At 33.6% G+C, this 72,089-nt stretch overlaps 6 protein-coding genes, 1 non-coding gene and 1 pseudogene across 7 annotated transcripts in view; 5 read left to right on the top strand and 3 right to left on the bottom strand.

Annotated features, from left to right (window-relative positions):
* LOC146936153 (uncharacterized) overlaps positions 1-1,167 on the bottom strand; it is a 1,295-nt gene extending 128 nt beyond the window's left edge. The window contains exons 1-4 of the mRNA XM_085749151.1: positions 1,086-1,167; positions 962-1,041; positions 324-505; positions 74-176 (exon numbers count right to left, since the gene is read on the bottom strand). Coding sequence (XP_085605277.1) covers positions 74-176; positions 324-505; positions 962-1,041; positions 1,086-1,167 — 447 coding nt within the window. The remainder of the gene's footprint in view (positions 1-73; positions 177-323; positions 506-961; positions 1,042-1,085) is intronic.
* Positions 1,168-12,022: 10,855 nt separating this feature from the next.
* LOC146936152 (xyloglucan endotransglucosylase protein 7-like) lies at positions 12,023-13,802 on the top strand. Its single transcript, XM_085751140.1, has 3 exons — positions 12,023-12,445; positions 12,578-12,771; positions 13,146-13,802. Exons 1-3 carry the CDS (start codon positions 12,182-12,184, stop codon positions 13,537-13,539), a joined length of 852 nt encoding a protein of 283 aa, XP_085607266.1. The 5' UTR covers positions 12,023-12,181; the 3' UTR covers positions 13,540-13,802.
* Positions 13,803-25,294: 11,492 nt separating this feature from the next.
* On the top strand, positions 25,295-25,891 carry LOC146936151 (uncharacterized). Its single transcript, XM_085749150.1, has 2 exons — positions 25,295-25,316; positions 25,437-25,891. Exons 1-2 carry the CDS (start codon positions 25,295-25,297, stop codon positions 25,889-25,891), a joined length of 477 nt encoding a protein of 158 aa, XP_085605276.1.
* Positions 25,892-26,746: 855 nt separating this feature from the next.
* LOC146936150 (U6 spliceosomal RNA) lies at positions 26,747-26,849 on the bottom strand. The gene has a single exon (XR_015033821.1). It is a non-coding gene; the product is annotated as a U6 spliceosomal RNA (small nuclear RNA).
* An 8,314-nt stretch (positions 26,850-35,163) lies between these two features.
* On the bottom strand, positions 35,164-39,813 carry LOC146936149 (uncharacterized). The gene has a single exon (XM_085751139.1). It carries the CDS (start codon positions 38,303-38,305, stop codon positions 37,682-37,684), a length of 624 nt encoding a protein of 207 aa, XP_085607265.1. The 5' UTR covers positions 38,306-39,813; the 3' UTR covers positions 35,164-37,681.
* Positions 39,814-41,125: 1,312 nt separating this feature from the next.
* LOC146936148 (F-box/kelch-repeat protein At3g23880-like) lies at positions 41,126-42,556 on the top strand. The gene has a single exon (XM_085757681.1). The coding sequence runs from the start codon at positions 41,334-41,336 to the stop codon at positions 42,516-42,518; it is 1,185 nt and encodes a 394-aa protein (XP_085613807.1). The 5' UTR covers positions 41,126-41,333; the 3' UTR covers positions 42,519-42,556.
* An 8,969-nt stretch (positions 42,557-51,525) lies between these two features.
* On the top strand, positions 51,526-52,887 carry LOC146936147 (F-box/kelch-repeat protein At3g23880-like). The gene has a single exon (XM_085757680.1). The coding sequence runs from the start codon at positions 51,601-51,603 to the stop codon at positions 52,744-52,746; it is 1,146 nt and encodes a 381-aa protein (XP_085613806.1). The 5' UTR covers positions 51,526-51,600; the 3' UTR covers positions 52,747-52,887.
* Positions 52,888-62,489: 9,602 nt separating this feature from the next.
* On the top strand, positions 62,490-63,683 carry LOC146936146 (F-box/kelch-repeat protein At3g23880-like; annotated as a pseudogene).
* Positions 63,684-72,089: the final 8,406 nt, after the last annotated feature.

The raw sequence follows: 72,089 nt of genomic DNA, 5'->3' as shown, positions 1-72,089 counted from the left end.
AGCATTCTTTATCATTAAACAATATATTATTTCTTTCTTTCCAAATTTTTCAAACCGTAGCAAACCAAATGACCTGTAAGACTGAGCGGCGCTTCTTTGCAATTCCGCCACTAAAGCTAAATTGATGAAAGTGAAGCAACACCTGATTAGGAACAGCCGCAGAGATACCAAGCCATCTATAAATAAAATACCAAACTAATTCAAAAATATGACAATGTAAGAATAAGTGTTGAGATGATTTAATTGAACCACATCCTGCCACACAAAGCCTTGAACCTCGATCAATAACACCACGATGATGCAGGTTGTCTTTTGTAGGCAACCTGTCACGGAATAACCGCAAAGCGAACAAAACAACCTTCAGAGGGACATCCTTATGCCAAAGATGAGAAACTGTTACCGGAGAAACTAAAGGAGGGTGAACAGTTAGTACATGATAGGCACTACGAATAGAGTAAACATTAGAAGAATCCAATGTCCATAGCCATCTGTCATCCTTGTGAACCTGCAAAATTACATTATAAAGCAATAACGACAATTCACCCAACATCTGCTCCTCCCACACAAACAACCTCCTCCTCCAACTCCACGCCCCTCCCTCATCTCCCCAACCCAACTGACTCATGTCAAACACTATTAACTCCTTTAACAACGACAAGTCATATAAACGACTAAACCTGACACGTGACGACATCCCACCAAGCTAAACATCCAACCAAAAAAGCGTGTGTTTCCGATTACCAAGAGAGCGACTAACATTATCATTAAACCAACTCTCCTGACACAAAGCAAACATGTCACGCCACCAGGCTGATGCCACACGACCTCCCCCCTGAAGTCTCCCTCCCTCCACACCATAGCGCGAAGTCAACACCCTAAACCACAAACTACTTCTATCTACCAACAGCCGCCAACACCACCTTCCTAACAGCGCTAAATTAAACTCCCTAATTCTCCTTACCCCCAAACCACCAACCTCCTTAATCCTACAAACAGTATTCCAATCCACCCAAGATATTTTCCTGTGGTCCTCACTCCCCCCTAAAAAAAACAGATAAAAATAGATTCAATATTGGAGATGATACCTGACGGAGCCTTGAAAAAAGAAAGAGCATAAACAGGCAGCGACGACAGGACATACTTCAGCAGCACCAAACGACCACCCATCGACAGATGTTTCGTTTTCCAACCAGACAGTCTAGATTTAAGGTGGCTAATAAGCGGTTCCCAAAAAGGCAAACGCCGAGAATTACCACCAATAGACAGACCCAGGTACATAAAAGGAATGGAACACACCCTACAATTCAACACCATCGCCCTAATATTTATAAAAGTGGAAATTGGAAGTGGTGAGGTTGGATAGCTCAACTGGTTTGAATTAAGGGATAAGAAGTCGGGGATTCTGATTCAAGCACAAATGAAGGAGGAAAAAAATAATCTAACTACTAACATTTGAACTTCATTAAAAAAAAATATCTGCATTACTTTTTTTGTAAGAACCCTTTCTTTATGTGAAATGTTTGGGTTAAGTTATACCAAGTAAAATGTATATTTCGTGTTTACTTAGAGAAGTGCTAGTAGCTAGTAACAAACTCTAAGCTATACATACACTTTTTTTCGACAAGTTAAAACAAACTTTATTTATTAGTTGCAATTTATACATATGTTACACATACAATAGACAAGTTCAAACAAATTTTAGTGAGTCACACATTAATTTTGTGAGACTCATAATTCTAATAAATTCAAAAAAGTGTGATTAAATTTCTGGTAAAAAGACGTGTTGAGCCTCATTAGTTTTTTTTACAACAACAACAACGCCTTATCCCACTAAGTGGGGTCGGCTACATGGATCAAATGCCGCCATAATGTTCTATCAAAGACCATATTTGGATCCAACTCATTGACCTCTAAATCTTTTCTAATGGTTTCTCTAATAGTTTTCTTAGGTCTTCCTCTACCTCTTTTAACCTGACTCTCCTCCATTTGATCTACTCTTCTTACCACGGCGTCTACGGGTCTTCTCTCTACATGTCCAAACCATCTAAGCCTATTTTCTACCAACTTTTCTACTATAGGTGCTACCCCCACTCTCTCTCTAATGATGTCATTCCTAATCCTATCATGTCTAGTCTTACCACTCATCCAACGCAACATCCTCATCTCCGCTACGCTTACTTTACTCTCGTGTTGGCTCTTAACCGCCCAACACTCCGTACCATACAACATTGCCGGTCTGACTGCTGTCCGATAGAACTTTCCTTTCAGCTTAAGTGGTACTTTCTTATCGCACAAAACACCTGAGGCTCTTCTCCATTTCAACCACCCAGCTTGAATACGATGATGTACATCAGCTTCTATTTCTCCGTCATTTTGTACTATGGACCCAAGATATCTAAACCGTGTAACTTGGGGTATGATATGATCTCCAACTTTCACCTCTAAGGTAGACCCACTTCTCCTTTTACTGAAGTTACATTCCATATATTCCGTCTTGTTTCTACTCAGGCGGAAACCGTACGCTTCTAAGGCTTGCCTCCAAGTCTCTAGCCTCCCGTTTAACTCCTCCCTCGACTCACCAAGCAAGACTACATCATCTGCAAAAAGCATACATCTCGGTGCTAACTCTTGGATGTGTTCCGTCAGTACATCCAAAACTAAAGTAAAAAGATAAGGACTTAGGGTTGACCCTTGGTGCAGTCCTATTGTTATGGGAAAATCTCCGGTATCCCCATCCTGCGTCCTCACACTAGTCGAAGCCCCCTCATACATATCCTGGATAGCTCTAATATAGGCAATCCTCACCCCTTTCTTCTCCAGGGCTTTCCACAAAATCTCTCTAGGTACTCTATCATACGCCTTCTCCAAATCAATGAAAACTAAGTGCAAGTCTTTTTTATCCGTCCGATATCGCTCCATCACGCGTCGAAGTAAGTAGATCGCTTCCATAGTCGACCTCCCAGGCATAAAACCAAATTGGTTATCCGTAAAGATGGGACATTATCTCGTCACTCTAAAGGTTTATTAGATTAAAAAAATTATTCCCCTAAAAAAAGATTAAAAAAAAATAATTATTAGACAAAAAACTCGACCAATTTAAATTTATTTTCTTGGTACAACGAAAATTCATAAAACTTTAAAGTTACTTTGACAGTTCATTAAATAACTCTAAATAGGCATATAATAACCAAAAAAAGAGAAAGAAAATTCATTTTAATCCCTAATAAAAATTTGAGATTCAGTTAGGTCTCTCAATTTTTTTTTCTTTTGTCCTTGTGAAAAAACATCAGGAAATTTTAGTTCTTGCTTTCCTTGTGAATAAACATCAGGAAAATTTAGTTCTTGGGACGGTTATGTCCATAATAATATTATTTAAAAAAAAAAATGTCCATAATAATATTTTTTTTTTGAATAAATGTCCATAATAATAATTGAAAACAGACAATTTAGTCGCTATATTGTCTAACAAATTAAATTTGTTTTTTTTAAAGAGTATAAAAATCTATTTTTGTTGTTTTTCTTCTTTATATTTCAAGGAAATTCATTCGGTGGTGATACTTATTCAAATAAATATCAATGATACTTGCAATTTAAAAAAAAAAATTTGTTTATAACATATCCAAAAAATGACAGATTTTCATTTCTCCGATTTTTAAATACGGATACAAGACAGATAACAGAGATATAAGTACCACCTCAAACCCCTTCCAATATAAAATATGCAATCTTCTAAATGCCGTCCCTCTACTTATGAAATATTTTTGAACTTTTAATCACCGTGAATATTTTCCTAGTTTGCAATTGATAAATAAATACATGATATTGAGTGTTTTTCTACCCTAAATGGATTTAAATATACACAACTAGACCATCGACCCATGCTAACACACGGGTCATATGGAAGGTAATATTTGACGGTAATAGGTAACAAAATAGTTTAAATGAATGTCATGATTGTCATATAATATTTGGTACTGTACCATAACATAATTTTCCATGACATCGTCCTTGATACCATAACATAACATTATAGGTTAAGTACAGGGACGAAGTTAGGTACTAATGAAAAGGGGCAGCCGCCACCCAGGACCCCTATAGGACTCATGTGCATATTAACCGTTCGCCACCCATGCTTTCATATCCACTTGGTTCACTTATACTAAATTTTATTTTTTTAATTAAAGGTCCACTCATGTTCTCTTTTTTCTTACCATCCACTCATATTTTTTTATAATAATAAATATAGCATATTGAATTGATCAGTCTATTAAGTTTAATTTATTCCTATTTCCAAGTAGAAGCCAACAACGTTTGGGAAATTAGGGGTGATAGAGATACCCTAAATCATACATTCAAGAACAATTATATTCTAAAGTTCCAATTTCTAAAAATTTCAAGTACCGACACACCTCAAGATTTAGTATTATATACTTTGTTTATCTTGCAAACAAAGTAGGAGCAGGGAAACAAAATAGGAGGAAACTGTTATAGGATGGACTCTGTTTAGTAAAAACAAAGTAGCAACGATGAGTTGAAAATAGGAGTAACGATTATAGGATGAAACAGTTAGCGTTCGGGTTAACTTTAATAGATAAGAGATAAGAGATATCTCCGTTTAAAAATAAGATTTTGATTAAATTAATTAAATTAACTAAATTCAATAGGTTTAATTAAACAGGGGTAATACCGTAAAAGTAAGCATATAATTTAGGTTAAAATTAGGGCAATAGTTAGCATCCGGGTTAACTTTAATAAATAAGAGATAAGAGATCTCTCCGTTTGAAAATAAGATTTTGATTAAATTAACTAAATTAAATAGGTTTAATTAAACAGGGGTAATACAGTACAAGTAAGCATAGAATTTAGGTTAAAATTAGGGAAACAGTTAGCGTCTGGGTTAACTTTAATAAATAAGATATTCCTTGATCGATCTCGCACTAAGTTTTTTTTTAAAGATACATTAATGGCGCTTTTGTTTTAAGTTATATTCGTAGATTGTTAGGAATAAAACGATAGAAATATACATGTCTATATTTGTTACAAGTTTACTAAATTTTATTCTTGAAAATAAAATGTTCCTGCGAATAGAAAAATTTTCTCAAAGAAAATGGTGGGAATAAAGTTCCCATGAAATGAGAATAAATTCATGTGTAATTACCTATTAAAATCCCTATTTTTATGGTTCCCGAGAATATTATAATGTTAAAACAAAAATATATTTTTTAAATACCTTGAAATAAAATCTCCATATTTATGTTCCAAGGAATGTTATTCCTAAAAATAAATTTGGTATACATGAAACAAACACACCCTAAATATGTTACAATTTGTATATATAAATATGACACTTCTATGGTGCAGAGAAACTATCTTTTTTGGAAAAGTTATTTTGTTTAGCCAATAGTATAACTGTTAATGCCATGTCAGCTAGTGTATTGCTGGTGGACCACTCTAAATCTAAATTTTTTTTATTACAAATCAGTCCTCGTAGAAAACATTAATTACTTTTGATTTATTAAGTTATTTTATTTATTAATTGTGTAGAAACTCTTTAATCATTTTTAAATTGCAATTTCACTTTCCTCTTTCCTCGTCTCCATTTTTAATTGCAATTATGTACAATCTCGCTTTCCTCATAACCTTCTTCATACAAACATGAATTCACACAAAATTGAAAATTCAGTTTTCTTCGTGTTCGCTTTCGTTCGTGTTCTTCATATCTTCCAATTCATACGCCGAACAAAAAATCACTAAACCATATTCATCTTCCGATCCCAAATAACGGTGTTCTTGGTATCCATCTTCCGTTCTCAAATGTTCGTCTTCCACCGTCATAGATCTCAAATTGAATTTGATTCATTTAAGATTAGGGATTTTCATGGAGGTCGCCCAGATTAGGGATGTGAAAGGTATGATTATTGTTGTTGGAGTAGATGAATTTTGGAGAGAAAAGGATGAACAAAATTGATCTCATGAAGATGATAAGATTTTGGAGTGAAAGGAACTGATGAAGATGAACAAATTCATACTTCTCCAAATGAAAGAGATTTGAAAGGAATAGAGATGAACATATTCAGACTTCTGCAAATGAAAGTCATTCGAAAGTAACATATTCTGTTTCATATGCATAAGCTTTATGATTTACAAAATAATAATAATAATAATAATAATAATAACAACAACAACAACAACAACAACAACAACAACAACAACAACAATAGTAGTAGTAGTAGTAATAATGTTTAATTTTGATTCAATCGAGGAGTCGATTGAAATGAGTAAAGATATAATGACACACTTTATGAACAAATGTGCAATATATCATATAATCTTATGTGAAATAAATTAAATACACTGTGCTCAATAATTGACTAGGATTAACTTCACCATAAAAGTCATTCTCATGACTTCACCATAAAATTTTCCATATAAATATCATATTAAATACTTGAGGAAAGACTGTATGTTGGGGAAGCTTAGCGGAAGATGATTGGACTGTGGAAGTGGATTGCTTCAAATTTGTTGCATGCACATCACGCTAGAGACAAAATTTTAGCTCTACGACGCATACCATTCTATGCATGCTTGACTGGAACAATAATTGAGTCATATATTTCATGCTTGTCTGAATCTGAATCAACAACAATCTAAAAGATAAACATGCACTGCAATCTGGCCTCTCAATATTATATAAGGATACTTAGCTTGCTCCGTCATATAATAAAGGTTACTTCCTCCGTTTCAAAATGAGTGTCGCTTTAGCCAAAAAAATTGTTTCAAAATGAGTGTCACTTTCAGTTTTCAATGCAATAATAACTTTTTCTTTTCAATTGTATCCTCCAATTAATACTCTGCACACTACTTTTAAAGTATTACTTTTAAAACTAACAAATAGTTAATAAGGATAATTTGGTAAAATAACCATTCTTTTTCTTTTAATCCTTGCATTTCTTAATATGTGTGTAAACACATCAAACGACACTCATTTTGAAACGGTGGGAATATATTTATAAAAAAAAATGTTAGAAAAAATTTGTTGAGAGGAACATGAGTTTGATTTCTAAATGAAACTGTTAATCAAACTTCAATTTAAAATGACCTCTTTACCATAGAACCAAAGAGTAAACACATTAAAATTGTTATATTTAAAATAAAAAAAGTCATGGAATGAGTGTTAATCTTTTAATTTTATTTTTGTTGACAAAGGTTAATCTTTTATTTTCAATCTAATATCCATTAAATCTTTTAATTATACCATTTGATCATATTCACTTGAGTAGAAACATTCTCTTTTCATAAAATCAATTAGTAACACTCTTTAAATCGTATTTGAGCTAAGTGCAATTATTGTTGGAGAATGTATCAATTAAGACTAAAAGCACTTTTTTAACACTTATATTTTTTTATCAGATAAAATTTATTATATAATAGATCCCACCATTTAATGTGAGAAGAGTATAGAAGATTTTACAATAATCCACGTTAATTTTACAATATAAAAAAATGATTATTAATAAGAGCCTTGAAAAAAAGAGTGTTGTCGACCCCGCCTTTAAAACGACGCATTATAGAAACGGATGGAGGTGGCCGTGGTGAACTAAAGCAAGCCGCAATTCCAAACATGCTGTAAATGGTATATAAGACATAGGAGGGTATCCCAAAATAATGAAAGAAGTTTCTATCAACATATGATTTCTTTGAGTAAATAGTCAATTACCCTCCTGAAATTGTAAGTTTCGTCAATTACCTCCCTGAAATTAACAAAACTTCAATTACCCCCTGAAATTGTATGACCTTAATCAATTTACCCTCTCCACAAATTTTTCTGTTAGTCAACATGAAGTTTTGCAAATACACCCCAGAAGTTTTGCACTTATGTGCAAAAGGCCCCCGAAACTTGAAAATTTATATATTTTTTTTCTTATCTTTAAAAGTGATTGCATTAACACTGAATTATGGAGTATATTAGTTAGGTTTTGACGATATACAACCATATATTGGCAGTGTGGTAGAACAAATTGGCAGTATTTGGTAAACCCTACAATAATGTTCGAAACACAAGAATATTTACAAAACAAACATAAAAGTATGTTGTCCTTCACCCCATTAGAGATCAAAAGGATGGTGGTTATCATGTTTTTTTATTCTCTTAAAAAACATAATGAAATATACATAATATAATATTATTACAATTCCTTTGAATCCTAACGGAGGAAGAAGACCATGATTCCTTCAAGATCCTTTATAAAGTAAGAGAAGTAACAAGTTTATGTATTTTTTCTTGAAAGTGAGAGAAGTGTGTTGGTGGTGTGCACTACTCACAATATAAAGGAAGTGTAAATTTTTGGTGTGGTTAAAATTAGCAATAGCAAAACCATATTTTGACACCTTGGTAATTCTTGGTTATGTCAGTCATATATTATTTATGTGTTGCTTCATTATGTATGACATGTATTATTAGTTTTCCATCAGACAAGTGTGGTTGTACTTTACTATGCGGACTTTCATATCATTAGACTCAAATACATGGTTAATGTTTGATCATTTAAAGGAACATATATGATTGTATATCGTCAAAACTTAGCTAATATACTTCACAATTCAGTGATAATGCAGTCACTATTAAGGATAAGAAAAAAAATATATAAATTTTCAAGTTCAGGGGGCATTTTGCACATAAGTGCAAAACTTTAGGGGGGTATTTGCAAAACGTCATGTTGACTAACAGAAAAATTTGACGGAGAGGGTAAATTGATTAACGTTGTGCAATTTCAGAGGGGGTAATTGAAGTTTTGTTAATTTCAAGGGGGTAATTGATGAAACTTACGATTTCAGAGGGGTAATTGACTATTTACTCTTTTTTTATCCTTTCTCCCTCATTTTGAAAAAGTAGGTAATGCCAAACTACAACTTGCTTGTAACCAAAACTACAACTTGCTAGTTACAAAAAAAGAAGAAGATCGCAACCTGCTATATATTGTGGAATTGTATCTTTGATTTCATTTTTAATGAAACCAAATTAATTTTAAAGGTGTAAAGTTAATTTTGACATATTTATTTTTTAATAGAATTGATTCTAACTTGAATATAAGATTTATCGATTTTGACTTTAAACCTAATTTTTATGGTTAAATTTACTATTTAACTCACTTTTACAGTAATAATATGCTGAAACATAAATCATTTTATATTCAGTTTACATTTAACTAAAATTGATTTTAAAAATAATTCATTTAAAATTAATTTTTATCTCCATAAAACCAAAGACACTCCAACTTGCTAATGAATCCCAAAATAATAATAATTTTTTCACAAGCAAAGGTGTATTTGTTTGCATAGGGCAAGTGAATTTGCAAAGGGCAATTAGTTTTCAACTAGTATTTGGCATGTTTTTGTTGTGTTGTGTGGGGGTTAATTGGGGTCCAATTCTGTAAGACTAATGAGTCTTCTTAATGGAAGACAGCAATATTATTGATGGCTGGCAGACTAATGACGATGTAATGTTTTTATAAGCTTTCGATGGAATAGAATAGACCACCTCAACTTGCAACAAGTAGCTAGGAAAATTCCAAATTAAACTTTTTCTTTCTTCCTTTCTTCCAAAATCGGTCATTGTTAATATTCAAGTAAGTAAGACGTAATTAATATTACTCCCTCCGTCCCTCAATAGATGACTTAGTTGACTCTGACACACGTATCAATGCATATGTTTTATCTTTGATATCTTCAATTCTCTACTAAAAAAATTATGAAAATTTAATATTTTAAAAATATTCATCTAGACGAATCCAACAACATCATACATGATATTATTTATCTTTGTGAATTAGTAGAAAAATATGGTCAAAGTATGTCAAGTCAATAATGTATATTGTTAACTAGGTCATATATTGAGGGACGGATGGAGTAAAAAAAATTGACTAACTACTGCACATTGTAGAAATTGATGTTGATATTTATACAATTATTATTTTTAAAATCATGATGCTTAGCAGTTAGCCCTGTCGTTCTGCTCAATTATTCATTGATTGGTGAATTCTTTTTAATGAGAAACAGAGTTAACAAAGATTGTGATATTTGTCCGCCAAAATTACCATGTCGGCACATATAAAAGGACTGAGGTTAAAACATATAGAAATGTTATTTCAATAAGTAAAAATTTACAATATATTTGATACCGTACATAAATTTTATGAGTACAGAGAGGAATCAAATATAAAAATATTGTCTTGTGCAAATAATATTTTTTTTTTTTTGGTACAAAAGAGGGCCAAAGGCCCAGCAGAAAAACTAAACAACTAATTCAACATGCCTAGGAAAACAAGTCCCAGAAAGATCATCAAAAAGAAACCTATGAAGCTCACTAGGTGGAGACTCCAATCTAGTAACAACGAAAGAGTCTAAAGAAAGGCTAAAGGTCGCCAACCAATCTGCACAATAATATTTTTAACTTTTAATTAATTGAATACACTTGCTTCAAACAAAATAATATTAATTGAAAACACTATTTTGATGTTCTTAAAGTTTAAATGAGTTGGGTTCCTGATACTCATCAGAGTAAAGACTAACCTCAAACTTCTCATCAAGATCATGGCAGACCTTAAGATTGTTTATTGAAGTCAGAGGAGTCCTTAACAGTACTAACAATTTTTTTTACTAATCGTCACAAGAGGTCATCAATCTCGCAATGAAAGTTTAATCCTCACATCCGTGCGAGATATTGACTCAAGGTCTTACCAAGCAAACCAACCTTTGTTGAAAATTAAATGCACTACTTCTAAAATAATATTTCTGTTTTTTTATTCTTTAACATCCAATGAGAAATTAAATTCCCTTGTTAACACTTATCTAAAAATTATGCGGTTTGCAACATGATTACTTCAATCAAATAGGAGATTTGGCTCTTTAAAAGTGTTCAATATATATATAATCGTGAATTGGATAAAAATTTAAATGTTTTTGACGGATAATTATTCAAATGTTCGTTTCTAAATCTTTTCTATATTATTCTCTTTAGTGTCGCAACACCTAACACTCCCCATTTTTTCATGTAGAATTCAAACCCGTATGGAAAGACCTTCCAAAATCTTTTATTACATATTGCAGTATGATTCAAATTCTCTTTTTATATAATACTTATATTAGCTGGCGGTGTTTAAAATATATATATATATATATATATATATATATGATATGATTAAGCATACAGTAGACTCTTAATTAAACTTTGCCTAATGGATAGGTATCATACCATCCATTACCTTTTTTCACAAGTGTCAAAGAATTCTCATTCATTTTAAATACTAATTGATCAACTAAAAGTAGGCAATGATGGATTGGAGTGTTTATAGGGTAATTAAATATTGATCAAAATATGTATATAGAGTAATGAATGTCTTCTAAATTGATACATAGGATAGGAGGGAATTTTGAAACGATTTTCCTTAATTCATTGAATAACTCATAGAGTAGGTGAATCCCTATTCTAATTTCTAAGTAAAAATAAAAATAGCCTCGATTAAGTCGTTTTGGTACCCAATTTTGGTAGATAGTTGATTTGGTGAAACAAGAAAATTAAACCAGCTCATACTATATTTCTCTACGTTCCTCAGCCCCCTTTAAATGTACTTATTAATATTTTTCTTTAATAGTAAAAACAAATTTCTGAATAGGGCAACACCTACCTCACTTATATACTTGAAATTATCAAGAAGACTGATATAACCCATACAGCTGCATGCCATTTGATTTGAAGTTTAGAAGCCAATACTTTTCAGGTGCATGTAGGGAAGGGAAGGAAAAAAGCTTGTGCCGTACGTTAACCCAAATAATTTGTTCGATAATAACTTTGGGATGAATCATCCCTCATTAGCTGTCATGGCCCCACATACCTTACACTAAGATAGTCCTTAATTCGCCAAAGACAAGTCAACCCATATCTATACTTCACTCCACACGTTTGCAATATTTTTCTCCAACCACTTCCACCACCTCAAAAATCCAATAGTAGCTCTTCACATTCATAATTGTCTCCTCTTAATATGTACACTCCCTATATATACTTTCACAACTTTGCATGCAATAATATTCATTCCTTACCAAATACACTTCTTTTCCCTTCAAATTAAGTTGCTTGCTATTCACCAACCAAAACATAGGCTTCATCACTAGCTATTTTCAAATGGCAAATAAAATACTTATTGGCTTTCTTCTCATAGCTTTTTTGGTAGAAGCCTCTGCTGCTAGTAATTTTAATCAATACTTTGATATAACATGGGGTGATGGTCGTGGCAAAATCCTCAATAACGGTCAACTTCTTACTTTGTCTTTGGACAAAGCCTCTGGCTCTGGATTTCGTTCCAAAAATGAGTACTTGTTTGGAAAAATTGACATGCAACTAAAGCTTGTGCCTGGTAACTCTGCTGGCACAGTCACAACATATTATGTAAGTGTCTTTCATTAATTTCCTTATATTTAATTTTCGTACACAAACTGTTTAGGATGAATTAAATTGATGGAATATTATTATATATGAAATATATTTTTACTGAATATTAATTTGTTATGATTGTTGCAGCTATCTTCTCTTGGGGATGCTCACGATGAAATAGATTTTGAATTTTTGGGTAATTTAAGTGGCGATCCTTATATTGTTCATACAAACATTTACGCACAAGGGAAAGGAAATAAAGAACAACAATTCTATTTGTGGTTCGACCCCACCAAGGACTTCCACACTTATTCCATTCTTTGGAATCCACAAAGCATCATGTATACATACATATCCCTACCTCACATTTAAAATAATCTAATAAGTTAAAAAGATTTTTTTAATTTAATTGAAGACTTTTATTTTAAGTGTTTCTACTTTTAAATTTTTTTAATTATAATTTAATAAGTGTTTTTCTTAATTTAAATCCATATCCAATGAGAAATTAGGATATTGCCACGTAAGTTCACTTTTTAAATCATGATTCACAAATAACCTCAAAATATTGAATACTTATTAGAAGTCTATATGAAACTAATTTATACTATTGATAAATGTCCCCATTTTTTCTTTTAAATATAGCTATATATATAAGGAGATGATATCTTACTTATCTTCATATTTTAACCCATTTTTTGTGTGTCTTATATATCAGATTTTCTGTGGATGGGACTCCATTAAGGGAATTCAAGAATTTGGAATCAAAAGGTATTCCTTTTCCTAAAAGCCAAGCAATGGGTGTATATTCAAGTCTTTGGGATGCAGATAATTGGGCCACAAGGGGAGGTCTAGTGAAAACGGATTGGTCCCAAGCCCCATTCACTGCTTCATATGGAAACTTCAACATTCAAGCTTGTGTTTGGACTTCTTCAGGCTCCTCTTGCTCTTCCGATAATCCATCTTCAAATCAATCATGGATGAAACAATCCTTAGATTCTACAGGACAAGCTAGGATTCAATGGGTGCAAAAGAACTACATGATTTACAATTATTGCACTGATACTAAGCGATTTCCTCAAGGTCTCCCACCTGAATGCTCACTTGCATGAAAACAAAAACTATGTGTGTGTGTGTGTGTATATATATATATATATATAAAATCATATATTGTGGAAAAACTAGGTTTATATTTTATTGATTTTGTTTATCATATGCAATTCTATTTCTCTCTGTCTTTAAACTAGTATGTAAATGAGATTCAATGTTATTTTGGTACTGATAAATTTCATGGAAAAAGTCATAAATAAAAATGAATTGCCGAATGAAAAGATCAAAGGTGATCTCTAGAATGAATACAAAATCCTTTCACTTACTATTTTGTTGCGGATCAACATATATTCATCCACATACATCATTAAATGAATGAACCTAAAAAGTGAATTTTGCTTATATTTTGAAACGGAGGGAGTAATGAAGAAGAGAGGGGGTGCAAATAATTTAAATTGGTTGGAATCATGTGATTGTGCCAACAATAATTTAAAATGGGTCAAATTATTTGGAGGAACGAAAAAGAGAGGGGGAGCAAATCTCTCATGATAGTATTTGTTAAACATCAAATATAATTTTATATAATGTGATCTTAAATATTAAAATGGTATAAAATGTAATTTTATATTTTCGCTCAATTAATAAAATGGTATAAAATGTAATTTTATATTTTCGCTCAATTAAAATTTGAGATCACCTCAAAAACTAAAATATTTTTTTTTAAATATTTCTCTTCTCCACTCCTTTTCATTAAATTATATCTCTTCCACTCTATTGAACTAGGGACAAAATCACAAAATAAACGAAATATGGATATAATAAATGAGACAAATGAACCGAACGTGGAAGTTAACACCATCTAAACAACTTAAATTGATGGAGGAAAAATGCTAAATGGCACGACAATGTTTTCGTGCTACACACGCGAATGTGGTATCTTTACTTGGTGGAACCTATCAAACATGTTTCTCTCTATTTCTAAGTTGTGTTTTCGTTTTCAATCGATATTGAGACCTGCTATAACATTTTTTTAGCACGTAATTTACAATCCTCTTCCACTAAATATTTAGATGGTTTACTGTGAAAAGAAGAATACTTAGATGGTTTGATGATCAAATCTACTTTCTTTTTGTTAATTTTACGCTGCAGTAATGATTAAAACGAAAATCAAAAAATATTTTTAAGTGTTCAAGTAATTAAGTTAGCTACCATGCACTTTCTGGCTATGGTACCCTGCTTCCATGCCACTACATCTAATAGGTTTTTTAAAAAGCTCATACTTGACCTATTTATTAAACAAGTTAGGCCGGGCCAAACTTTCAATAGGCCGAACCATAGACCCCTACCGAGCGGTCTAGCCTATTTCCACCTCTAATCTCAATGATGACAGCGAAAATTGAGGCGATGTGCTTGTGGTTGGCGATGATACTAGAATTATATGCCGCCACGACTATGAGGATCAAGTTTGGATCTTTAATTTTAAAATAACTTAAATTATACAAATCTGTTACAAATCTCAAACTTAAATGACTATGTAATTCTTATTGAAATTTTTCTTGAATGGGACCGTATCTACATGCAATTTGAATTTCTACGGCATTGAAACTATTCATTTTTTGTTAGCTTCGACTACTTTGTAAATTATAGGCTGCGTCTGCTTGAATCATGATAGAAGCATGAATTTTTTAATGGTTGTTAATCTACATCATGTATTATATGATCATAATTCCTTTAACATATGATGATTTAGTCATTGATTATTGGTCATTATTCATCTACATCGTTATGTAACGCATGAATATATTTTATATAAGACACGAAGATGTAACACATGCAGATTTAATCATAGATTTAACTTTGATTTCTTCATTTCATCTTCCTAGTCTTTTTTTTTTTTCTTCCATCTTCACATGTCTAACTGAATCGGACATGTGATCTCAATGATCGAGTTTTTGTGTTTGTATTTACGAAATTATATAAGATAGATTTTCTATAGAGAAGCCATGTTCTGAAATTTTATTCGTCGCTATGTAGAGTTAAATTTTAACTCAAAACATATTTTAATTAATATAAACAACTCATAACTAATTCTTAAAATATGATAAAAAAAATATGTATAAATTATATCTTAATAATATCTTATTTTTAATCTAAATCTAATGTACATTTTACATGTATATATTCATATTATTTTCATCAGCTAGGAGGCAGAAAAAGTTTTAAGGAAAGTTGTAAAATTTTACATAAATAGTTGAGTTTACGATGAAAAATTCTCTTCAACATGGTTGGACAATGACAAACCAAGAACAATAGTCTTTATCAATAGGGATGGGAATAAGCTAAGTCGAGTTAGACTTTGCAAGACCTAAGTCTGTCATGTCAAGCTTGTTTAAGGCCTAAGTCTGATTTGCGGCTTGTTATAGGCTTCCTTTTTAGGTTTGAGTCTGGTCTTTTGAAAGTCTAGTTAGGCATGCTAGCCTCATTAAAAGCCAATTTAATATGAACATCTTTAATATTCCCTCCATTTCAAAATGAGTGTCGCTTTAGCCAAAAAAAATTGTTTCAAAATGAATGTCGCTTTCAGTTTCCAATGCAATAATAACTTTTTTTTCAATTGTACCCTCCAATTAATACTCTGCACACTACTTCCAAAGTATTACTTTTAAAACTAACCAATAGTAAATAAGGATAATTTGGTAAAATAATCATTCTCTTTATCTTAATCATTGCATTTCTTAATATGTGTGTAAACATCTAAAACGACACTCATTTTGAAACGGAGGGAGTAATAAGTAATGTGATCTAATGTTAAATAGACTAGCGAGCTAATAGATCAATGATATTAAACTCTCTTTCGATATTTAACATCATATTTTAGATAACTTTACTATATATTATATCATATTTCAATTATAATTTATAATAATACATTTAAATATGTGAAAAATAATGTAAACTAATAAGTTTAAATTACTTTAGAGGTTGACAAATTTATCATTTAATTCAAAGTAGAGTATATAATAAAATAATCAATAATATTGTTCATATTTACTTAAGTAGGACAACCTAATAGGCTAAAAGGCTTTTCTAATAACATGTGGTCTAGTCCAAAAAAGGAAAATTTGATTTAAAAGTAAGACTTTTTTGACTTTTGAGAAATTAATTACACAATTTTCAATACAAAAGCTACTATATTTGCTTCCTTAACCAGTGCCTCGGGGGCACTGGTTAACATTTTCCAAAAAGTATATGTCTTTCCTATATAAGAAAAAAGTCCAGCCTAACCTGACCTGTGGTAGGCTAGGCTGTATGCCCCTATAGGCCGGCTTGGCCCATTCCCATCCCTATTTATCAATAAATTATCGGTTTTTTTTTCTTTTATTCAGCTCTTCTAAATTCTTTCGTCAATTTGATATATCTATTTATATTGTTTTAGTTGTCATATTTTGTATTATCAATTTTATTTACTTCAATTATCTTCAACATTTTGTATTATCAATTTTACTTGCCTCAATTATCTTCAACTTGAGGACAAATTGTATTATCTAAGTCTGGTGATGACCTCTTCAGATGCCAAAACTAGTAGTTATGCTGACGTACTCTTTAGAGTCTAAGTTCTTCAGAAGTTCAACTTCTTCAGACTCCATATCTGAAATTCTAATTTCTAATTGGTATTCTATTTGATATTATATATGTTAATTTTTTATTCGAAAATCAAATTAGAATACAAGTTATATCCAATATTGATTTTAGTGTAACAAATAATTTAAAAAATCATCGTAATCATCTTTGTGTTTGGTGTTGTTGAGATCTTCAAATTCATCGGAATCGGGATCATCATACTTCTTTTCTCTCAAGTCCACATCAATATCAAAATCGTATTCAAAAGCGCAAATTCATCACGTTCACATTCAACAAATTTTTGCAGTTGAAAAACCTCGACTTCATTGTATTCTTAAATTTTCATTGTATTCAATATCATACTTCTTGTTTTTCGTCGCTTGACAACGACGAACATACTCATTGTTTCTTTGTATTCAATATCATACTTCTTGTTTTTCGTTGCTTGACATCAACGAACATACTCGTTACGCTCTTCATTAATTTGAATGAAAAAAAACTATGCTTTTATTGAATCGTTTATCTTGTTAAGTCTTTTTTCACAGAAATATGCATGCATTTCCCGTAAAATAATCTCGTATGCACAACAAAACTCTGTTTTAAGAGAGAATCACAATGATATTATGCTTCCATAGGTTATTTAAAATTTAAAAGTATTAATTATACTTAAAAAAAATGAATCATCTTATCAAATATACTCACTACCAAATGATGTCCATTCGAATACCAACACATGCATATATTATGCAATAACTCTACCAACTGGGCTAAACTCATGAAACAAAAAATAATTTCAGACTAAATTACAGCAAAGATCTTTATATTTGAGGTTTGTAAGTGACTTATTTTTAAGTTATTCTGGTCACACATAATTACGTTAAATTTGTAAACATTTTCGATATAGACATTCTCTTAACCAAACATTACAAAAAATTTATTATTACTTTAATAAAACAACGCTGCATTTCCTTTTTTTTTTTTGAATAAACGCTGCATTTCCTTTTTTTGGTGGTGGTCGGGATTCGAACCTCAGACCTTGCATATTTTATGCATTGTCCATACCAACTGAACTAAGCTAAGCTCACAAGGACAAACGTTGCATTTCCTTTAGCAAGGAGGCAAGTGTACAGTTAACAATAGTACTTAAATATCTTTTTAGAATCAATCACGTTATAAATAAAGGAAATTCTACGGTGCAGTCACGCAAATGACTTTTTCAAAAAAGTCAAATGTTTAAAATCAGTTAGTATAAAAACCGATTTAGAAAGTCTAAAATAAAATAAAAATTATGTATGGACTTATAAACCCGTTTGGGAAAGTTATACCACAACCATTTATTCTATATCCTAGATATAATGAAATAGTTAAAAACCAAATTAATTGGCTTAGAGAAACAACATTTTGGTTTCTAATAATCAAAGATAATTATTTTTTATATTGGGAATATGAAAATTTAGCAAATCTTCTAAGTCTTAGGATACAACAATTATCACATGACTAGTAGAAGCTTAGAACACAATACTCTTACAAACAGAGTTGAAGCTCTGCTTGAAGAAACAAAAAGATTAAATGAGAAGTTTGAAAAACAAATTTCTTATCTTGAAACTTTACCTCAAAACTTTACCTGAAAAGACAGAAACAGAAATTACTGCAGAAAACAGTATGGGTATGATAAACAAAGTCTTTGAATGGCTTTTAGAAGAATTTAAAGGATGGCAAGATACAGTAGATTCTAATACCGCCTTTAATACTGAAAAAATATGGAGAATTATGAATTTATCCATATGTGATCCATGTTACATAGAAAATTATATTTGTGAATTTTCACAATTATTCTATGATATAAAATAATTAGACAAGATCAACAAATTGTTGAATTATTTTATCAAAAATTGCCTATGGCAATGTCCCAAACAATTCAAACAATATTTAAAGCTGCAGTTTCTGAAGGAAAAGTATAAGACACTTTAGGAGCAAGAATTTTTGTTCTTAAGAATTGGATGCAAGAAAAATGCTTAAGAAAACAGTCTAAATGAGAAGCACGAATTGGTTTGTGCTGTGATAGACTTTATGATAAAATTGGAACATATGGCTGTGACAAAGGAACTAGGAGAAAAAGAAAGTACCCTAGAAGAAAGAAATTTAAAAAATTTACCTATGATAAAAAGAAACATAGGAAGAAAAAATTCTATAGAAGAAAAAGGGAATACCCTAGAAAAAATAAAACCTGTCCTAAAGGTAAAAAATCTTGTACATGTTGGCTATGCCATGAAACAGGACATTATGCTAATGAATGTCCAAAGAAAGTTTCTAAAGAAAAGAAATAAGTTTTAAACATGATCTATAGAATAGGTTATGAACCAGTAGAATCAGATTCAGATTCTAATTGGAAACAACAAAGTTTTTATGAACTTTGTACAGATTCAGAAGAAGACAAAGATCTTGAGTAGAGGTAACCCTAGTGCTACCTTTATCAAAATAAAACTTCGTAAGAAGGAAATTTTAGCCTATTTAGATACAGGCGCAACATTATGTTTTGGAAAACGAAACATATCAAGAAATTGGGAAGAGTTAGAAAAACCGAAAGAAATAATTGTTGCAGATAAGTCAAAACATCAAATATGGTTTGTTTTGAAAGACATCTCAATTACTATAGAAGGTTATGAATTTTTCATACCAACAATTTATCTCCATGATTCAGGATTAGATTTAATCATTGGAAATAACTTTTTAAAGTTATATGCACCGTTTGTGCAAAATGTCAAAACTATTTCTTTGCTTTGGAAAAATTCAGCAAACCCCAAAGAAAAGACAAAAGTTATAACAACAAAAATTATAACTAGAAATGAGATTATTCAATTAATCTCTGAAAATCTTATAAATCTAAAAAGTATTTGGGAAGAAGGAAAATTCTTTTTAAATCTTGAAGAAATAGAACAAAAACTTGATACTGTATGTTCAGAAGATCCTTTGGATAATCTGAAAAATACAAATCATGAACTTGTTACCATTAAATTACGTGATCCCAATAAGGAGATCAATGTAAAATATAAAATGCCTTATTCAGTAAGAGATAAATTAGAATTTCAAAAAGATATAAAAGAACTTCAAGAAAAGAAGTTAATTACTCCTTCTGCAAGTCCACATTCAGCACCCGCTTTTTATGTGACAAACCACAATGAAATAAAAAGAGGAAAAGCTAGAATGGTGATAAATTATAAGAAACTCAATGATGCTACAATCGGAGATTCTTATAAATTACCACGAAAGGATTATATTCTGCAGAAAATAAAAGGATGTGATTGGTTTTCATCATTTGATGCAAAATCAGGATATTATCAAATACGACTTTCTGAAGAAACTAAGCCTTTAACAGCTTTTTCATGTCCACAAGGTCACTACCAATGGAATGTCCTTCCATTTGGATTAAAACAAGCACCATCTATATACCAAAGATTTATGGATAATGCTCTTAGAGGATTAGAACATATATGTTTGGCATATATTGATGATATTTTAGTTTTTACAAAAGGAACTAAAGAACAACATCTTAAAGATGTAGAAACTGTTTTAAATAGAATTTCAGAAAAAGGAATTGTTATTTCAAAAAAGAAATCACAATTAGCTAAAAAAGAAATCAAGTATTTAGGCCTTACTTTAAAAGAAAATGGCACTCTCGATTTATCTCCACATGTTCAGGAAAAGATTCAAGCATTTCCTGATGAATTACAAGATCGAAAACAAATTCAAAGATTTTTAGGATGTTTGAATTATATTGCCAATGAAGGATTTTTCAAAAATTTGGCAAATGAAAGAAAGATTTTACAGAAAAAGATATCTGAAAAAGTTCCATGGTAATGGACTGAACAAGATAGTCTAACTGTAAAAGCTATCAAAAGAAAAATTGAAGTTTTACCCAGCTTATACAATCCAACAGAAAATGATTTTTTAATTGTTGAGATTGATGCTGATAAAACAACCTGGGGAGGTTGTATGAGAGCTCTACCTAAAAATAAAAAAGAAATTAAAAATATCTTTTTTCCAAAAACAAAAGCTTTTTAAAATCGCTTTTCCTATTAACCGATTTAAAAAGACATCCACGTGGCACTCTACTGTTAGGCCACATAAGCGACTTTTCCAAAAAAGTCACAAAAGTAACTTCACCATAGCAGTCCCCTATAAATAAAGATAGATTAATGTTCATAGAAAAATCTAAACATCATTAGAAGGCGTAATGAAAACGGAAAACAATATTACAAGTGAAGTAATTGTCGTGCACTTGCGGTTTTATCTCATCAGTGTGTGTGGTTAAGTTTTGTTTCCTTTCTAGGGAGAAAGCCTTTAATTACTGCCATATGAAAGTTTGGAGGGAATAACATATGTTCATTACCTATGAAGTAGAATTTTCAAACCTCATAATACACTGATAGGTTATCAGGATTTGCTAGAACTTTTTCTCACAAAATGTTTCAGAATTTATATCATCTTTTCCTATCTCATTCTTTCTCCCCCTTCCTTGTATTTGAATTTCTGACTATCCAATGTTTCTCATCTGTTATTTTCTGGTTCTTAATTTTAATGGTTAACAAATAAAAATATCTATCCATTTATTAGATATACAATCATTGGATTCAACACTAACAGTCTCAGAAATTAACCGATTACGTGATGAACAATTGTATCCAAGGTTCGTTCAGCTTGTTGACGAGTGAGTTCATATAGTGTAGTAATTAATATTTATAAATACAGATGGCTAGTACTGAACTCTTGCAGCATAATTTTCATTTCCAAAGCTTTACAACTAAATTGTGTACTTGTTAATGAACTGAATAAAGAGTACCAACATTGGTAGGAACTAATAGAGCAGACAAATAGTGCATTAGATGTGCATTTCATAGATGAGACTATTCTGCATAAATTTTACTATCCTAGTTGATATGCATATGTTTAGAACCTTCAAATAGTTTAGTGTTAATGTTGGTTGCAAGATTTCTATGCCAATGATAAATAGCAAATGACCAGTGTTTTTAAGATATCTCCCTTAGTAAATACAATATTTGTTATTACTAAGTTAATATCAGTCCTAACAAGATCTTACTTAATATATGTATTGTTATGATCCTAAATAAGTTAATATCAATAAAATTAAGTCCCATCAAAATCAATTAATCATCAATAGAAATATGAAAAGAACTCCAACAATAAATCATCAAGAGAAATAAGAAAGAAACTCCAAATAGGCGAGACAAGTCAGGTAGTCGTGCTTTTCAATTTCATAGTTGAAACTAGACTCCAAGATTTATCTTGATTATACATACTTGTTGACATTAAAGGTCCCGTCAACGGAAGTTCCAATGAAGGCCAAGCTTGATTGAATTTAAACTCATTACCGCATTGTGTCATGGACAGTTATATCAAAAGGATGAAACAAGCTTTCGACAAAGAAGGCTTGTCCCCGTGAATTTCAAGAAAGAGGCATTGTACTCAAACATATTATCTTTTCAACCAGACTCCAAGGGGCAAAGGAATGCCTAATTACAAAGGATGGTGACAAACTTGTACGTCCTATGAACGTCGATGCAGTCAAGAAATACTTTGTTAAAATAAAAAATAAAAAAAAAACAGATCGATAAGTCACTGACCTGAAAAGACTTAGGCAAAAATGAGCGTCGCGGTGGACTGAAAACCCGAAAGGGCGGTCCAGATAAAAATTAGAGACAAAAAACAGAGAAATGATTATCCTGATAGGTTGAAAACCCAAAAGGGCGATCTATACAAAAGTTAAGGATCATGACAAAGTAACTGCATCGGGTCGAACATGATTCACTTGGGGCATTTTAGCTGTCAAAAGACCTCCGATTTGAAGCATCTGCAAATCAAAGACTCGGAACGGTGGAATTCAAAATTGTCAGGGAGAACGGTGGTTATTGTGTTCAATGTACCTTTCCCATATATTTACCATTTTCCAATTTTTTAAAGATCCGTGAACCCACGCCATTGGTTGGCCACCAATCAATCAATTTAATTTGAGCTTATGCCCATTTATTTGAAATTCTCATTTATTCGGTTTACAAAATTTCTTCTATTTTTGATGTTAACTAGTAAAAGACTCATGCTTTCGCACGGGTCATGTAACAATGCGATAATTATATGAAAATAATTAGATTGTTAATATTGTAGAGTGTTTATAGATATTAAATAAAAATTATAAGTATTAATGTAATTTTTTTTTTGCTTTTTTTGAAAGAAAGAATTAGTGTAAAGTTTCTATTAAATATTTTTCTCTTGTATATACAAAAATTTGTTAAATAGTCGAGTCACATCAGTTATGAATTTTATTTGCTTATTATATATGATAAAACAATTTTTTATGTAGATATATGAGAAAGTTGATATGATAAAATTTTGAAAACTCATAACTATTTTCAAGATTAAAATTAACGTAGTGTTTCTAATAAATAACGTTTTATTTTATATGCAAAACATTGTTCAATGTTTGCACCGCACCCGTTGCAGATTTTATGTACTTAAATCTGCATAAACAAACTTTAATATACATATATGAGAAAATCGATATGATAAAATTTTGAAAATTCGTGACTATTTTCAAAATATAATTATTAATTATAGTGTTTCTATTATTAAATTTTTATTTTATATACAAAACACTGTTCAATATTAGCATCGCTCGTGTTGCAGATTTTAAATGTTTATATTTTCATAAACAAATTTTATATACATATATGAGAAAGTCGATGTGATCTCATGATTATTTTCAATATATAAATATCAATGTACTGTTTTTATTAAATAAATTTTTATTTTATATGCAAAACATCATTCAATGATTGTTGAACAATTATAAAATTAAGGAAATCAAGAGTTTGTTTTTTTTTGACGGAAGGAGTTCAAGAGTTTTAAGGACAATTATGAAATTTCTCTCGACTTCGATTTTTATATATTGTTAGTATAATTTTTTTTGAAAGAATATTGTTAGTATATATGAAAATTATCCGTAATTAATTTTTTAAAAAACAAATAAATTAGTTTCATAGTTATCCGTGAAAATTAGTTACACTTGTGATGAGAACTATCCTTAATTAATATTTTAAAAAACAAATAAATTAAATTTTACAAAATGAACATTATGCTTTTGAAGGAGAACACTATGCATGTAAAATCAAGTCGATCATGAGTTTTAATAAGGATGATTTTGAAATTTTGTTGAACTTCTTTTTTTATATATTGTAAGTAGTTTTTTTAAAGAATATGGTTCGTAGTTTTTAAAAAACAAATAAATTAGTTTCATGGTTGTCCGTGAAAATTAGTTACACAATATTGTAAGTAGGTTTTTTAAAGAATATGGTTAGTAGTTTTAAAAAAAAATTAGTTTCATAGTTGTCCGTGAAAATTAGTTACACAACTAGCATTAATATCCATAATTAATTTTTTAAAAAACAAATAAATTAAATTTTGCAAAATGACCATTATGCACATCAAAGTAAGGAGATCATGAGTTTTAATAAGAACATTTATGAAATTTTGCTATGATTCGATTTTTATATATATTGTTAGTAGATAAATTAAATTTTGCAAAATCATCTTTATGCACATAAAATTAAGGAGATCATGAGTTTTAATAAGCATGTTTATGAAATTTTGTTGTACTTCGATTTTTATAAACCAAGTTCATACTCTTTAGCAATTCTTGCTTTCTAACCTTTTCGAGGTTCTATAACATCTCATACGATGTTTTCATAACAATTTCTGATTACTGGAATGTGATCAGATATAGTGCCCCCATTTTTTTTTTATATATATATATAAGGCAAGAGTACAAAGACATAAAAAAAGAATAGAAAACAGTCCAAAAGATGGAATGTCTTGCTGATTTCAGTTTGTTGTTTCTGCTTTGAGAGTAATGAAAATTCGAGCCATTTATTCCTCCATTGTCCATTTGCGGTTGAGTTATGGACTTAGCTAGGTGGAAAGCTCAAAATTGTGATAAATTGTACCTCAATCGCCTCTCTGCTCACTTGTATACCAACACATTGCTCATCTCAAGTCTCTGATATATTTTTGGCAGCCATCATCCATACCATACACATGATTTGGTTAGCAAGAAATGCATTTCGATTTCAATCTACACTGCAATATATTCACTCCGTAAAAGTGCGCATTCACTCTCTGATTGCAATGTCTGGCAATGCTTCTACAGGTAAATGTTTGCCATCTGATTCTCCCTTTCTTGATGAATTTTCGGTTTAAACTCATCACCTTAAATTCAAAGAAATTGTGTTAGTTCTTTGGAAATCTCCCTTCTCTCCCTGGTTGAAAGTTAATACAGATGGTTCAGTTATTGGAGTGTTAGCGGCTTGCGGTGGAATTTTTCGGGATTCCTTAGGCTCATACCTCGGCGCCTTTTCTTGTAACATTGGTCTTGCCTCAGTTTTCCACGCGGAGATCTATGCTTTTATTCTTGCTATGGAGTATGTGGCACATCATGGATGGATGAATATTTGGCTGGAGAGTGATTCCACTAGTGCTTTGATGGTCTTTTCGAATTCTTCTTTAGTTCCGTGGTTGCTTTGGAATAGATGGCATAACGCTCAAGGACTCGGAGTTCAGGTTATATCTTCCCATATTTTTCGTGAAGGAAATAGTTGTGCGGATAAGTTGGCAGATATGGGACACGCGATTCAGGGATCTGTTTGGTTTGACACGCTTTCAGCGGGGTTGCATATGGATTTCTATCGAGACAAAATTGGTTTAGCCAACTATAAATTTCCGTAGTTTTTTTGTTTATGTATTTTTTAATATTTCTTTTCTTCTTCTGAGGGTCTTGGACTAGTCCCCCCTCTTTTGTAAATATTTTTCCCCTTTTTTAATGAAATTTTAGAGATTGGCAGGTATCGGACGAAGGTTTTCCGGGGTGCCAACCTAGTTGGGATGTCAGTGTTGTCTCTCGATGTCTGTCTTTCTCCCTGCTTAGCATAAAAGAAAACTCCTTGCGACAGCAACAAGCCTAACGTCTCTTTCGAGCCAAACAGTCCAACATCAGACAGACCGATGAGGAATTTGAAATTGCATCCAAGTTATATAGAGCCAAACTTCGTGAACCAAACTTCGTGAAGGTGAGAGATTCTACCGCCAAACATGGATACATAACCCTACGCCTATAACCCACTATGCTGCGATGGAAAGCTTCACGACCAGTTCTAGCCATATCCAATAGAAAGCAACTCAAAACCAATTGAAGCCAGATCGAGCGATGGTCAATCAATGGGTTTGAGCACCACGAGCACCGCCAACACGGTAACACCCGCACCCACCATTCGCAGCAACAACGGACAACAAGTGCATGGCCATTTCTAGGCTAGAAGACCTGTTACGAAGCAAATCTATCATCTTGAGGAGCAATACAACGTTGAGGGTGCCAAACCACCGAAACAAACCCTAAAAGGTGATACACACAATAATAGCACACAAGTGGTACGAACCGACCCCAACAACGTTGAACAGAACATAACTTAACCACCGCGGGAGCCAACAGTGATTTTAACATACCAGACCCGGATCGAAACTGAGATGACCCAGATCGAAACCGGATTTTTCAGAAACCCTTTGCATCAAGAACAGATCCGGAACAAAAATTTGGACCATTTCTCGATTTAAGCATGTCATCCTTGCACAGGGGCCATGCTAATCTTCTCTGTATCGTTCCAATTTTATCGGATGTCCCCGAAGGGACTAGTGCCCCTACTAGTTCATAATTTTTAAAAGGGAATTTATTTTGCCCCCACTAATGTCGTGCTCCCACTATAGCCCCCACTAGTGCCCCCACTACTCTTTAGTTAAAGGGGTAAATATTTTCATAGAAATCAACATCTTTTAAATCTATGATCACTTTAGCATTTAGGTCATAAAACCTATATGTTTCGTTATTTATAGCATACCTGATGAATATACATTCGTAGGCTCTAGTAGTGAGTTCAACTCTCTTGGGGTCCAGAATCTAGATATAGTCTAGACAATCCCAAGTTCAAAAATAAGACAAGTTGGATTGTCTTTTCTTCAAAAATTTCTTAATTAGAATTTTTTTTCTTGGACTTGGGTACTCTATAAATTTCAATTTTCGTTATAAAAATTGAACATATCAAGCATATCAATTTATTTTCCAAAATTCAAAGTCATACGATAAAAATATCATTTTATCATTTCTAATTTATGTGCCATCAAATTCGCACATATCATAATTTATTAAGTTTAGAGATTCAAATTCTCAAAACACTGAAATATATGAACTTTCGGTTCATTTATCTTGACTGCGAAAAATAAAATCTAATTATGTAATTTTGGAATTAAGTCCAAGTTACTCAAGTTTTAAAATTAAACGCTTTTTCACATGCCAAATATTAAAAATCACACAACTAATAAAATAGAAGGAGAATTTTAATTTTGAACCTACCATCAAAGCACAGTTTTTTTTTTCTCTCCACATAAATGCATGATGCACAAGTCTCTCTTTAAGTTTGAGTCAACTCAGTCATATTCAATAGAAATCTGAAATTCAAATTCTTTCTTATTTTATAGCATGCAACAAGTTAAAACCTTGGCATTAGCATTATGGGAAAATGGGTATTATAAATTCTTGCATTTTAATATGCTAATAACTTGCGACTCTATATACCCAATGTTCCATAAAACCACCTAGACCATTTGCATAAGTTTATGTCAATTTGTTTGAAAAGTATCACATAACCACCTGCCATTAAGTTTTATCAAACAGTAACAAGAAAATAATTAGTTTCGTTTGTTACTGTTTTGTAACAAAAGTACGTGACAGCTTACATGATTTTCTTTAAAGTTCCAAACATTTTCTTATTTTATTGTAACAAACTAAACTTGTTTCTTTTATCATTATCAATGATAGTCTTAATCAAATATTGTTCATTTTTTTTATTCACAACATGGTTTTGAATTTTGAAAACAAATTTCCATCAAATTTAGAGTCACATATGTGAATTTCTTAGTGTTGTTGTTTATAACAACAATTACTTCATCGTTTCAGTCAAAAGATGTATTTCTATAACTTGATTTATCCTTAATATGCTTAGGGACAACTTAACCTCAATAAGTAACTTCTTCGGTAGACATAGCAGATTGAAACGTCTTAAAATTATTGTTTTTCGATTTTCAAACTGTTGTATTTGGATTACCAAATTCTATTATCTACCAAAGTTGTTACTAGGTTGAGTCACGACCAGGTCGCTCTCTTTAAGACGTTTCGTGGAACTGCCCAAAAGTGTGCAAGACAGACTATCAACCACACCGTTTTCAGGATAAAAACAAACCCAACTACAATTGTTCGATTAACTACTGCACTGTAGAAAACCATTCGAGAATTACACCTCCAATATGGTACCAAGATCATTCTTTTAATACTGAAACCACTTTAATATGGTACTGTTACCACTCTATTATGGTGTTGAGACCACTTAAATATGGTGTTACCATCATTCTTACCTCTAAGTTCTCCAAACTATCAATATGGTACTACGACCACTCAAATATGGTGATACCACCATTTCTCCTCAAATAGAAAAATATTGAAATAATTTTTATATACCGTTAAGATCATTCTTAATTCCAACGGGAGATTATGATAGCGATTTTCGCAAGTGTACGAAATCGTGCAAGTAGTAAATTAAAACGGTAAGACCGAGTGTCGAACTCGAGGATCGCGTTATACTATTGAATTGTATTTAGAGCTTAATTGAACGAAAAGGTACGAGATTTGTTTGATAGCAATAATGAAAATTAAACAGAATAAAATTGGTTTGAACTTTATAATAATAAAATTGTTAGGGATGAGTTTCACTAGATCACTATCTTGAGTTATCTACTTGAGTATAATTATTGAATCGACTTATCGAATCATTACCGAATTCTCTAATTTATTCGTGCCCTAATTCCTTAGTGACAGAACCATTAATTCTAAAATAACTCCTAATTCCTTAGTGAATTTAAGATTAGAATTAAGCATGAATGGACAAGAATTCTCAATTAGTTTCAAGGGTTTGTATCTATTCCTAGATTACAAAGGCAAGAATTTCTTATCTCAAAGCGTTTATAAATTCAACTTCCGTATCACAATATAAACCGGAAATCAAGTTAAAGGCGGCCAAGCAATAAAAGCATTAAGAACAGAGATAAGAAAAATGATTCAATAAACTTCTTCAATAATCAAAATAAAGTCATAGAACAAAAGTTGTCATCTAAATAATCTCATCCCTAACAACAAGAAAATTAGCTACTCATGATGTTTGTCAAAAGCTAAAAGAGAATTGAGAATTACACATAAAATTGCAGTTGAATGATGATCAAAGTCAATTGAATCACCCTCCAATTGATCTCCCAAGCTGCAGCCGTAACCCTTGTGTTCTCCTCGGTTCCAACTTCGTCCCCTTTTTCTTTCATTCGTTTCATCTTATATAGCATGTTAATGTTAATCCAAGACCCTTATGTCAATCCAACGTGTGGGGGAATATACACGTCAACTCATGGAATTGTTTGTGGTGCGTTGGATATTTGGCAATAATTATGTGATGGTCCACATGATAAAAAGGTAATACATCAACCAATAACAATGCACTTCAAGAGAGAAGTCTCACGTTATTAACGTGTTGGACTTTTATGTTGGAAAGCAATGAAATACACCTCCTTTATGCCTAGGTCTCATGCTTCTTCGAAAATTGGATTGCTTGAATTAATCTATGTAGCTTATTCCCTTGTATAGGTTCACTTCTTCAACTCAGCCTATAAAAATAGATAGAGACCAAAAACTCCAAGAATTTGTTTGGTTAGAGAGAATTTAAAACAAGAATGAATAACACAACTGATTATTTTTAAAATCCTCTTTTTTTTGCTCAACTTAACTTTAAAAGCACTCTGAATTGATTCAACTCAACTTAAAACTAATTAAAAATGACTGTAGAGATACTAACTATTGAAGAATTATCAGATTATTTTTCCAAAAAGGGACTATGATCTTAATAGTACTCTTTATTCCGAAGGGACTATGTTTTTAAGACCATTCTTAATTCCGAAGGGACATTAAACCGAAAAGGGACTATGGTCTTAAGAACACTCTTAATTTTGAAGGGACAGAAAAAAGGAGATGAAGAAAAGAAATACTCGTCAACACAAGTCAAGAAAGGGAGAAGAAAGAAAGAGTTCCCGACATCTCAATGAAGCTCTTTGGTGTGATTTTTTAACAGAGTGGAGTTCTTTATTTATATAGAGATTTTTAACTGTTTCAGCAAAAATTGCTGCAACAGTTACTCTAATGGATGAGATCAAATGAGAACTTATCCATTAATCAGTTCAACAACACATGTGGATAAGATCGAAAAGAAACTAATCCACAAAAGTGGAGGAAACAAACTCATTGTATTTGAATGGAGGAAATATAAGAAATTCAATTAAATTCTTATTCTTATCACAACCGCCATAATTAAGCTAAATTTATGGGAAGTGATATTCACGAATAAAAATAATTATTACTATTATTTTTATCATTATCAAGTATTATTGTTAACCTATATGACTATATTTAAGTCTCCGAAATACCCATATCTCCGGATCTGCAACGTTAACGACGCCAAAGTCATTGGTTGAATATGCATTGGACTAAAGTTGATATGATAACTGAATAAAACAAGAAAGACAAACAAGCCCGCAAAAAGACGAGGAACAAAACAATGTAGCACTAACACGACGAAATCACGAAACAAAAAACAAAGTAGATTTGAAAATCACTTATTTCAATAAAATGGAAAGAGAAAGACGAGTTAGAGGGTGATTTTGGGTCAAATTGACCCTAAATCTCACCTCTTTGGTGGATGAAGGAGAAGAAACTAAACTAAGGTTTTGGTGATGGCTCACACGAGAGAGTTTTGATTAAAGTTAATTTGATCTTGATCAAGATCATAGAAATAGATAATATAGAATTTTGCACTTTTATATTGTAGCAAACCAAACTTATCTTTTTCAATGATGCCAACAATATTACAAATATAGTATCTTTAAAAAAAATATCAAATATAATATAGTGGGATTTAATTTTTATCCCCTTCGTTTATAAATTGATAATATTGTTCTTATTGTAGTGAGATATTTCCTATTTTAATGATATTTAATTTTTTAATTAAAATTTAAAATAATATTATTAAATGATGAAATAGTACATAAAATAATTTAAATAGAGGGTAAAATATGTAATGAAAAAGACAGCCCAAACTCACGTATTTTAAGTCTATTTTCTTTATACTAGCAAAAAGATTGGCGCTCACGTGCTCGTCTTTCCGCTCTTTTTATTGCGCTAACGTTTAAAAATTATGAACGGTGTTCTTTTATGAAATTATAATTTTGATTAACAGTAAAAATATAAATATTTTTTCCTTTTAAATTTATAACAAATTAAAATAACAATAATTATATATTTCAATGAAACAAACAAACAACAAAAAATATATAATCTAAATTCTTATTGTTTTAATGACACCAACAACAATCTTTATTATATAAAAAGTTGTTGTTTAAGGGTATAATTGGGATAATGAAATCATAAGTATATATACACTCATCTAGTTTGTTACATTCTTTAAATGATAAAGGAAAAAAACTGATATTTGTGTTTGTTACACTTTATTTTAATATTTAAAGTTATTCTTATCTATTTGTTACATGTGTTATTTTTATTGAAAATTGAGGGCATTTTTGGAAAGGGAAAAATCCATTCCAAAAAAGTTGAAAAAAAGTTGAAAGATGTTATTTTATTTGTATTGAAAATTGAGGGCATTTTTGAAAAGGTAAAAAACCATTCCAAAAATGTTGAAAGATGTTATTTTCTTTCCATATAGTAGTATAGATATAGATAATAATATTGTTCATAGTGTTGTGGGATGGTCCTATTTTAATAGTTTTTTTTTTGAACGAAATCAATTTTTTTATTTAATATTTTAAATAATCTATACTATATATCTTATTTATAAAAGTTCTTTAGTCTTTTAGACAACTTTTTAGAGCCAAAAAAGTTGTTGAATATTTCCTTCCTAATATTTTGCCGTTTCTTTTTATTTATAAAAATTCTTATTTATCTTATCTTATCTTATTTAAAAAAGTTCTTTAGTCTTTTAGACAACATTTTAGAGCCAAAAAAGTTGTTGAATATTTCATTCCTAATATTTTGCCGTTTCTTTTTATTTATAAAAATTCTTATTTATCTTATCTTATCTTATTTATAAAAGTTCTTTAGTCTTTTAGACAACTTTTAGAGCCAAAAAAGTTGTTGAATATTTCCTTCCTAATATTTTGCCGTTTCTTTTTATTTATAAAAATTCTTATTTATCTTATCTTATCTTATTTATAAAAGTTCTTTAGTCTTTTAGACAACTTTTAGAGCCAAAAAAGTTGTTGAATATTTCCTTCCTAATATTTTGCCGTTTCTTTTTATTTATAAAAATTCTTATTTATCTTATAAAAGGTCTTAAGTCTCTTGGACAACTTTTTGGAGCAAAAAATGTTGTTTCATGCAAAAAATGTTGTTTCACGCTTCCTTTCTAATTTTTTGCCATTTATCTATTTTCTTAGAAATGATCGCATATCTAATTTACAAAAGTTCTTAAGTCTCTTGGACAACTTTTGGGAGAAAAAAAAATTTGTTCTACATTTCCTTCGTAATTTTTTGCAGTTTTTCTATATTTTTAGAAAATGATCGCGTATCTTTTTTTTAAAAGTTTCTAAGTGTCATTTATTTATCTTATAAAAGGTCTTAAGTCTCTTAGACAACTTTTTGGAGCCAAAAATGTTGTTGCACTTTTCTTTACTAATTTTTTGATTTTTATTTATATTTTTAGAAAATGATCGTGTATCTTATCTTATTTATCTATTTATAAAAGGTCTTAAGTCTCTTAGACAACTTTTTGGAGTCAAAAAAGTTGTTGCACATTTCCTTTCTAATTTTTTGCCATTTCTATATTTTTTAGAAAATGACCGCGTATCTTATATCTTATTTGTAAAAGCTTTTAAGTCTCTTAGACAACTTTTTGTAGCAAAAAATGTTGTTGAAGTCTAAATTAGTTCGGGGGATTAATTATTTGTCTTTTGGAAGCATTGTCAATAGTTTTTTCATAACAAGGATTGGACCAAGGATTAACCTTAATCCATATGAATGATTTTGTCATCACAAGGATTGAACCAAGGGTAAACCCTAATACTATATTTTTTTACATTAGTTTATGATGTACTTACAAAACATATTCAATAGCTAGCACCAACATGCATGGATTTTGTACATGATGTAGTCTTAATTGAAGAGTCGAGGGAGGGATTGAATGGGATATGTTGGAGGCTTGGAGACAAGCTTTAGAAGCATAAGAATTTCATTTGAGTAGAAGCAAGACATAGTATATGTAATGTAATTTTAGCAAAAGACGAAGTAGTCTGACCTTAGAGGTGAGATTTAGAGATCATATCATTCAAGTTACACAGTTTAAATATCTTTGGTTCATTCTTTCAACAAAATAATATTGGGTTCATAATACAAAATGACGGAGAAATAAAAGCAACTGTAAATTATTGTATTCAAGTTGGGTGGTTGAAATGGAAAAGAGCCTCATGTGTTTTTTGTGATACAAATGTGTCGTTTAAGTTTAAGTGCAAAAATACCATAAAGTTGTTATAACGACGATGTTTTATGGATCAAAGTATTGGCGGTTAAGAACCGACACGAGAATAAAGCAAGTGTGCGGAGATGCGAATGTTGTGTTGGATGTGTTGTAAGACTAAATGAGATAAGATTAGAAATGGCAACATTATAGAGATAGTTGGGGTAGCACCTATAGTATAAATATTGTGGAAAGTAGGTTTAGGTTGTTTGGACAAGTAGAGAGAAAACATGTAGATTCTATAGTAAGAAGAGTAGATCAAATAGGGGATAGTCATATTACAAAAGGAATAGGAAGACCTAGAAGAACCATAAGGGGGTGTTTGTTTCAAGGTTAACGATGATATTCCCGGGAAAACATGGTTAGAGAATGATTATACCCATGTTTGTTATGAGGTTGATAAAAAAATATTCCTGGGTATAAAGGTTCCTGGGAATGAAGTAACTTCCCATGACTTCCATTATTCCCATAAATTTATTGCCATGTAAAGAGATGGGAATGTGCATTCCCATGATATTCTGCATAGATTTGAAAGAAAAAAAATTTGTAACTTCCAATTTTTCCAAGAATGTCAAGTTATTTGGCAAACACTTTTTTTAACAAATACCTAGGAATCAAATTTTCATATTTTCATTCCCGGGTATGTTATTCTTAGGAATAATTTGTGTTTCCCCAAAACAACTGCCCCCTAAGAGAAACTAATTGGAAAGATTTATAGATTAATGAGTTGGATCTAAATACGGTTTATGATAAAACAATATGACATATTTTGATATAGGTAGTTGATGAAGTAGTTTTGCATCAAAAACAAGATAAGTATTTGTATCGTCTCCACAGGGATTAGTGCGACATCACGGATATTTCAACATCAAATATCATTCTAAGTAAAAAGGGTGATTGTTTGTTTGAATTTACAACTATGTTAACTAAATGCAAAAAGTAAAAGATGAGATTAATAAGGATTGAAACTTGTTAGGAGTAGCGTTCCTTAACCAAGCGTCACACGTACTAATGATCCATACGAATTCTAGCTTTATAAACAACATTATCACAATCAATTCTAAACTACCCTTCGTGTCCAAAGTGATATAATTATTTCTAAGTTATCGTTTAAACATTCGTGTCCAAATTCCTTAAACGATAACAAAGTCGATCGGATAACCTAATCGACCGTGTCCAGCCTGGTTAAGTTATACGAAAGCATTTAGCTCTTGATTATGGTGATTATCACAAGATTAACAAAGATGTCAAGTAAGTTAACCTAAGATATATTGCTATTCTAGCTCAAGATTCAAGAGTTTGTGTCCAAATCATCTTTGAATCTCATTGAAAGCATTAACACAAGAATAACAACAATATTGAATATAAATTGCTAGAAACATATTTTGCAAGATCAAAAGATTACATGTTAAGCAAAGATCAAGTACCTCTCATCCCAACAAAGGGTATTTAGCTACACATCATCATGGAAGCCATGCAAGGATGGATTGAAAAGGAAGGATTCATTACACTTGTGATGTCTCAACAAAGTATTAAGATCCAACTTCCAAAACCAATCTCACTCTATGAAGAACTACCTTACTTCTCTCTATGAAAATATCTAAACTAAAACCTAAGAGAAGCTAAGAAAATATCAAGCTAAGATATGATAAGATCCTCTCCAAAGAGTAGCAAGAGGCTATATAAAGACTTCTGCCCTGCCTCAACTCGCAGATGCGAGCTACACCACTCGCAGATGCGAGTTGCTTCTCTGGCCCAATAATAAGCTGCCACGTCATAAATGAAGGGATCAAACCGCCCTAACTCGCAGTTGCGAGTTAGGGAACTCGCAGTTGCGAGTTACTCGCATTTGGAACTCGCAGATGCGAGTTTGGGTGCGAGCTGCTTGCTTCCAGGGACAGCTTCTGCCCAAATAGTACTTTTTCATGATTTTGCTTCTTTGATCAATGTCTTGGGCTAATTCCTGCACAAAAGGATAGAATAATGATAAGTAAAGCGTAATAAGGCATTTAACGCTTATTTCTCGGCTTTTCCTTCAATTACTTGCAAAGCAAGCAACAAAAAGTGCTTAAAATATAACATGAAATTAACACTTTTTAGCACTTATCAAACTCTCCCCAACTTAACTCTTTGTTTGTCCTCAAACAAAATGAAAATCAAACAAGTTAATAACAAGACACAAGTACAAAAGGCTTTGAAAACATCTTCAGATGAATGATTTAAAAGTGAATGCGCGGGCAAGTCTAAGTTTCCAACTAATCTAAAATTCTACTACTAACATGAGATGAGTCCTAAGTACAAAGTTCATGTCAAACATTTCAAAACAATAATATATTTATTTACGAACCACACCTAACACACTTCTATGAAAGTAGATAAACAATTGAAATCAAATGAATGAGGGTTATGAACACACATCCGGCAATCAAGTTAACATTCCAATCAAGTTATGTGTCCATCCAAAAATCGTTTCAAAAGGCATAAAAACATGGATCAAAAGGTCTTTGATGGTTATAACTTGGCTTGGCTACAAAAGAAATGTCATATGTGGGGCAATTGAAATCAAAAAGCCTATCAAAGAGGAGCATTCCTTGTATCAACCATTAAAATTCACAATCTTTCCTACCAATCATTACAAACCCTTGGTGCTTTAACATGAAGCACTTTGATCTTGACAACTTATTTTCTTTTTGGATTTTTCTTTCTTTTTCTCTTTTTCTTTTTTTCTTTTCATGTACACATTGTTTTCTTTTCTTTTGTATTTACAACACCATGTTGTCTTGATCAAAGATAAAATTACACCATTGTACTTGACATAAGATTTACATCTACCTTCTCTCCCCAACTTGAATCAAAATACACCCTATTTGAATGTTCCTTTACTCTAAGGCAAAAGGGACAAATAACAATGAAAGTTTAGGGTTCAACAATTAAAAACAACTCAAAGTCCTGAAGTGCGTCAAAAATGAACTGGATATTGAAAAGTTTTAAAGGCAAATTCATCAAGCATTGTGCTTATGAATTGACAGTTCATAATTGAGGACTCCGATTCATTTGGCTCAAGTGGGTTAGCAAATACTCGCTCTTCTCACAAGGTAGGCTATTTGTGGTCAAGTACGTTTCTCTCATTAACAAAAATATGCCTTGATCACTTCCATGCCTTCACACAATTTTAAAACAAATATCGGATTTAAAATAACACAATTGAGTTAAACAATGAATCCGGTCTCCTTGCATATGTACAAACATTTGAGGTTTCCTCACTTTTAGGCTAGTACTACGTGGTTCACAAACAAATAAATTATTGTAAAGAACTAAATGAAATGAAATTTGCACAAAGTACTCGTTCCATATTCGAGTAAAAAACCTAGAAAAACTGGAAACTTGTACCTTGGCTTTGTGCTTTAATCACAACTATGAATCATTATCAATCATCTGCGATTTGAAATTAAGCAAGAGTGATACAAATGAAGCTTCCATGATTCTCAAAACAAAATGAAGTACTTAATCAACAAAAAATGCTAACACATTATTCAACATAAAACATAGTACTAATAAAACAAAATACGAGTTCATGTGCCAAAATGAAACAAACAACAGAAGCAAACTAGTGTTTAAAGGTATCAAGAAAGAAAACAAAAAACCAAACTATGCTTGCTCGCAATTGCGAGCTGTTTTTACTCGCCATTGCGAGTTGTGTCAGTTCAGGATTCTGCTCTCTGTTTAACTTCTGTTTTTGCTGTTTTGATGCATGCACATGACTCCTAGACTTATTATGCATTAAAACAGTAAATGAATTGGGTTGCCTCCCAACAAGCGCTTGTTTAACGTCGTTAGCTCGACGCCTTTTTCGTTAGGGTGGCCAAAATGAGACGGACAACACATCATCCTTTATGTTCCTTCTCTGTGGGAGGAATTCCATGAACTTTAAGTACAAATGATGTGGAGTCCATGTCCTCCTTAACTTGGATTTGAACAAGGCGAAAATTTCATCAATGACCCGGTCAATTTCAGCCTTGCTCACTTTCTTCCCCTTTTGTTCAAATGTTTCTTCCTTGCTAAGTAACCGTTCCTTTCTCTCTACCACCTCTATCACTTCTCCGCTATCAACAGTTTTGTCCTCTTCAGTAAATGACATTTCTTGAGGAAGTTCGATTTCATGTGGTGGACCACATTCCTCTACTATTGCATCTTCCTCAAGTTCAACAACACCTTCTCCAACAATCTCTTCGTCATGAGTGGATTGAATGTTGACTTGATTATCCATGATTTTAGCTTGAATCATCTCCAACTGAATTGATAAATTCCTCAATCTTTGGTTGGTATTTTGCATGTTTATCATGGATTGTTGCATGAAGATATTCAAAGTATTTTCCACATTGGTCATTCGTTCATCTTCAAAAGGATATTGCTGATGCTGTTGATATGGTTCATACTCGGGTGGAGTGTAGAAGTTGTTATAACCATGATCAGCCATGATTTTGTCTAGGTGATGATCTGAAATGGAAACAACTAACAAGAAACTTTTCTTTGTTTATCAAAGAGGGGTTAGTGGTAAGAACTATTAAGTAAAGAAAAATATTTACGGAATATGTACGAATACTTAAAACAATAAATCAATCGTTCTATCTATGATATCTAAACACCAATCCCCGGCAACGGCGCCATTTTGATGAAGTAGTTTTGCATCAAAAACAAGATAAGTATTTGTATCGTCTCCACAGGGATTAGTGCGACATCACGGATATTTCAACATCAAATATCATTCTAAGTAAAAAGGGTGATTGTTTGTTTGAATTTACAACTATGTTAACTAAATGCAAAAAGTAAAAGATGAGATTAATAAGGATTGAAACTTGTTAGGAGTAGCGTTCCTTAACCAAGCGTCACACGTACTAATGATCCATACGAATTCTAGCTTTATAAACAACATTATCACAATCAATTCTAAACTACCCTTCGTGTCCAAAGTGATATAATTATTTCTAAGTTATCGTTTAAACATTCGTGTCCAAATTCCTTAAACGATAACAAAGTCGATCGGATAACCTAATCGACCGTGTCCAGCCTGGTTAAGTTATACGAAAGCATTTAGCTCTTGATTATGGTGATTATCACAAGATTAACAAAGATGTCAAGTAAGTTAACCTAAGATATATTGCTATTCTAGCTCAAGATTCAAGAGTTTGTGTCCAAATCATCTTTGAATCTCATTGAAAGCATTAACACAAGAATAACAACAATATTGAATATAAATTGCTAGAAACATATTTTGCAAGATCAAAAGATTACATGTTAAGCAAAGATCAAGTACCTCTCATCCCAACAAAGGGTATTTAGCTACACATCATCATGGAAGCCATGCAAGGATGGATTGAAAAGGAAGGATTCATTACACTTGTGATGTCTCAACAAAGTATTAAGATCCAACTTCCAAAACCAATCTCACTCTATGAAGAACTACCTTACTTCTCTCTATGAAAATATCTAAACTAAAACCTAAGAGAAGCTAAGAAAATATCAAGCTAAGATATGATAAGATCCTCTCCAAAGAGTAGCAAGAGGCTATATAAAGACTTCTGCCCTGCCTCAACTCGCAGATGCGAGCTACACCACTCGCAGATGCGAGTTGCTTCTCTGGCCCAATAATAAGCTGCCACGTCATAAATGAAGGGATCAAACCGCCCTAACTCGCAGTTGCGAGTTAGGGAACTCGCAGTTGCGAGTTACTCGCATTTGGAACTCGCAGATGCGAGTTTGGGTGCGAGCTGCTTGCTTCCAGGGACAGCTTCTGCCCAAATAGTACTTTTTCATGATTTTGCTTCTTTGATCAATGTCTTGGGCTAATTCCTGCACAAAAGGATAGAATAATGATAAGTAAAGCGTAATAAGGCATTTAACGCTTATTTCTCGGCTTTTCCTTCAATTACTTGCAAAGCAAGCAACAAAAAGTGCTTAAAATATAACATGAAATTAACACTTTTTAGCACTTATCAGTAGTCTACCCCATTTAGTGGGATAATGTTTGGTTGTTGTTGTCGTCGTCTTTTGGAAGTATAAACTCATGCTCAACAACAACTATAATTTCATTTCATGATCAACTACCACATTTATTAGTCAATGACATAATTAACTTCCCGTGCATCGCACGGGTCCAAATACTAGTATACTATATATAAAGAAAACTACCCCTTTTAGCACTTTTGGTTTGGATTTTTCCTTCCAAAAATACCCTCAATTTTCAATACAAATAACACATGTAACAAATAGATAAGAATGAATTTAAATATTAAAACAAATATAACAAACACGATATGAATATATATTTTTTTGGTTTTTTTTTGATTTTTTTTCCTTTATATATCCTTTAAAAAGTGTAACAAACTAGATGAGTATATTTATACTTATTTTTTATCATTCAAATTATAACCTTTAACAATTTTTTCTATAATAAAATTGTTGTCAATGTCATTAAAAAAAGAATATAGATTATTATTTTTTTGGTTATATTGTATTATTGTCGGTGTCGTTGAAATAGATAATCATGGTTGGTTTGATTTTTTATATATTGAAAGCAACAAACACCGTTCATAATTTTCAAACATTATAAACTAGCATTCATACGGAAACGGAGTACCTGTGTCCACTCTTTTTAATGTGCTAATGTGTATAAACTACTAACAATAATTTATAATATTTCTTTAAAAAATTATAAATATTTTAAACTTTCATATTGTAACAAATTATACCTGTATAGTTAAAACTCTATAAATTAATAATGTCAGGACCGGAGAAATTTATTAATTTAGAGAGTTATTAATTTATCGATAAATTAATAATTATTAATTTAAAGAGTTTTTAAGTAATTATACTATACATACCAAACAAAAAGGCAAATTAGTCTATGCCTCTAAGAATTACGTTGCAGCGAACCTTGAGACTCAACGTAAATTAGTAACTACTGTGTTCATATGCATTGAAAATCAATAATGACTTTTAAAGTACAGTAAATGTAAACAAGAGGAACATATGTGTTCAATGTACTCTTAAGCAAGTGTAATATATTTTTTTAGTTTCTTTGAATAATTAATTTATGATTTTCTTGGGACCGAAAATTATAAAGGGATCTCCCGAAAAATTATTATCTTATTATTTTATCGAGTTTTTCAATTTTTTACATTGGCCCAAGTCGGGACCTGACAAATTTATTATTTTAGAGAGTTTATTATTTACCGATTATTAATTTAAAGCGTTTCTATTGTATTTGTCCCCGTGAGTTGCTAAGAACAATTGAGGCTTTTCCTAAAAAAAAAAAAAAAAAAAAGAACAATTGAGGCTATTCTATCATCACCGTTATATATTTGACCCCTCTTTGTACCCTCTAAAACCCTTTTGACGAAACCTGGTTTTGAAAGACTGTTATATATTGCTTTGATTCCGCTTTTTGATATAGTGTGGGCTACGATCGAACCCACACCGCTTATCCTTATTAGTTTAGGTCAACAATGGAGGTTATTCTATCATCACCGTCGCATTCACTCTCTTCGGACGATTCGCTTCAAATGCCACCACTCCCCACGCTTCCTTTCGATCTCATTGTCGAAATCCTGAGCAGGCTACCCGTGAAGCTCCTCCTTCAACTTCGTTGCTTATGCAAGTCGTGGAATTCTCTGATATCTCATTGTAAATTTGCCAAGAAGCATCTCAGCCTATCGACCACACGCCACCTATACAAAGTATGCTACTCTGATGCCTTAAGAAAGTGTGTTTTAACTTGTTACCCACTTGATTACGTTTCCCCCAACGTAACCACTATGGTCACACAATACACATGTCCTTTCAATGATTATGTTGATGATTGTTATATCGTTGGCTCTTGCAACGGTATCCTCTGTATTGCTGGCTACAATAAAACTTCAGTTATATTGTGGAATCCATCCATTAGAAAATTCAAGAAATTGCCCCCACACCCTTTTCAAAAGCCAAGCAGGCTACAAACAATATATGGTTTCGGCTATGATTCTTTTACAGATAATTACAAAGTGACTGTTGTTTCACATCACCAGATGCGTAATGATAGTGGTAAGTGTGTTGACAAAATTGAAGTAATGATTCATACTCTGGGTACGGATTTTTGGAGAAGCATTCAAGAGATCCCTTTTGGCGGCATCCCTGTTGAGCAATCAGGGCAATTTGTGAGTGGCAAGATTAATTGGCTGGCTTCTAAACACTGGCTTAGAGAAAGCCCATGCTTTATTGTTTCTCTCGATTTGGGGAATGAATCTTATCAAGAGATTTTGCAGCCTGACTATGGAGAGGTTAATGAAGATATCTACTTGACACTGGGTGTATTGAGTGATTGCTTGTCCATAATTTCTGGCCATGTTGTTTGGATCATGAAGGAATATGGAAATAAAGAGTCTTGGACAAAATTGTTTACCGTTTCTTACATGCCAGATCCTAGTAAATATTATATTTTTACCAAGGCCTTATGTATTTTTGACAATCATCATCAAGTGCTGCTTGAGTCTACAAGGGATTGGGGTACGAATTGGGATACAAAGGTGATTATTTACAATTCTAGAAATAGTACTTTTAGATTTACTAACTTTTCCCATCAGAGTGCTTATAGTCCAAGGAATGGTTCCCCTGAAGTATGCTTTGAGAGTTTAATATCACCTTGGTCGTGATGCTAGGATTTAGATGAGGGATATGTCATTAGGGCATGAGATTCAAGTGCATTACACTAGTTATTTAGTAGTTCTTATTAATGGTTTCTTTTCGAATAATTGTTAATTAATGGTCAATTGATTCTCCAGAATGAGAAGTTGTAGTTATTTTCATTTAAATGTTTGTTATAGACTTGTAGCTTTTTTCCATTTCCTTTTATTTGTTTGTTAGATGGTTTGTGCTTTATACCTTGTGTCTGCTTACTTGTGCTTTAGAAAACAAAATGCATACCTTCTAGCAATGTTTCACACACTTAATAGTGTGTGAAAGGAATAGTGTCTTAAGCAATGTTTCACACACTATAGTAGTTAATTATGCAGTTATGGTTTATTAATATATTATGATTAATAATTAATTAAGTCAGTAGTGGGAGGTTAAGTTTTAAGAATAAATAGGGGAGAGAAGGGAAGATTGAGGGGCATCGGAGGATTTGACTGGGAAGGGGCCATTTTGGCTTTAGGGAGGTGCAGACCCTCGAAGTTCTGCAATATTATTCTGTAATCAAAAGGGATTTTCCCTATTTTATTCTTCTATATCAGTTGGTTTCTATCAAGATATTAAGAAATGGCTTGGTGAATTGAGAGGAAAAGGCTTGCATGAATCCTTTGCTTGTTCCTACAAGAGATTGAATCACATACTTCAACTATGTGGTAGCCAAGATTTGAAAACACGACCTTCATCACAAGTCAGTTAATCATTCAGGTCCTTCACGTGTCCTGGTTCAACCACGTGAATTAATTACACCTTTGGCTGTCTGGACGGAAAGTTTAGTCCATTGCAAATATACTGCAGAAAGTGGGAAAATGGTAGCTAATATGTTTGTATATTCGATTTGACCCCGTTTAGAAATATCATGTGTTTTACACCTTCTGTCTAGATAGTTTATAAATTTATTTGATTATAGATGTTTTTTTAGGAATGTCAAGTCATCACAATTCTAACTCATGGTATCAAGAGAGGGTGTGTATTTAAACAGGTCACAAAGATTCATCTTATAGAAATTAAATTGTTACTCTATTGAATGAAGTTAGTGTTTTGATTTTAGTGTTTTTAGAGTGTTTCAAAATTCTCTTGTTCTACAAGTCCCAAGTAGGAAAGTTAAGAGGGTTTTTGAGTCTTTATATAGGAGTTTTATGAAGTTGTTGACATATATGAGGGGATGGAGACTTTGTAGCTTTGGCATTGTTGAGAGAACTTACAAAGTATATATCATTCTCTCTTGGATTATTTTTTTTGTCAAGTAGCCTCGTTGGTGAATAATGTGGGAGATACTGTTAAAGCATAACGGACATTACATTTAGATTATTCACATGGAAAAGAAACAAAAGAAAGTTAAACTTATGCCAAAAATGTTGTGCAACAGTGGGCTCATTGGTGTATAGGAACCGATACTAATATCCCATAGATGGACCATCCATGGGTGGCGAATGGAGAGTGCATTTCGGACATCAACATCAGTAATACGCAATTCCGCTGGGTTCATCTTAGTGAGTGGATTGAAAGGCCAAAGAATGACCACTATTCTGTTTGAAATGCATATCGGGTGTGTACGTATATTATCAAAGACAGCTCTCACTTACAGAGAAGACCGGGACAATGAAACTCTATTTGAAAACTCAAGGTCCCGCACAAAGTGAAAATTCTAACGTGGACGGTGTGTCGAGACTGCTTTCTTACTCAGGCACGCCTTGTTAGTCGAGGAGTCATGTGCCCAACTGATTGTGTCGGATCTATACCTTGCGCAAAGTTTATTGATGAATTTTGAGAAATGGTTGAATCTGGAAGGAAAGGGTTGGTAATTAAGAATCATCATGAACTCTTTAAAAGTTCACTTAGTGTTTGATCTCAAACCATTTTGTTGGGGTTTTTTTTTTTCTTTAGGATAGTAGAGGGAGGAAATAAGATTAGCTTCGCGGATGAAATTTAGAATATAGATTTAGGGTCTGATTTACAAGAATGTTGATGATAATCGAGTGTTTTTGATGATGATGATGGATGAAGTCTTTTTTTACTAATTTTTCTCTTCTTTTTATTTCTGGATTTATTTGAAGAAAATGATGAAGGTTTATGATGATGTTGACGAAGATGTTGTTTTAGCAATTAAGCCTTTTTTTAATGTTGTGTTCAATGATTTATTTGAAGAAAATGATGAAGGTTTTATGATGATGATGATGATGATGGATGAAGCCTTTATCTAAGTATTCACTGTCTTGTTTGTTGACTGAGATATATGGGAGAGCAAATAAACTGAACAAATCGTAACAGGGGAGAGACAGAGCGTAATGATTCAGAGAAAAATGGTTGCAATGTTGCGCGTGACATAGAGAGATGGAGTGAGAGGCCACATTTTCAGCACAAGAATCTGATTCATTTTACGATCCTGGCTATGATTTTGCGATCACATGATCTTGGCCACAGTTTTCTCACCAAGTGATCTAGTGTTTTGGAATTCTTAAGTTCAGTTTAATTATTTCTTGTGGAGTCAAACTAGATGAGGTGAACAAACTATATGTTCCTAATAGTAAGGATAAACTTGTCTCTGACTTTATTGTTGTATGTTATTTGTCGAAAAATACAATCTTCAAAGTCTAATTTAACTGTTTTACTTGTATGTTTCACTGTGTTATCTCGTTCTACCAGAGAAAGAGTTGTACACCTGTTCCACATTATAATTATATGCTATCTGTTTGATTATGATCATCTCTGCATGTTTCATTTTTAAACCTCATGACATAGTATCATTCTTAGCATACTATGTCATTTCAACTCTTATCTATATTTCTTAATGCCGGCAAAATGGCTGCATGAAGTTTCTAGAAGTTGAGTTGTGGTGATATAGTCCGTGAAAACTAAGTCCGGAGGACAAGGCTATATCATACGAATAAGCTGACATAAGGACATTGCTAAATCATATCATATGGCCATCAATTCTGCATGTAGACCGTTGGAAAAAACATTGTTTCATGCAAACACCATGGCAGCACCCATCTTCTATGAGGACATTGCTAATTTAGATGTTATGCACCAGGTTCATCATTATCTTCAAAAGACATCTTCGTTTACAAATAATTCTATAGGCTGTGTCACTCTTTGAAAGTATGCTTCAAATTGATGACGAGTATGAATATTTAGCATACAAATACAAGACATTTTTATGATATTTTTTATCATTTCCTCTTTACAATATAAAAAGTAAAGGAAAAAAGAAACGATAGTCGGAATGTAAGGCCAGAACCACATCTTTTAATTGGTTGGTATATGGAAGCTACCTTCTTTCAAAAAAAAAAAAAAAAAAACTGGTTGGTATATGCAAGCTACCTATATCTTCTTCTTTTCTAAATTCTTGTGTTTGAACGACAAACACAATAAAAATGGTCTACGGAAGGAGTCGGACTCTCACAACATGACGAATCAAGGTTCGAATTTTGGTTGAAATATGTTTCCACATTTAGTGTCTAACATACCTTCAATAATATTACGTTAAGTGGAGGGAACCCATGGAAACCAAAATAAAAAACAAAAATGCACGAATGAGAGTTGGGTCTAACAGAATGAATTAGACTCTCACAATGTAAAAAATCAATGTTTGGATTTCAACTAAGGAATGTACCCATATTTAGTGTCTGAGACATCTAAAATAGAATTGTCTTCAATGAAGTTAACAATATATAAGAAGAAGAGTCTTTGTTAAATGTGATGCTAAGATCTAAAAAGAATCACACAAATTATATTGATATTGTGTATAATATAAACAAGAAAAAAGATACATAAACCACTCTTTTGTGTACACCCCTTTGTACCACCACTGATCTGACATGGATAGTTTGGTAATTTCACACATTAAGGGTAGTTTGGTAGTTTTCACAATATCTTCCTCTTCTCCGCATCACACTATTATTATTATTATTATTATTATTGTTGTTGTTGTTGTTGTTGTTGTTGTTGTTGTTGTTGGTCAAGTAGTCTTGTGGCTAGAGCTCACACAATTTAATTGTGGAGAAGTAGGGTGTCCAGGGTTCGAACCCCGACCCCTACATATAATATGCAATATCCCTACCAACTGAGCTAAGGTCACGATGATTATTATTATTATTATTATTATTATTATTATTATTATTATTATTATTATTATTATTATTATTATTATTATTATTATTATTATTATTATTATTTGATCGTACCTGGTCAGAAGGTGACTGCCGGTGCCTTGAATGCGGTGGTTTGAGTGGTGGTAGAATGCGTCAGAATGCTTCTTAGAACGGATGGGGGTGTGTAACTGCAAGCACTCCGACGCTCAAGTAAATAGAGATCAAAGAGTGGGGGTTTAGAGGAAGAGTTAGATTCTACCTTGGGGACTGCAATGAGTCCCCTATATATAGAGGTGGAGGGCTGCAGAGCCGTTGTAATGTCACACCTGACTCTGGCGGTTACGAAATCGTGGGAAGTGTAACCGCCAGAGAGTTTATTGCGGGAAAGTGCAGAGAGACGTTGTGGCTCGTTTGAATCGCTCTCGCTCGCTTCGTGCACCCCCCTCGCGGGGAAGGGGTGTGTCGCAAGTAATGTTGCCAAACATGGTGTTTGGGTTTTGGATTGTATTGGGCCTAAGTAAATGGGTCAAAGGTCCTTTTGGCTGGTCCAGAACATCATCATCATCATCATCATCATCATCATCATCATCATCATCATCATCATTATTATTATTATTAGTATTATTATTAGCGAAAAGACGGGCACTCACGTGCCCGTCTTTCCGTTCTTTTTTTTGCGCTAACATTTTGAAAATTATGAACGGTGTTTTTTTTGTGAAATTTTGATTTTGATTAAAACTAAAAAAAAATATAAATGTTTGTTGCTTTCAAGTTTTTTTTTTTTTAGGGTTTGCTTTCAAGTTATAAAAATCAAACTAACTATGATTATCTATTTCAACGACACCGACAATAATACAATGTAACAAAAAAAAAATTAATCTAAATTCTTTTTTAAATGACACCAACAACAATTTTATTGTAGAAAAAGTTGTTTAAGAGTATAATTGGAATGATGAAAAAGTAAGTATAAATATACTCATCTAGTTTGTTACACTTTTTAAATGATAAAGGAAAAAAAAATATTCATATTGCGTTTGTTACATTTGTTTTAATATTTAAATTTATTCTTATGTATTTGTTACATATATTCATATTGCGTTTGTTACATTTGTTTTAATATTTAAATTTATTCTTATGTATTTGTTACATTTTTTATTTGTATTGAAAATTGCGGGTATTTTTGGAAAGAAAAATCCAACTCAAAAGTGCTGAAAGGGGTAGTTTTCTTTATATATAGTATAGATTATCAATTTTTACTATTTTCATCGATAAAGAAAGTAAAATGTATCATTATCTTTTTTATTTTAACAATCATGTTTATATCCATGACCCATTTTTCTTTCTTTCTAAAAATACATAAAAAAAATTGAAATCGTAATGGAACTATCTAACGGGTAAAATAGTCACAATCTTATTCCAGATCAATAAATCACACACCCATTATTGCACAATTCAGTGAACAAGTGTACGTGTGTGAAACATAATTGCAAAAAATATGAGGTGTGTGAGTTGACGAGTACCAGTCTCAGATTTTAATAATGAAAAATGTATTTGTCCTTCAACAGTGAATCCACTCACCCGCAATTTACTAAGACCAATAATAGGAAACTCCCAAATATTTCTAACCAAACAGTCCAACAAGCTCTAGAACACGTGATAAACTCAAATTATGGGATTATTCCAGAAGGACACAGACCGCGAGAACATATTTTATAACATAACCACTGGTGACGGGCAGCAAGGCGGTCGCCACCGTTCTTTGCATCCAAAACTATATCTTGAGCAATCACCGACACAAAAACGAACAACAACAATGAGATATATCTTAAAACAGTTCAAATCGAACCATGACCTAAGCAAGCAATGTCGTAGTAGAATTCGAAACTTAAAAAATCAAAACCCATCGGCTCAATGGCCGTTGAGAGTTGTCATAACCGTAACTTTACAATTATGTGTAATATTTATTTTTTTATGACCAAAAACAACAATATGATAATAATTTATTTTTATGTTGAATTCAGTTTATAATTATAACTTTAATATAAAATAGTATTATTTTAAGTTATTTGATAAAAAAAATACATTAATTCCTCGTGCAGGGGCACAGGTCTCACACTAGTTATATTGAAATCCACCCAAATTCTGATCGTTCTTGTGGCGCATCGCCACCAATTGTCTCCTCACCTATTCCCGTATAATTCAGAAGGGAATACCTTGCAAAGATACTTTGTGAACTATGAAGCTTTGGGGAACATACATCGACTTATTCTTTGTAGGGTCATGTTAACTTGTCCCTTAGGGAACATGCTAAGGTGTCTATATAAAAGGTAAATATATATTTAGAAACATTAAACTTCAATTTTGTGATAAAAAAATTAGCACGACTTGTCCGATGAGTTTAACTCGGTTGGTAAAGACAATGCATATTTGCATATTATATGAAAGGTCTAGGGTTCAAACCCCGGACACCACAAAAAAAAAAGCACAATTTATGATGCATAATTTCTATCTTTGGAACCTTAACTTATGCCTTAGGGCACAAGTTAGCATTTCCCTTCTTGGGGCAACTTGGCACTTAAGTGCATGATTTGTTGATAGGATGTCATTACAATCTTTGGAACCTTAACTTATGTCTTAGGGCACAAGTTAGCATTTCCCTTCTTGGGGCAACTTGGCACTTAAGTGCATGATTTGTTGATAGGATGTCATTACAACAACAATCAAATGCGCCTATGATTCTTTGGAGTCTTTGGAAAAACCGCAGCACTAAGTTATAGGAGAATAATGACTCGCCTCCATCAATCATTGTAAGGTGTGCAAAAGATTCACTCAATGAATGAGAGTTTATGCAACGAGCAAGGCAGTTAGGCCAGAGCATACATCAGACTTTTTCGTGGATAAAGCCACTACCTTCAACGTGGATTGTCCTCTCTTTAATAACAACACTATCACATGTTATGACTTTTGCTTTCGTGACTCCGCGGTCCCATTTGTGTTAGGTATATCGAATTTTGCACACTTTTCCTTGTCGCTAACCGAAGCTGAAGCCTCTGGGCTGCTTTAGGTTGTCAAATTTGTTATTGATAGAGATACGGTATCCTTTGCATTTGAGTCTGATTGCAAAATTTGTTGTTGATAACGTTAATTCTACTGTAGTGTCCAAAATGATATTAGTGCATCTCAAATGGGGAGTCCATAACTTAACAAGGACCTCAACCTATTAAGGACCCTCATTAGAGGAAGAAAAAAGTGGGTATCTATTAGTTATCAGCAACTAATGGGTCCCACGATTAAAATAGGAAATAAAGTACATAAAAGTTGGTCCCACTATCTCATGTTCACGCGATTCTTTCTTTTTTCAATTTCCTTTTAATCACTTGGTCTAAATGGACATGTTAAAGTACACATTAGAGGACCTATTTAAAAACTCATTTTAGTTTAGATCATTGGAGTTATTGAGTCCTTAATAAATGACATGTACATGTGAAACCCATATAAGGACTCTTTTTAGTTTACTACCATTGTGGATGCTCCTAGAGCATCTCAAATGGGGAGTTCATTACTTAACAAGAACCAGCAATTAACAGGTCCCATGAGTTTGTGTTAGTTAAAGAAGATGAAGATGGTGTTAAATTAATATGCTGGACAAAAAAATATTTAAAACAAAATTAATTATACAGTTACAACATCACGTAATAAAAGTGCTGACTCAGCGCCACATTAACTTAGTTACATAGTCAAATGAGATGAGAGTCTATTTTTGAAGAATCTTTATTTTATAAGGTTGGAATCTAAAGAAATTTAAAGGGGTAAAACAGAACTCGCCTATACTAGAGGAGTTGAATATATATTAAGCATAATTTTATATATCTAAAATTTAATACTCATTCCGTTTTAAAATGAGTGTCGTTTTAGCCAATTGCACACAAATTAAAGAATGAAATGAAATAATCATTAGACATAACACTTTTACGAAACTGCCCAAGAAATAAACAAACTTAAAATTGCATTGAAAATTGTGTGAGAAAAAAGTTGGAGTATTTATTAAAGGTAAAGTTGAAAAAAAAATTAAAGTTGTATTAGAAATTGCATTGAAAATTGTGTGAGGGGAGAGAAGAGAAACACACATGATGCTTCTTAGAACTCACATGCGTGAGTAAAAAAATTAGGTCAGGTTATAGACAAATTTTTTTTTTAAGAAGTGTCATGTTAATATTGTTACTAATTATTACTAACGGATATTTTGAATTACTGATGAATTATTTGATCTGTCATAAACATTACTGACAGATTCATATCCGTCAGTAATGCAATGGCATGTGCTTTTACATTACTGACAAAAGATTTCCGTCAGTAAACATTGGCTAGTTCATTAATGATTTTACTGACGGATTTATCCCTCAGTGATGTAACTCTCAGAATTATTGAGGGTTTTTTCCGTCAGTAACATTATTGAGGTTTTTTTTATTGTTATTGAAGGGTTGTTCCGTCAGTAATTACTGAGGGTCTAAATCCCTCAATAATGCAATTTTGAATTGATTAGTAAACAGAGGAACAGGAATTCTTGTAAAAATTCGAGTTAAATATTGTTCCTACTGTAACATTGTTCAAAAATGGGCTAAATGGAAGGAAGAAAACATTATTTAACCCAAAATCAAATCTAGAATCAACAATTATTTTGGAATTTCGATGTATATTGTGATTATTCCTTAGAGACTAAAATACCCTTGAAAAGAAACGAGAATAAATTTATATTTGAAAATTGGGATAATAATAATGAGAAAGTAGGGTGGAGAGCGTGTAGTACTCAAATTTTCTCTTCAACCCTAATTTGGAAACATACATACCATTGGAACTAAAACCCTACTTTTGAAATTCACATGGATAGATCGATACCTAGCCTCTTTTTCTGTTCTGTTTCTTCGTAAACCATTCACTTACTTGTTGTATAGAAATGACGCAGGTTAACGATGAGGATGTCTTAAACGACGTCGTTGTTACTTCTCAGTCACTCACGGTGGAAACAACCAACACTCAGAGGCAGCTAATGACCGGAGCCCAACTTCCCACTCTTCCCTTCGATCTCCTTTCTGAGATTCTATGTAGGCTTCCTGTGAAATTACTCGTACAGCTTCGGTGCCTCTGTAAATTTCTCAATTCTCTGATTTCTGATTCGATGTTCGCAAAGAAACATCTTCAATTGTCAACCAAGCGCCACCACCTCATGATATCATCTGGGTGGAGCTCACGTGACTTAGTTCTGCATCATTCCCCAATCCCTTCGGTTTTGTCAACTTCTACTGTTGTTATACAAACACAACTTTACCTTCCTAGTACATTCCCAATTCCACGTAACTATGTGAGCGTAGTGTGCTCTTGCAATGGCATCTTTTGTTGTATCCACAAAGCTGGTTATTATTTTTTGTGGAACCCTTCCATCAGAAAATTTAAGTTATTGCCTCCTGTGGAATATCCACGCAAAGGTTTTGCTATATCAATAAGCTTCGGCTATGATCATTTCATTGATAATTATAAGGTCATTGTTGTTTCTTCCAAAGGTGAAGTTTGTGTTAATACTTTGGGGACTAATTATTGGAGAATAATAGGGGACATCCCAAATGATTACAATATCAGTTATTCCGGAATATTTGTGAGTGGCACTGTTAATTGGTTTCAGAGTGATAATTCAAGTATTCTTTCTCTTAATTTAGATAAGGAGTCATATCAAGAGCTTTTGCTACCTGATTATGAGAATGAAAATGATCAATGGACTTTGGGTATGGTGAGGGATTGCTTGTGTGTCTTTGGAAGAGGTGATCTGTTTCTGGATGTTTGGATTATGAAAGAGTATGGAAATGAAGAGTCTTGGACTAAATTGTACGGTGTTCCTAACATGCAAGATCAGGGTTTAGAAGCCTGCACTGTTTTATATATTTCTGAGGATGACCAACTGCTGCTAGAGTTTAAACAGACCCGAGATCACAAAATGAAGTTGGTTGTTTATGATTCCAAGACTGGTACTTTGAATATTCTTGAGTTTCAAAACAATTATTATCAGAGGGACACAATAGTGTACATTGAGAGTTTGATATCACCTTAAGCAGGGATTCAACAACAACAAATATGGTTAGTTTTTTGTTTTTGTTATTTATGTTATGCCTGCTCTGATTCTTGGTGACTTGTTAGATCTATATGTTAAACATTGCTTTTTATTTTCAGTTTGTTTGGTTAATTTAAGTTATTGATTCTCTCACATCTTGCACTATATTTTAAATAGTTCATAATCATGAATTGCATTAAATAGTAGTTTGTCATTTGATTTTCTATGATTTTGCGTTATGGTGTAGATGTTACAATGTTCTTAGTGTTGCACAAATTTCATAATGTTTGTTTCAAATCATGCACAATGCGTTATGAACTAAACTGGATATGTTATAGAATACTTTTGCGATGTCATTTTTTAAAGAATAATGAATAATATTTAGGTGAAAAATTATGGACTAAAAGGAAGTACATAGTGGTAGTTACAAGTTTTTTTAGGTGTTAATAAGGTCAATGTGCTCTTTTTTCCTTATGAGGAACCTTTTCTTCTGTCTTTGAACATGTTTCGTGTGCTGCTTCAAATGTCCTCTTTTTTTCCTTATGAAAATCTTTTCTTCTGTCTTTGAAAATGTTTCAACATTTAGGTACCACTTTCTTTGAATAGGTTTCGACATTTAGATACCACTTAAATAGTTGTCTTTCTAGAACACTCCAAGTGAAGCCTTTCTAGTTAATTAGTCTACAAATACTATTGTATAAAGGTTGCAATCATTTGAGCTTCTGGTTTCTGTAGAAACTTAGTCAATGAATTTGTATCTCATGCATTTGTTGAGATCAATTTATTTGTCATTCAATCCAATGTTAATGTTACTGATTTCCCTAAGACTACTGCTAGATACACTAGCAAGTATCTGTTAGCAGCCAACACTCTTTCTATATTAAACTTTCTTTCTTCTACAAGGTTTCTGGAACATGGACATTGGATAAACTTTTCAACGAAGTTCTTAAAAGTTGAAATAAACTTAGTAATTTTGTGATAGAGGATCAATTATTGTGCAGAAATTAAATTCCCTTTTGATGGGGAAAGTCCAAGGGGAGAGAAGAGAATTTTGAGGATAAATTTTTCATTGTCTTTTCAATTGATACTAGGATCCTTATAAGGTCCTTTCAAAGATACAAAATCATCCTTTATTGTAGGATCTGATGACAAATGTCCCTATCCTATAATTGCATAAAATAAAACATAAAAGAAATTATTGGTCCTTTTCAGGTACAGCTAGCCATGTGACAAATTAGGGCTAGCTCATTGATCTTATCTAAAAGATGATTCTAGAGACCTCTAGTCTCTTAGCTTGAGAGGAATCTTGGTGGCCCTTTTGGATCTTCTAGTGGGGCCGTATGGATCAGCAAAATGCTTAGGCCCATTGGACTTTTGCGTGCCTCCCTTCTGGTTCCTATTTGCAGTTCCTTTTGTATCATTGCACTCCCCTTTCAAACGAATCTTGTCCTCAAGATTGAAGGAGGGATATTGAACTTGAAATAAGGCTCTATTCTCCCATGTAGCCTCTGCTGGGGACTGACCTGCCCATTGGATCAAAACTTCTTCCTTGTGATCGTTAGTACTACGGTGATCCAAAAGAGCAATTGGAGTTGGAATGGACGGTGGGAAAGCAGTGAGGTCTGGTATGGGAGAGATTTGGGAGGAGGGGTTACCATGGCAGAGTTTGAGAAGTGAAATGTGGAAAACCGGGTGAATGCGAGAGGATGCAGGTAAATCAAGTTCATAAGCCACATTACCAATTTTCCGGATGATGCGAAAGGGTCCATAAAAACGTTTGGCCAACTTTTGGGAGGTGCGTTTTTTGAGGGACACTTGACGATATGGCTGGAGCTTCAGATAGACCCACTGGTTTGGCTCAAAACACTTATCTTGACGGTGCAAATTTGCTTGTTGTGTCATACGATTTCGAGCTTTGTTGAGGTTTGCTTTCAAGACTTTTAAAATTGCAGCTTTGGCCTCGAGGAGATCATTGAGTGAGTCAATTTTAGTCTTGCCAGAAGTGTAAGGAAGGAGGCTGGGGGGTGGCCGGCCATAGAGGGCCTCAAAGGGTGTCATGCCTATGGCGGAATGGAAACTTGTGTTGTACCAATATTCGGCGAGAGGCAAGAACTTCAACCAAAGACGAGGTTCGTCACTAACAAAACAACGAAGATAGGTCTCTAGACAACGGTTGAGAACTTCGGTTTGGCCGTCCGTTTGTGGATGGTAGGAGCTGCTGAATGCTAGTGTGGTGCCAAGGTGTTTAAAGAGTGCTTTCCAGAATTGGCTGACAAATACCTTGTCTCTGTCGCTGACAATGGTTTTAGGTGCACCATGTAGACGGTAAATTTCGGAAATGAAAATTGGAGCAAGGGTAGGGGCGGTGAAAGCTGGTGGCAAAGCAATAAAATGAGCAAATTTGGTTAGGCGGTCGACAATGACCCATATGGTGGATTTGTTGTTGGTGAGGGGAAGGTTGGTGATGAAATCCATCGAAATGTCTTCCCAAACTTGGGTCGGCAAGGGTAATGGTTGGAGAAGCCCATATGGTCTTTGTGTGGAGTATTTGTTGTATTGGCAAACGGCGCATGACTGAACAAAGTGTTTGACATCTTTATGCATTCCGGGCCAATAAAATGAAGCTGACAGCCTTGAAAGAGTGGCCTGGACACCGGAATGGCCGCCTAAGGGAGAGGCGTGAAACTCAGCAAGCAGTGACGGAATGAGACCGGAGTCGTGTGGAACAAACAGCCTATCTTTGAAGTATAGTAATTGAGCTTTGTAACTGAAATTCTGTTGCATCTTTGGATCTTCTTGAGCCTTCCTAACCAGCCTTTGACCTGCAGGATCAGTAGAAAAGAAATTTTGTAATGTTAAAATCAAGGGGGAATTGGGGGAACTAATGACTGCACAAAACTCCTCATTCGGTGTCTCATCAACTCGAGACAAAGCATCCGCAACAACATTTTCTTTGCCGGGTTTATAATGGATTTCGTAGTTGTATCCCACAAGTTTGGTAAGCCATTTTTGTTGTTCCGGGGTTTGAATGGTTTGGGTCATAAGGCATTTTAGGCTTTTGTGATCAGTAAAGATTTTAAAGGTAGAGCCCAACAGGTATTGGCGCCATCGTTTAATGGATTCGGTTAAAGCATAGAGCTCTCGGACATAGGTGGAAGAAGCGCTAAGCCGAGGGGAGAGCTTCTTGCTAAAGAAGGCTAAAGGGCGTGAGTTTTGGGACAAAACAGCACCGACTGCAATATTTGAAGCATCGGTGGTTACCTCAAAAGGTTGGGAGAAATCTGGTAGTGTTAGTGTAGGAAGGTGGGACATGGCTTGTTTGAGTTCTTCGAAAGCTGTTTGTGTGGCTGGTGTCCAAGAGAATGAGTTGGCTTTAAGAAGGTTGGTTAATGGGTGGGCTATGGATGCATAGTTGAGGACAAATCGTCGATAAAAACCGGTTAAACCAAGGAAAGCACGAAGAGCCGTGACATTTTTGGGAGTGGGCCAAGCAGTAATGGAGTCAATCTTGGAGGGATCTGCTTGAACTCCTTGTGCAGAAATAACATGGCCAAGGTAGTCAATTGTGGTTACTCCGAATTGGCATTTAGAGAGTTTGGCATAGAATTGGTTTTTGGAGAGTAAATGAAGTATGGTATCAATATGGTGGAGGTGTTCCTCCCAAGAAGGGCTATAGATGAGAATATCGTCGAAGAAAACAAGTGCAAATTTACGAAGGTGTGGTCTGATGAGGTCATTCATGGCTGCTTGAAAGGTAGAGGGAGCATTGGAGAGTCCGAAGGGCATGACAAGGAACTCATAATGACCATCTAGAGTTCGAAAACCGGTCTTGTGGATATCTTCCGGAACAATGCGGATTCGGTGAATATTTAAGGGTATGTTGGGGCATGTTTCTGTGCAATGAAGGTACTCGCCGTTGCCTACCATAACGGAAAAAGATGATATGGGTTGGGTTGGTAAGTGTAAGAAATGAGCGATACGGGGTTGGATGATGTTGTGAGAACTACCCGAGTCAATAAGGACAGTAACAGGGAGGTGTTTGATGGTGGCTTGAAAACGCAAAGTTCTTGGAGAAACTTGACCGGTAGCAGCCTGGAGGGAAAGTTGAATTGTTTCTGGGTTGTCATCTTGTGTGGGAGGGTTTATTTCTGTTATGGTGGGTGCGACATATTCCACGAGGTCAGTTGTGGTAGGTGGGTCAAGGGTTGGGTCTTGTGTTAAAAGAGCATAAAGTTCAGTGTGAGGCTCTGCAGGTTCATCATCAGTAAGCAAAAGCAGGAATTGTTTGGATTTACAACGATGACCGGGATGAAACCGTTCATCGCAATTAAAACACAAACCTTGACTTCGCCGCAATTGGAGTTCAGTTGGGGAAAGGCGTCGTACGGGCATAGATCTGGGTGGGTCAGGTGGTTTGTGTGGTGGTGTTGGAAGAATGGGTGGTTTGGTGAATCTGGAAGATGAAGTTTGGTAAGGGCGGGAAGCAGCAATTTTTGACTCAATCAGCTTCGCTAACCCAATGGCATGGGACACAGTTGTTGGTTGGTGAATAGCTATTTCATTCTGAATGGAGGTTTTAAGGCCAGAAACAAAACAATCAGTGATGGCGGCTGCAGACAGGCCATGTACTCTGTTGCATAAACGTTCAAATTCCTTTTGATACTCAACAACCGTACCTGTTTGTTTAAGTTTGAAAAGGGCTTGCTGGTGATTCTCAAAGGTAGAGGGGCCGAATCTGACTTCAAGGGCTGTGGTGAATGAATCCCAGCTTGAGAGAAGATTGTTCTGAAACATCCACTGGAACCATCCAAGTGCGTCGCCAGTCATGTAACTTGCGGCATGTGTAAGGCGTTGGCCGGTTGGAATGGAATAGTGAACAAAAAATTGTTCAGCTTGAAAAAGCCAATCCAAAGGGTTGGTTCCATCAAATGGTTGGAGGCGGAGCTTTGGCGGTTTAATGGTGTTGTCTGTTGGACGGTGGGTTTCGGACAGAGTTTCACCTATCGGTCCAGGGATACGAGACTGAAGGTTAGTGAGGTTTTCCAGGTAGTCTGTGTGGCGTTGGTCTTGTAAGGATCGGAAATTGTTAAAGGTGGTTGTGAGATCATCGTATCTTTGGTCTTGTGTGGTGCGGAAGTTAGTGAAAGAGGAGGTGAGGTCTGTGTGTCGTTGGTCTTCTGTGTTGCGAAAGTTATTGAAGGCGGCGGCTAGGTTATTGATGGTGTCTTGAAGTTGCTGAAGGGTTGGGGGCTCAAGTGGAATTTGTTGACGTGGAGGCATGGCTCAAGTAACGAGAGCACCAAATGATAGAGGATCAATTATTGTGCAGAAATTAAATTCCCTTTTGATGGGGAAAGTCCAAGGGGAGAGAAGAGAATTTTGAGGATAAATTTTTCATTGTCTTTTCAATTGATACTAGGATCCTTATAAGGTCCTTTCAAAGATACAAAATCATCCTTTATTGTAGGATCTGATGACAAATGTCCCTATCCTATAATTGCATAAAATAAAACATAAAAGAAATTATTGGTCCTTTTCAGGTACAGCTAGCCATGTGACAAATTAGGGCTAGCTCATTGATCTTATCTAAAAGATGATTCTAGAGACCTCTAGTCTCTTAGCTTGAGAGGAATCTTGGTGGCCCTTTTGGATCTTCTAGTGGGGCCGTATGGATCAGCAAAATGCTTAGGCCCATTGGACTTTTGCGTGCCTCCCTTCTGGTTCCTATTTGCAGTTCCTTTTGTATCATTTTGTTGATTGAATTTTTTAAATAATAGTTTCTTGTATGATAATGATTTTCTCTCATTGTTTGTTATATTGACTTGTTGCAGAGAACAGGTGTTTAAAGCATGGAAACAAAGCAGCTTATATGAGTCCTATTGAACCTGGCAACAAAGCAGTATTGAGTTTGCATTTTGTTGCATTTTACTACAAGCAATAATTTGTATTGAAGATGAGTATTGAGCAATTAAGACTATTTTTAATCACACCTGCTACTGTTTTTTGTATTTTACAACGTGTTTTATTTCATAAAAATGACAGAGATGGAAATTGCCTATCAGTGGAATCCACTGCTATTGATGCAGAGGTAGTTTTCTTGTTCACATTTCAATTTTAAAGCAACAGTAAATTGGAGCTTAAATGTATATTGTTATCCTTCTTCTTTGGGATTATAAACTGATACTTATTCGAAGCTAAGATTTAATATAGAAATGATTTGATGATGTGCTGATTTGGATATATGGGAAGTGGGTTGTAAATGAAACTATCTTAAGTACTGTAATTTTATACAATATCTATAGATACTAATTTGATACAAATTTGAAGGATTAAAATGGTTTTTGTGATCATATTCCACTATATGTTTTACCATGGAATTTGAAGATCTTACTATTTCAAAAAAAAAAAAGTTGAAACATTACAGGTGCTTTTAGCTATGTGAGTTGTCGACATGCTAGGAGTAGGACTCAACAAGTTTCTAGAATTTGACTAGTCTCAATAATTGGTCCAGCAAAATTGTTACTTACTACTCAATGATTCAAAAGTGTGGTAAACATAAATGTCGCTTTGCAATCAATTCTAATTTAAACGATTATAACTGACATGAAACCTTAAAAGAAATGTGCATAACACCAGAAAATGAAAAGTTGGAGCGCAATAAAAAACACATGTGCCCATTTGTTCTACATTTCTGAACATGAAGTTCCCCAAGAATTTTAACCTACCATCAAAGGAACAATTAATGAAGAAGTTCAGTGTATTTGGCTCAGTAAAATTCTTCAAGCACAAGTGTCTTTTGTTCAATATTATACCGATACTCAAAAACTTCCAGTTTTCAAAGTTACCAAACAAGCCAAAAGCTTTGAAGTTCTTTAATTTACTAAGATACCAAAAGCCGTGAAAATAATACTTTAATTTACTAAGAATGTCGAAAGCCAAAAGCTTCTTTCAATCTACACTAATTGTTCAATGCAGCTGAACATGAAAGAAGTATGCAACTCATGAACCTTGATTCCCTGCATTCTAAGCAACTTTGGAGTTCAAATTTCTTATCGTCACTGCATTCTAAGCCATTGAATAGAGATCTGAAAGCTCACATAATTATTTTATAAAATTAGGAATTCAAAATCTGAACCCTTAGATCTATATCAATGGTCAAGATCACCGACTCTACTGAGTGTTTACTGCACTGATTATAGGAAATCATTTAATTTCTATGTAGTTCAGTAAAGGAGGACTTACTCACATTGAATGAACGTAAAACTAAACAGATCAAACAAGTACTAGTATAGATCAGTGAAACACTGTTAGAACTGGTTTTGCATAAAAGAGCTAGTTCTTTTAAATAATGTTTTTTTGTCATTTGTTTGTATTTGTTTCTAGTTTTTTTTTTTTTTGACGTTGTATTTGTTTCTATTAACAACAAAAATTATGTCCCTAAAATTATATTTATTTCTTTCTATTGTTTTCAGCTTAACTATGCATGATGGTACTCGTTTGTTTAAAAATAATTGGTATTTCTTTCTATTATTTTCGGACCAATACACTTTTGTTTAAGCAACAACGACCAATATACTTGGTGTTTCCTTTTATTAGAAGTCCAATTTTTAATATAAGAACAATTAGTAATTAGTGAAGCTCAACACAATTTAGTTAGTTTCTTCCTACAAACTTACATTTACTTTTTTTTTTTTTGAGCAAACAAACTTACATTTACTTAATTTATAAGGATGACTTGTTATTATTTTATTGGTACTACTTTTGAGAAAATTAATTAGAGGATGATTTCTTTTTTTAATTTGTGGTGTTTTATTAGGCGTCTGTTTTTAACATTTGAGCAGGGCATCTGATTTAATTGGGCTGACCCTGTAAATATGTATCCATTTTTTAAAGAAAAAAAAGTTTCCAAGATTTTCTCCGAGGTCCTTTCTCACCTTTTTATTTGGCCAAGTCTATGGTGCACAAGAAACATATGTTTTACACTACGTATAAGGTAGTTTTTACGTTAGATCAATAAAACGACAAATACTTATATAGGCACTACCAAAAATAAAATGAATTTGGACACACACACATAAAAGTAAGATACGGTTTAATCTTTTAAAATAACATACACCCTCCGGTCACTAATATAAGCAAAAGTTTGATTTTTAGATTCATTCATTAAATGATGTATGTAGTCTTTATTATAGACTACATACGTCATTTAATGAATGAATTTAGAAATCAAACTTTTGCTTATATTAGTGACCGGAGGGTGTATTAGATTAGTGTTTCTTCTTTTACTTTTTTTTCCATTTGTGTGAGTGTGCCCAAATAAAATTATTTGTGGTTGTGACTAAGCAAGGGATCCTCCAATAAAACTCACTATTTGTTTATGCACATTATCCAAAACTTGTTTTTTGTTATTAAGGGGGGTGTATTGGATTAGGATTTTAAAAGACTATTTTAATAAAAAAAAGTCTTTAAGATTTTAAAAGACTGTGTGAGATTGTATTGATTCTGTGAAATTTTAAAAAACTTTTTATGTAAAAGACTTTATGCACTCAAAATTTTAATGGATTTATCACACTGACTTTTAAGGATTTCAAAGGATTTTATGGGATTTTAAAATTTTAAAGGATTCAATGAATTTTAGGGGAAAAAAAAACAAACTTACAAGCGTGAATGATAAAAATAATGAACAAATAAATTCTAGCGTTTGAATAAAGAAAAATAAAACCAATAAAAAATTCTTTTACTATTGATTTTATAATTTTAAGGATTTTATGGATTTTATAAGATTTTAAGGGACTAAAAAACACTTTTAACACATTATTCTCCATACACATTTTTTATTTGTTAAAAATGTTATTCCCACAAAATTCAATTGTACATATTTAAAATTATGACAGCCCTTACAAATCTTTCAAAAAAAAAAAATATTGTGTCAGCCATCATTTTGTGTTTGAAATTAGAGAAGTCGTTTGAGTTTTTCTAAGAGAGGTGAGAGAGAGAGAGAGAGAGAGAGAGAGAGAGAGAGAGAGAGAAGAGAGGAGGGAGAGGGAGAGAGAGAGAGAGGGAGAGAGAGAGAGAGAGAGAATGGAGAGATAGAGAGACGAAGAGAGAAAGGAGAGAGGGGGGAGGGGAGAGAGAGAGAAGGGAGAAGAAAGAGATAGTAACTTTTAAATGAAAAACAATCCCAAGAAATCTCATCTTTTCATGAAAGACTTTTTCTTGTTGAAGTTACACTACAAAATCCCACAAAATCCATCAAAATCCAATTTATTAAACAATCCTTCGAAATTTGAATGATTTTGAATACCATGAGACTTTTTTTAAGTGATGAAAAGTCTTGATTGAATACCTCAAGACTTTTTTAAAATGACAAAGAGTCTTGATTGAATACCACAAGACTTTTTTTAAGTTGCAAAAAGTCTTGATTGAATACCACAAGACTTTTTCATAATTAAAAAGTCTTTTAAAATCCCATAGAATCCTAATCCAATACATCCCCCTAAATGTTTTGGGCCTTTCCAAAAACGTTGTAACTATGAAAATCATATACAATAAAACCCTGCTCTTGTTTCTCACCAATCGCCGGAACCCTAATCCACCACAAGTTTCAGTGATTAGACCGCATAATTTTTTGGAACCCTAATATCAATTTCACACCATCCAAATCTTACACAATATAAAACCATACTCTTGTTTGTTACCAATTTTTGCTTCAAGATCTCCTTCTTGCATTGCCACTCCAACAAATGAAGGTTGGTAGCAAGGGAGATGACCGAAACACTGTTTCCACTCAGTCAATGAAGAAGAAAAGAAAATACACTAAGAGGCGGAGATCGCCTACCGTCACCGGAACCCTACCCACTCTTCCCTTCGATCTGGTTGCTGAGATTTTCAGCAGGCTTCCAGTGAAGCTCCTCCTTCAACTTCAGTGCCTCGGCAAATCATGGAAATCTCTAATCTCCGATCCTAAATTCACAAAGAAGCATCTTCAATTTTCAAAGGCTTTCCATCACAACCATCACCTCATCGTTAACACCTCGGGAGTCATAGGTAAGCTAATTCTTCCCTCTGTTTTCAAGGCAGCAATGTCAACCTCTCGCATCAAGCCTACCAAACTCAGGTTCCCTGATATTTTGAACACTGTAAGTGCCCATAATTTGTGTGTTTCATCTTGCGATGGCATTCTTTGTTTCACCAGTGGATATGGTACAATTGCTGGACATTCTATTGTTTTGTGGAACCCTTCAATTAGGAGATTCAGTACGTTTCCCGCATTGGAAAATCCAGGAAAAAGAGTTCTCAATTCCATGGAATATAACTTTGGATATGGTCATTTCACTCATACTTATAAGATTGTTGCTGTTTCTATTTTTCTTGACAAAAGTAATGAAGTTCATGTTTATACTTTGGGTACAAATTCTTGGAGGAGGATCCAAGATGTACCAAGTTATGGATCCATTAGTGCACCAGGAGTATTTGCTAGAGGTACCATTAATTGGTTGGCACATGATGCTTCGAGTAGTTCTTCGCACAACATTGTTTCTCTTGATTTGGAGAAGGAGTTGTATAAAATGCTTTTGAAGCCTAATTTGGAGACAAATAGTTGGACCTTGAGGGTGTTGATGGATTGCTTGTGCATCTTTGCAAGTTTCGAGAAATTTGTGGATATTTGGATTATGAAGGAATATGATAATGAAGAGCCATGGAATAAATTGTACCGTGTTCCTTACATGCAAGATTTGGGTCTCTATCCCAATGACAATGCTTTATATATCACGGAGGATAACCAAGTACTGATGTATTATAGAAATTGGGTGCAGTTGATGTTTACTGTCTATGATTCCAAAAGTGGTACTTTTAATATGTCAGCACGTCAAGACATTAATGGTTTTTTTTAATCCACAATCTATGTTGAGAGTTTGATATCACCGTGTCCTTGATGTTGTTAGTTAGATGTTATGGTCTGTAACTTATCTTGAGATTTGATTACAACTTATGTTAACTTTTATTAATGTTATTTAGTTTATGCTTGTTCTTCTTAATGCCGATTTCATGGATCATTTTTAAATTATGGTCGATGTAATCTACAGCTATAGAAAATGCCATGTCATATTCACTTGTTCAGTTATTATTGTGGATTGAAGATAAAGTTTAGATATAATGTATGCCAACTGCTAACATGTCTTAATGTTTGCTTCAAATCTTGAATAATGCATCATTAACCAAACTGAACAATATTTTTTGTGATCAGATATATCTCACCTGTTTGATGGAGGTGAACACCAAGAATATTCACACATGTAGCTATAGTAAATAAACTTGTTTTGACATTCATCTACAGAAAGGAATTGAGCAAGTTAGATCTCTACAATAATCTTTTTACTTGTTGGCAGGCAAAGTACCCTATTTGACAAATATCGGCTAAGGTGATGTAGTGTAGCGGATTTAAACGGACCAAAATTGTTCTGTTATACTTGATTTAGTACAATATATTTTTAAATAGTAGTTTCTCGTATGATAATAATTTTCTCTAATTATTTGTTATATTGCACTACTTTTTCAGAGAACGAGTGTTTAAAGCATGGAAACAAAGCAGCTTATAAGTTATATGAGCCCTATTGAACCTGGAAACAAAGTAGTGTTGAGTTTGTATTTTATTTCATTTTACTGCCAACAATAATTTGTATTCTGATGAGCCTACTAAGACTATTTTAGTTGAATTTTTTAATCACAACTGCTACTGTTTTTTGAATCTTAAAACATACTTTATTGCCTATCAGTGGCATCGATTTCTGTTGATGTCCTTATTCTTTGGAGATTATAACCTGTACTTATTTGAGCCTAAGATTGAATATAGAAAATATTTGATGGTGTGCTGATTTGGAAATATGGGAAGTGGGTTGTAAATGCAACTATCTTACGTGTACTAATTTATTACAATTACAAGCATCTATGTGATTTGGAAATGAAAACTTGTTCAAATGTATTTGAAAATACTAGCAAATAGATGCAAGTTAATTGTGATTATTTTAGTGCAAGTTAATGATCAACCAGCTACAATCACCGTAGCCTAACAATGCCATGCATGTACTAAACAAGCATCTAAGTGAGAGTACACTTTTTGTGATCATATTCCACCATATGTTTTATCATTGAATGTGAAGATCTTACTATTTTAAGTTGGAACATTAGAGGTGCTCTCAGCCTTAGGTTCGTCAATAAGCTAGGAGCAGGACACAACAATCTGTTTGACCACAACCGCGTTCTTTATACCAAGGATAAAGAAATTCCTACAAAATAAAAACAATAGGTACCAAAGTCATGTCAACTGTCAAGTAACCATGTGAACGTGTTAGAAAGTTTTGGTCATATGAATTGACATATACTGGCATCACACAGAAACTAGAAGGAATAATGAAGGGATTATTGCAAAGATCGAGAAGGTTGAGTGGCTCAAAAGACTAGAGTGAACCATGAATAGAAGAATTCAGCTTTCTCCCTTGAAACATAAGCAAAATTAAGCTCTCTGATGTTACCAAATTCTGCAGGGATTGAACATATGTTGGCAAAGAACCAAACCACTCTTTCTGGCAAATCATGAAAAACCACTCAAGAGAATTGTCCTAGAAATCGCCGTAAGGAGACAACATTCTAAGCGTCGTTAAGTTTTTAATTGCATTTCAAACTTAGGAAGGAAGGCTTTAATTAGAAGAAGGGATAGTTCAAGTACATGTTCACTGATATATCCAAATCTACAAGCTCAGTGAGATTTCCAAGCTCTTCAATGAGCAAACCAATACAAATCCAATTTTACGTCTACTCTCTTGAAACCGAATTTGAAGCTGTAGAATTTTGTAGGCGACTTTTCGACCAAAAATGAATGCAGAAAAGAAAACACTGTTCACTAAATATTCAAAATATCTCAGCAGACTTAGAAGTTTTTAACCTGTTTTCGAAAAATAACTACCATGACGCACAAATGACATGGGCAACGATGTCGGTTCCATTTCCACTCTCACAAATGACGTTCCGTAGACAGGGCAACAACGCCGGTTCTTCAAAGTCAGTCGTAATTGTTGAAGTTTTTTAGGATAAATGTGCATTGTTATAGTTTATATATGTTGAATGTTTTATTTTAAAGCCATTTACCATGCCTACATGCAATGCATGTTGTATTTCTGTAATTATGTTGTTTTTAGATCATGACCCTCTACATTAATTCGTGGATCGGGCTTTGCCCCACATCCAAATAGGGAGTCGTTAAGCAGGAGTGACAAAGACTTCGGAGGAGTAGCAGTTTGGTAAGTCAAGCTTGAGGTCATCAGTAGGTCTCAAACCAATTCATTCCAATTTAGAGTTAAAGATCAGCTCAGGGTTCTTTTTATTTTAGTGAATACTTTTGATAGGAAATTTTCCCTCTGCGTAGGGATGTAATTGTGTCTTGTAAATTATTCCGTTGCCAAACAAAGCTCTATATAACTCTGACGTTCATTTTGAAAAGGAAACTTCACTTTATTTTTTTAATAAAAGTCTATGACTTGTGATTAAAAAGGTTTTACATTTTTCTTTCGTTAAAAAAAACAGACACAATTTTTGTTGCTGAAAAACGGGGCGTTACTGATGACATCCTGTCATTACGTAATATTAGGGACTTATTGTGACATTTTGATAGAGTTCTCATGCAATTTATACTGTTCTGGAGTGCAAAAAGCTTAAATATTGAAGTCTGTTCGAAGGAAATCGCGCCACGCCAATTTCAAGCCGTGCTGCGATTTTTGAAGCAAAATTACATCCTCCCTGTTTGAGGGAAATCGCGGCACGCCATTATACAAGACGCGGCGCGATTTTGATGGGTCAGGCCCATGACTTCTATAAATACTGCACTAATCCTGAAGAACATGGGGTTACGATTTTGGAGAGCAAAGTGCGATTTCGAGACATCGGAGACGGCTAGAAGGGCGATTTCTTCATCCTTTTACCAATTCATGTATGTTTTATTTCAATCATTGATTATGCTATTTGTAAACTCGATTATGAGTAGCTAAATCTCTTAGAGATTAGGTCCGAGATGAATCTTTGTAACCCTAATTGACACATGTTGCTGTGAAACTCTATTTTGTTTATGAATTCAATTCTAGATTATTCAATTCAATTGTTCTTAATGCTTTTTATATCTTGATCACATATAACTTGATTTCGTGAGAATGAATGACCACTGACCATGGCTTTCAACTTAGACCTAATTGAATTGTTCTAATAAACAAGGTTAGTCTAGGAATAGATAATCGTTTGTTAGTGATAATAGGTTAACGTTCGGTAAAACCTTCAAGAATTAATAGACCACCTAAGGAATTAGGGGCTGTAGTTTAAGAAGAGGGTCCTAAATCAAGGGATTGATTAGGGCTATTTTGTTAATCATCGTAAACTAGAAGAGGGTTCATAACAAATAGGTGCAGTAGACCAATTAGGGGAACTTAGAGGATTCGACGGATCTGATCTCATCTCTCTCCATATTTTCTTAACAAATCTTTATTTTCTGTTTCTTGATTTAATTAAAATCAAACCAAATCTACTGCCTAGTGGCAAAACAAAATAAATTTTACACATCCTATTTTTATAACGCAGTTGAATTATTGAAGTTAAAAACAGTCCTCGTGGGATCAATATTTTTACTACTTCGATAGTATTTGGTGCACTTGCCAAACCTCTATCAAGTTTTTGGCGCCGTTGCCGGGGACTGTTGAATAATTTCAACAAGGCAATTACGTTATAATTTAGGGTTTTTGCAATTTAATTTTCTGTTTTTAATTTTTATTTTTCTGTTTTCATATTCACTTGATTACTTTGCGTTGTGCAGTGCTACTAAGGTATTTTGCTGTTTATGCGAGGTAAACAGAGCTCAGACGACCTAGATTACGATCCGGAAATTGAAAGGACTGCTAGAGCACTTCGGAAAGCTGTCTGGTCGCAAAGGTTAGCTCAGTCTGTTCCACCGGGTGTTCGGGAACAAATACCGGAGTCACTCTCAACTAAATCTGAAACATCTGCTTCTCCTAAATCTGTTATCATTGGAGAACCTGCACCAAGACCTAAGCTAGGAGACTACGGGTTAGCCACTCATCGCGGTCAACTGACCCACACTTTTCAACCAGCTAACCCCGTAGCTTTCGACATCAAGACAACTGTCCTCAACGGTTTGAGGGACAAGCAATTCGATGGGACTGAAGCTATGAGTCCTCATGAACACTTGAGCCGCTTTGCTGAAACTTGTGAGTTTTGTGTGCAACCAGCCACCGTGACTGAAGCACAAAAGAAGCTAAGGCTGTTTCCTTTCACTTTGACGGGAAGAGTGAAAGATTGGTTGCTAACAATACCAAACGGGACTGTCCAAACATGGGAAGAGTTAGAGCTGAAGTTCTTGGAGAAATATTTCCCTATGTCTAAGTATTGGGACAAGAAGATGGAGATCTCTAACTTCAAGCTAGGAGAAGGTGAATCATTGTATGATGCTTGGGAGCGATTTAACTTACTTCTTAAGAGATGCCCGAATCATGAGTTCACCGAGAAACAATACCTCCAAATCTTCACTGAGTGGGTAACACCAAACACTAGAATGTTCTTAGATGCTTCCGCGGGAGGTAGTTTCAAGAGCAAAACTGATCATGAAGTTCAAGCTCTAATTGAAAACATGGTTGGCAATGAGTATCGTGATCAAACTAAGAAGAAAGAAAGAGGAGTGTTTGGGGTAAGTGAGCAAACTGCTATCCTTGCTAACCAAGCAGCTATGAACAAACAAATCGAAGCTCTAACTAAGGAGTTTCAAGGCTTCACTTTGGCTCATAAGCAACAACAAGTAGTTGCAGTCAAGTGTGACTTATGTGGTGAAGAACATCCCAACGGTGAATGTGTTCCAGAAGGATCAAGTGAAGAAGCTAACTTCATGGGAGGTTATCAAAGGCAGAATCAATACTACAATTCAGGCATCAATAAGCATCCAAATCTAAGTTACTCAAATAACAATGTTTTGAACTCTCAGATGCTCACTCCTCCTCAACAACAACAAAGGAAGCCATCAGCTCTTGAGGATACTATGATGAACTTCATGAAGATGACTCAAGGCAACTTTGAAGAGATGAAGAAGAGTCAAGAAGCTGAAAGAAAGAACAATGAAGCTTCTAGGAAGATGCTTGAAACTCAACTGGGGCAATTAGCTAAGCAATTGGCTGAACAAAACAAAGGCGGATTCTCAGGTAACACTAAAGACAACCCTAAGAATGAGTCTTGTAATGCTATTGAATTGAGGAGCAAAAAGGTTTTGACACCTTTAGTTCCAAAAGCTCCAAAGAAGGTTAATGATGTAGTTGAGGTGGAGGAGAATGATGTAGTTGGAAAAAATGATGAGGGTGTAGTTGAAAAAGAAAATGATCATGGAGTAGTTGAAAACGAAAGGAAGAAAAAAATAGAGGGAGAAAAAAGTGAGAAGTTAATTGATGAAGATTCAATCTTGAGGAAGACGAAGAGTCAAATATTAAAGGATGGAGACAAACCACAGGTTATTCCATCATATGTGAAGCTTCCATACCCTCACCTTTCGAAGAAGAAAGAAAAGGATGAAGGTCAATTCAAGAAGTTCATGCAACTTTTCTCACAACTTCAGGTGAATATTCCTTTCGGCGAAGCTCTTGATCAAATGCCGTTATATGCTAAGTTCATGAAAGACTTGTTAACCAAACGAAGGAAGCCTAAGGATGATGAGAACATAGCACTTTATGAGAATTGTAGTGCTATTCTTCAAAAGAAGCTGCCATCTAAGTTGAAGGATCCTGGTGCTTTCACTATCCCTTGTTCAATTGGACCGGTAGACATTGGAAGAGCTTTATGTGACTTGGGAGCAAGTATAAACTTGATGCCTCTTTCAATGATGAAGAAGCTTAAGTGTGGGGAACCAAAACCAACAAGAATGACCATTACTTTAGCTGATCGGTCAATCTCTTATCCTTTCGGTATACTTGAAGATGTGCTAGTCAAGGTTAATGACTTGGTATTTCCGGCAGATTTTGTGATCTTAGATATGGCTGAAGATGAGGATATGCCACTCATTCTAGGAAGACCTTTCCTTGCAACTGGCCGTGCTTTGATTGACATTGAGAAAGGAGAGCTAATGTTGAGATTCCATAAGGAGCAAGTAGTGTTTAATATATTTGAGGCCATGAAGCACAAAGATGAAAATCCAAAGTGTTACCGGATTGACATTGTTGAAGAAATAGTTAAAGACGACTCTTGTGAACATCAACCAACACACCCTCTTGAACGTGCAATTGTGAATTCTATAGAAAAAGGTGAAGATGATGAAGATCTTGAAGTAAGTGATTGTGTGAAGCGACTAGCAGCAAGCAAGCAAGAGTTGGGTCCGGTAAAAATAGAAGAATTAATGGGTAAGCACTCTATGGATGATCCTATTTTGAGTGGAAAAGGAGAGAAAAATCCAGAATTAAAAGAACTCCCTTCTCACTTGAAATATGTTTTTCTCACTAAGGATGCCTCTAAACCAGTAATCATCAGCAATACCTTGACACCTTTGGAAGAAGAAAAATTCATGAGGGTGTTAAGAGACAATCAAGGAGCTTTGGGGTGGAACATTTCTGATTTAAAGGGTATTAGTCCAGCTTATTGCATGCATAAAATACACATGGAGGCTGAATACAAACCGGTGGTTCAACCTCAAAGGAGACTTAACCCAACAATGAAGGAAGTGGTGAAGAAAGAGGTGCTGAAGTTACTAGATGCAGGTATGATCTACCCTATCTCAGATAGCTCATGGGTAAGTCCAGTTCATGTGGTACCCAAGAAAGGAGGAATGACGGTGGTAGCAAATGAAAAAAATGAATTGATACCTACCCGCACCGTCACTGGTTGGAGAATGTGTATAGACTACCGGAGGTTGAATACCGCAACAAGAAAGGACCACTTTCCATTACCATTCATGGATCAAATGATTGAGAGATTGGCTGGCCAAGCCTTTTATTGCTTCTTGGATGGGTATTCAGGGTATAATCAAATTGCAGTAGCTCCGGAGGATCAAGAAAAGACTGCCTTCACTTGTCCATTTGGAGTGTTTGCTTATCGAAGGATGCCCTTTGGGCTGTGTAATGCGCCGGCAACCTTTCAAAGGTGCATGCTTTCCATCTTCTCTGATATGATAGAAAAGAACATTGAGGTATTTATGGACGACTTTTCTGTTTTTAGTAAGTCTTTTGATCAATGCTTGTTCCATTTAAATGCTGTACTTAAAAGATGCACCGAAACTAACCTTGTTTTGAATTGGGAAAAATGTCATTTTATGGTAACTGAAGGTATAGTTTTGGGGCATAAAATAAGTGCTAAAGGCATTGAGGTAGACCAAGCCAAGATAGAGGTTATAGAGAAACTTCCTCCACCCATCAATGTTAAAGGAGTGAGGAGTTTCTTGGGGCATGCCGGTTTCTATCGGCGGTTCATAAAAGACTTTTCTAAAATTTCCAAACCCCTCTGTAACCTCTTGGTCAAAGAAAATGAGTTTAATTTTGATTCTGAATGTCTAAATGCTTTTTCTTTGATTAAAAACAAGTTGGTGACTGCACCAATAATCATTGCACCCGATTGGGATTTACCTTTTGAACTTATGTGTGATGCAAGTGATTATGCTGTTGGTGCAGTCCTAGGCCAACGCAAGAACAAATTTTTTCATGCAATTTACTATGCAAGCAAGGTTTTAAATGAAAATCAAGTTAACTATTCCACAACTGAAAAGGAATTGCTTGCGGTAATCTTTGCATTGGAAAAATTTCGTTCTTATCTAATAGGCTCCAAAGTCATTGTTTTTACAGATCATGCAGCTCTCAAATATCTCTTAACGAAAGGGGATTCAAAGCCTCGACTGTTGAGGTGGATCCTATTATTGCAAGAATTTGATCTTGAAATTCGTGACAAGAAGGGAGTCGAGAACGTGGTAGCTGACCACCTCTCAAGGCTGGAGAATGATGAGGTGACAAAGAAGGAGAAGGCCATCAAGGCCGAGTTCCCCGATGAACAGCTGTTTGCTATTGGAGAAAGACCTTGGTTTGCCGACATGGCGAACTTTAAGGCCGGCAACATAGTTCCTGATGATCTGACCTACCCTCAGAGGAAAAAGTTCTTCAAAGATGCAAACCACTACTTGTGGGATGACCCGTATCTGTTTAAGGTAGGTACTGACGGTTTGATTAGACGTTGTGTTGCAGGTGAGGAAGCACATAGTATCATGTGGCACTGCCATAGCTCAGCTTATGGAGGCCACCACAGTGGAGAAAGAACAACTGCAAAAATTT

Source organism: Medicago sativa, chromosome 3, assembly GCF_051527215.1.
Source record: "Medicago sativa cultivar Bolivia chromosome 3, Bolivia_mono, whole genome shotgun sequence".
NCBI lineage: Eukaryota > Viridiplantae > Streptophyta > Magnoliopsida > Fabales > Fabaceae > Medicago > Medicago sativa.
Note: the sequence above shows the minus strand (reverse complement) of the source record. Positions and strands in the feature narration are given on the sequence as shown.

Coding starts and splice junctions, on each gene's coding strand:
- LOC146936152 (XM_085751140.1), top strand. CDS start 12,182: ATGGCAAATAAAATACTTATTGGCTTTCTTCTCATAGCTTTTTTGGTA. Junction 12,446..12,577: donor GCACAGTCACAACATATTAT/GTAAGTGTCTTT, acceptor TGATTGTTGCAG/CTATCTTCTCTTGGGGATGC. Junction 12,772..13,145: donor TGGAATCCACAAAGCATCAT/GTATACATACAT, acceptor CTTATATATCAG/ATTTTCTGTGGATGGGACTC.
- LOC146936151 (XM_085749150.1), top strand. CDS start 25,295: ATGTCTGGCAATGCTTCTACAG. Junction 25,317..25,436: donor GTCTGGCAATGCTTCTACAG/GTAAATGTTTGC, acceptor CCTGGTTGAAAG/TTAATACAGATGGTTCAGTT.
- LOC146936149 (XM_085751139.1), bottom strand. CDS start 38,305: ATGGCTGATCATGGTTATAACAACTTCTACACTCCACCCGAGTATGAA.
- LOC146936148 (XM_085757681.1), top strand. CDS start 41,334: ATGGAGGTTATTCTATCATCACCGTCGCATTCACTCTCTTCGGACGAT.
- LOC146936147 (XM_085757680.1), top strand. CDS start 51,601: ATGACGCAGGTTAACGATGAGGATGTCTTAAACGACGTCGTTGTTACT.